Here is a 72089-nt window from a genome sequence, read left to right on the forward strand (position 1 = left end):
ATCCCTCTGCCCTTCCTATTGACGATGAAACACAGAAATTGCATCCGAATTAAATACAAAAGGCACAATGCCGACTTAAGTACAAGAAGACTGACTCTTCCTACTGTCAATGTTTTGAACCATTCCTGTGACACTAGTAATAGATTCCGATGCTTCACTTCAGGTTTCCTGTATCCCTCTGACCTTCTTATTGACGATGAAACACAGAACTTGCAGCGGAATAAAATACAAAAGGCACAATGCCTACTTAAGTACACGAAGACTGACTCTTCTTACTGTCTATGTTTTGAACCATTCCTGTGACACTAGTTATAGATTCCGATGCTTCAATTCAGGTGTACTGTATCCCTTGGACCTTCTTATTGACGATGAAACACAGAAATTGCATCAGAGTTAATTACAAAAGGCACAATGCCGACATAAGTACAAGAAGACTGACTCTTCTTTCTGACTATGTTTTGAACCATTCCTGTGACACTAGTTATAGATTCCGATGCTTCACTTCAGGTTTACTGTATCCATCTGACCTACTCATTGACGATGAAACACAGAAATTGCATCGGAATGAAATACAAAAGGCACAATGCAGACTTAACTACAAGAAGACTGACTCTTCGTACTGACTATGCTTTGAACCAATCCTGTGACACTAGTTATAGATTCCGATGCTTAACTTCAGGATTACTGTATCCCTCTGACCCTCTTTTTGACGATGAAACACAGAAATTGCATCGGAATTAAATACAAAAGGCACAATGCTGACTTAAGTACAAGAAGACTGACTCTTCCAACTGTCTATGCTTTGAACCATTCCTGTGACACTAGTTATAGATTCCGATGCTTCTCTTCAGGTTTACTGTATCCCGCTGACCGTCTTATTGACGATGAAACACAGAAATTGCATAGGAATTAAATAGGAAATGCACAATGCCGACTTAAGTACTAGAAGACTGACTCTTCCTACTGTGTATGATTTGAACCATTCCTGTGACACTAGTCATAGATTCCGATCCTTCACTTCAGGTTTACTGTATCCCTTGGACCTTCTCATTGACGATGAAACACAGAAATTGCATCGGAATTAAATACAAAAGGCACAATGCAGACTTAACTACAAGAAGACTGACTCTCCTTACTGACTAAGCTTTGAACCATTCCTGTGATACTAGTTATAGATGCCGATGCTTAACTTCAGGATTACTGTATCCCTCTGACTTTCTTAGTGACGATGAAGCAGAGATATTATATCGGAGTTACATACAAAAAGCACATTGCCGACTTAAGTACAAGAATACTGATTCATCTTACGGTCTATGTTTTGAACCGTACCCTGTGACACTAGATATAGATTCCGATGCTTCACTCCAATTTACTGTATCCCTTGGACTTTCTTAATGACGATGAAACACAGAAATTGCATCGGAATTAAATACAAAAGGCACAATGCCGACATAAGTACAAGAAGACTGACTCTTCTTACTGACTATGTTTTGAACCATTCCTGTGACACTAGTTATAGATTCCGATACTTCACTTCAGGTTTATTGTATCCATCTGACCTTCTTATTGACGATGAAACACAGAAATTGCATCGGAATTAAATACAAAAGGCACAATGCCGAATTAAGTACAAGAAGACTGTCTCTTCTTACTGTCATGCCTTGAACCATTCCTATGACACTAGTTATAGACTCCGATGCTACACTCCAGGTTTACTGTATCCCTTGGACCATCTTATTGACGATGAAACACAGAAATTGCATCGGAATTAAATACAAAAAGCACAATGCCGACTTAAGTAAAAGAAGTCTGACTCTTCTTACAGTCTATGTATTGAACCATTCCCGTGACACTAGTTATAGATTCCGATGCTTCACTCCAGGTTTACTGTATCACTTGGACCTTCTTATTCACGATGAAACACCGAAATTGCATCGGAATTAAATAGAAAAGGCACAATGCCGACTTAAGTACAAGAAGACTTACTCTTCTTACTGACTATGTTTTGAACCATTCCTGTGACACTAGTTATAGATTCTGATACTTCACTTCAGGTTTACTGTATCCCTCTGATCATCTTAATGACGATGAAACACAGAAATTGCATCGGAATTAAATACAAAAGGCACAATGCCGAATAAAGTACAAGAAGACTGACTCTTGTTATTGACTATGTTTTGAACCATTCCTGTGACACTAGTTATAAATACCGATGCTTCACTTCAGGTTTACTATATCCCTTGGACCTTCTTATTGACGATGAAACACAGATATTGCATCGGAATTAAATAGAAAAGGCACAATGCCAACTTAAGTACAAGAAGACTGACTCTTCTTACTGTTTATGTTTTGAACCATTCCTGTGACACTAGTTATAGATTCCGATGCTTCACTCCAGGTTTACTGTATCCCTTGGACCTTCTTATTGACGATGAAACACAGAAATTGCATCAGAACTAAATAGAAAATGCACAATGATGACTTAAGTACAAGAAGACTGACTCTTCTTACTGACTATGATTTGATCCATTCCTGTGACACTAGTTATAGATTCCGATGCTTCACCTCAGGTTTACTGTATCCCTTGGACCTTCTTATTGACGATGAAACACAGAAATTGCATCGGAATTAAATAGAAAAGGCACAATGCCGACTTAAGTACAAGAACACTGACTCATCTTACTGTCTATGTTTTGAACCGTCCCTGTGACACTAGTTATAGATTCCGATGCTTCACTCCAGGTTTACTGTTGCCCTTGGACCTTCTTATTGACGATGAAGCACAGAAATTACATCGGTATTAAATACAAAAGGCACAATGCCGACATAAGTACAAGTAGACTGACTCTTCTTACTGACTATGTTTTGAACCATGCCTATGACTCTAGTTATAGATTCCGGTACTTCACTTCAGGTTTACTGTATCCCTCTGACCTTCTTATTGACGATGAAACACAGAAATTGCATCCAAATTATATACAAAAGGCACAATGCCGAATTAAGTACAAGAAGACTGACTCTTCATACTGTCTATGTTTGAACCATCCCTGTGACACTAGTTATAGATTCCGATGCTTCACTCCAGGTTTACTGTATCCCTTGGACCTTCTTATTGACGATGAAACACAGAAATTGCATCGGAATTAAATACAAAAGGCACAATGCCCACTAAAGTACCAAAAGACTGGCTCTTCTTACTGTTTATGTTTTGAACCATTCCTGTGACGCTAGTTATTGATTCCGATGCTTCACTCCAGGTTTACTGTATCCCTTGGACTTTCTTAATGACGATGAAACACAGAAATTGCATCGGAATTAAATACAAAAGGCACAATGCCGACATAAGTACAATAAGACTGACTCTTCTTACTGACTATGTTTTGAACCATTCCTGTGACACTAGTTATAGATTCCGATACTTCACTTCAGGTTTATTGTATCCATCTGACCTTCTTATTGACGATGAAACACAGAAATTGCATCGGAATTAAATACAAAAGGCACAATGCCGAATTAAGTACAAGAAGACTGTCTCTTCTTACTGTCATGCCTTGAACCATTCCTATGACACTAGTTATAGACTCCGATGCTTCACTCCAGGTTTACTGTATCCCTTGGACCATCTTATTGACGATGAAACACAGAAATTGCATCGGAATTAAATACAAAAAGCACAATGCCGACTTAAGTAAAAGAAGTCTGACTCTTCTTACAGTCTATGTATTGAACCATTCCCGTGACACAAGTTATAGATTCCGATGCTTCACTATAGGTTTACTGTATCCCTTGGACCTTCTTATTGACGATGAAACACAGAAATTGCATCGGAATTAAATAGGAAAGGCACAATGCCGACTTAAGTACACGAATACTGACTCATCTTACTGTCTATGTTTTGAACCACCCTGTGACACTAGTTATAGATTCCGATGCTTCACTCCAGGTTTACTGTATCACTTGGACCTTCTTATTCACGATGAAACACAGAAATTGCATCGGAATTAAATAGAAAAGGCACAATGCCGACTTAAGTACAAGAAGACTTACTCTTCTTACTGACTATGTTTTGAACCAATCCTGTGACACTAGTTATAGATTCTGATACTTCACTTCAGGTTTACTGTATCCCTCTGATCATCTTAATGACGATGAAACACAGAAATTGCATCGGAATTAAATACAAAAGGCACAATGCCGAATAAAGTACAAGAAGACTGACTCTTGTTATTGACTATGTTTTGAACCATTCCTGTGACACTAGTTATAAATACCGATGCTTCACTTCAGGTTTACTGTATCCCTTGGACCTTCTTATTGACGACGAAACACAGATATTGCATCGGAATTAAATAGAAAAGGCACAATGCCAACTTAAGTACAAGAAGACTGACTCTTCTTACCGTTTATGTTTTGAACCATTCCTGTGACACTAGTTATAGATTCCGATGCTTCACTCAAGGTTTACTGTATCCCTTGACCTTCTTATTGACGATGAAACACAGAAATTGCATCAGAACTAAATAGAAAATGCACAATGATGACTTAAGTACAAGAAGACTGACTCATCTTACTGACTATGATTTGATCCATTCCTGTGACACTAGTTATAGATTCCGATGCTTCACCTCAGGTTTACTGTATCCCTTGGACCTTCTTATTGACGATGAAACACAGAAATTGCATCGGAATTAAATAGAAAAGGCACAATGCCGACTTAAGTACAAGAACACTGACTCATCTTACTGTCTATGTTTTGAACCGTCCCTGTGACACTAGTTATAGATTCCGATGCTTCACTCCAGGTTTACTGTTGCCCTTGGACCTTCTTATTGACGATGAAGCACAGAAATTACATCGGTATTAAATACAAAAGGCACAATGCCGACATAAGTACAAGTAGACTGACTCTTCTTACTGACTATGTTTTGAACCATGCCTATGACTCTAGTTATAGATTCCGGTACTTCACTTCAGGTTTACTGTATCCCTATGACCTTCTTATTGACGATGAAACACAGAAATTGCATCCAAATTATATACAAAAGGCACAATGCCGAATTAAGTACAAGAAGACTGACTCTTCATACTGTCTATGTTTGAACCATCCCTGTGACACTAGTTATAGATTCCGATGCTTCACTCCAGGTTTACTGTATCCCTTGGACCTTCTTATTGACGATGAAACACAGAAATTGCATCGGAATTAAATACAAAAGGCACAATGCCCACTAAAGTACCAGAAGACTGGCTCTTCTTACTGTTTATGTTTTGAACCATTCCTGTGACGCTAGTTATTGATTCCGATGCTTCACTCCAGGTTTACTGTATCCCTTGGACTTTCTTAATGACGATGAAATACAGAAATTGCATCGGAATTAAATACAAAAGCACAATGCCGACATAAGTACAAGAAGACTGACTCTTCTTTCTGACTATGTTTTGAACCATTCCTGTGACACTAGTTATAGATTCCGATGCTTCACTTCAGGTTTACTGTATCCATCTGACCTTCTTATTGACGATGAAACACAGAAATTGCATCGGAATTAAATACAAAAGGCACAATGCCGAATTAAGTACAAGAAGACTGTCTCTTCTTACTGTCATGCTTTGAACCATTCCTGTGACACTAGTTATAGTCTCTGATGCTTCACTCCAGGTTTACTGTATCCCTTGGACCTCCATATTGACGATGAAACACAGAAATTGCTTCGGAATTAAATACAAAAAGCACACTGCCGACTTAAGTAAAAGAAGTCTCACTCTTCTTACTGTCTATGTATTGAATCATTCCTGTGACACTAGTTATAGATTCCGATGCTTTACACCAGGTTCACTGTATCCCTTGGACCTTCTTATTGACGATGAAACACAGAAATTGCATCGGAATTAAATACAAAAGCACAATGCTGAATTAAGTACAAGAAGGCTGACTCTTCTTACTGACTATGTTTTGAACCATTCCTATGACACTAGTTATAAATACCGATGCTTCACTTCAGGTTTACTGTATCCCTTGGACCTTCTTATTGACGATGAAACACAGATATTGCATCGGAATTTAATAGAAAAGGCACAATGCCAACTTAAGTACAAGAAGACTGACTCTTCTTACTGTTTATGATTTGAACCATTCCTGTGACACTAGTTATAGATTCCGATGCTTCACTCCAGGTTTACTGTATCCCTTGGACCTACTCATTGACGATGAAACACAGAAATTGCATCGAAATGAAATACAAAAGGCACAATGCAGACTTAACTACAAGAAGACTGACTCTTCTTACTGACTATGCTTAGAACCAATCCTGTGACACTAGTTATAGATTCCGATGCTTAACTTCAGGATTACTGTATCCCTCTGACTTTCTTAGTGACGATGAAACACAGAAATTGCATCGGAATTAAATACAGAAAGCACATTGCCGTCTTAAGTACAAGAATACTGACTCATCTTACGGTCTATGGTTTGAACCGTCCCTGTGACACTAGATATAGATTCCGATGCTTCACTCCAGGTTTACTGTATCCCTTGGACCTTCTTATTGACGATGAAACACAGAAATTGCATCGGTATTAAATACAAAAGGCACAATGCCGACTTAAGTACAAGTAGACTGACTCTTCTTACTGACTATGTTTTGAACCATGCCTGTGACTCTAGTTATAGATTCCGGTACTTCACTTAGGTTTACTGTATCCCTCAGACTCTCTTATTGACGATGAAACACAGAAATTGAATCGAAATTATATACAAAAGGCACAATGCCGAATTAAGTACAAGAAGACTGACTCTTCACACTGTCTATGTTTTGAACCATCCCTGTGACACTAGTTATAGATTCCGATGCTTCACTCCAGGTTTACTGTATCCCTTGGACCTTCTTATTGACGATGAAACACAGAAATTGCATCGGAATTAAATACAAAAGGCACAATGCCGACTAAAGTACCAGATGACTGACTCTTCTTACTGTTTATGTTTTGAACCATTCCTGTGACACTAGTTATTGATTCCGATGCTTCACTCCAGGTTTACTGTATCCCTTGGACCATCTTATTGACGATGAAACACAGAAATTGCATCGGAATTAAATACAAAAGGCACAATGCCGACTAAAGTACCATAAGATTGACTCTTCTTACAGTCTATGTTTTGAACCATTCCTGTGATACTACTTATAGATTCTGGTGCTTCACTACAGGTTTACTGTATCCCTTGGACCTTCTTATTGACGATGGAACACAGAAATTGCATCAGAATTAAATAGAAAAGACACAATGCCGACTTAAGTACAAGAAGACTGACGCTTCTTACTGACTATGTTTTGAACCATTCCTGTGACACTACTTATAGATTCCGATTTTTCACTTCAGGTTTAATGTATCCCTTCTACCTTCTTATTGACGATGAAACACAGATATTGCATCGGAATAAAGTAGAAAAGGCACAATGCCGACTTAAGTACAAGAAGATTGACTCCCCTTACTGTTTATGTTTAGAACCTTTCCTGTGACACTAGTTATAGATTCCGATGCTTCACTTCAGGTTTATTGTATCCCTCTGCCCTTCCTATTGACGATGAAACACACAAATTGCATCCGAATTAAATACAAAAGGCACAATGCCGACTTAAGTACAAGAAGACTGACTCTTCCTACTGTCAATGTTTTGAACCATTCCTGTGACACTAGTAATAGATTCCGATGCTTCACTCCAGGTTTACTGTATCCCTTGGACCTTCTTATTGACGATGAAACACAGAAATTGCATCGGTATTAAATACAAAAGGCACAATGCCGACTTAAGTACAAGTAGACTGACTCTTCTTACTGACTATGTTTTGAACCATGCCTGTGACTCTAGTTATAGATTCCGGTACTTCACTTAGGTTTACTGTATCCCTCAGACTCTCTTATTGACGATGAAACACAGAAATTGAATCGAAATTATATACAAAAGGCACAATGCCGAATTAAGTACAAGAAGACTGACTCTTCATACTGTCTATGTTTTGAACCATCCCTGTGACACTAGTTATAGATTCCGATGCTTCACTCCAGGTTTACTGTATCCCTTGGACCTTCTTATTGACGATGAAACACAGAAATTGCATCGGAATTAAATACAAAAGGCAGAATGCCGACTAAAGTACCAGATGACTGACTCTTCTTACTGTTTATGTTTTGAACCATTCCTGTGACACTAGTTATTGATTCCGATGCTTCACTCCAGGTTTACTGTATCCCTTGGACCATCTTATTGACGATGAAACACAGAAATTGCATCGGAATTAAATACAAAAGGCACAATGCCGACTAAAGTACCATAAGATTGACTCTTCTTACAGTCTATGTTTTGAACCATTCCTGTGATACTACTTATAGATTCTGGTGCTTCACTACAGGTTTACTGTATCCCTTGGACCTTCTTATTGACGATGGAACACAGAAATTGCATCAGAATTAAATAGAAAACACACAATGCCGACTTAAGTACAAGAAGACTGACGCTTCTTACTGACTATGTTTTGAACCATTCCTGTGACACTACTTATAGATTCCGATTTTTCACTTCAGGTTTAATGTATCCCTTCTACCTTCTTATTGACGATGAAACACAGATATTGCATCGGAATAAAATAGAAAAGGCACAATGCCGACTTAAGTACAAGAAGATTGACTCCCCTTACTGTTTATTTTTAGAACCTTTCCTGTGACACCAGTTATAGATTCCGATGCTTCACTTCAGGTTTATTGTATCCCTCTGCCCTTCCTATTGACGATGAAACACACAAATTGCATCCGAATTAAATACAAAAGGCACAATGCCGACTTAAGTACAAGAAGACTGACTCTCCCTACTGTCAATGTTTTGAACCATTCCTGTGACACTAGTAATAGATTCCGATGCTTCACTTCAGGTTTCCTGTATCCCTCTGACCTTCTTATTGACGATGAAACACAGTAATTGCAGCGGAATAAAATACAAAAGGCACAATGCCTACTTAAGTACACGAAGACTGACTCTTCTTACTGTCTATGTTTTGAACCATTCCTGTGACACTAGTTATAGATTCCGAAGCTTCAATTCAGGTGTACTGTATCCCTTCGACCTTCTTATTGACGATGAAACACAGAAATTGCATCGGAATTAAATACAAAAGGCACAATGCCGACTTCAGGACAAGAAGACTGACTCTTCTTACTGACTATGTTTTGAACCATTCCTGTGACACTAGTTATAGATTCCGATGCTTCACTTCAGGTTTACTGTATCCATCTGACCTTCTTATTGACGATGAAACACAGAAATTGCATCGGAATCAAGTACAAAAAGCACATTGCCGTCTTAAGTACAAGAATACTGACTCATCTCACGGTCTATGTTTTGAACCGTCCCTGTGACACTAGATATAGATTCTGATGCTTCACTCCAGGTTTACTGTATCCCTTGGACCTACTTATTGACGATGAAACACAGAAATTGCATCGGTATTAAATACAAAAGGCACAATGCCGACTTAAGTACAAGTAGACTGACTGATCTTACTGACTATGTTTTGAACCATGCCTGTGACTCTAGTTATAGATTCCGGTACTTCACTTAGGTTTACTGTATCCCTCAGACTCTCTTATTGACGATGAAACACAGAAATTGAATCGAAGTTATATACAAAAGGCACAATGCCGAATTAAGTACAAGAAGACTGACTCTTCATACTGTCTATGTTTTGAACCATCCCTGTGACACTAGTTATAGATTCCGATGCTTCACTCCAGGTTTACTGTATCCCTTGGACCTACTTATTGACGATGAAACACAGAAATTGCATCGGAATTAAATACAAAAGGCAAAATGCCGACTAAAGTACCAGATGACTGACTCTTCTTACTGTTTTTGTTTTGAACCATTCCTGTGACACTAGTTATTGATTCCGATGCTTCACTCCAGGTTTACTGTATCCCTTGGACCATCTTATTGACGATGAAACACAGAAATTGCATCGGAATTAAATACAAAAGGCACAATGCCGACTTAAGTACAAGAAGACTGACTCTTCTTACTGACTATGTTTTGAACCATTCCTGTGACACTAGTTATAGATTCCGATACTTCACGTCAGGTTTACAGTATCCCTCTGACCATCTTAATGACTTTAAAACACAGAAATTGCATCGGAATTAAATACAAAAGGCACAATGCCGAATTAAGTACAAGAAGACTGACTCTTCTTACTGTCAATGTTAAGAACCATTCCTGTAACACTAGTAATAGATTCCGATGTTTCACTTCTGGTTTACTGTATCCCTCAGACTCTCTTATTGACATGAAACACAGAAATTGAATCGAAATTATATACAAAAGGCACAATGCCGAATTAAGTACAAGAAGACTGACTATTCATACTGTCTATGTTTTGAACCATCCCTGTGACACTAGTTATAGATTCCGATGCTTTACTCCAGGTTTACTGTATCCCTTGGACCTTCTTATTGACGATGAAACACAGAAATTGCATCGGAATTAAATACAAAAAGCACACTGCCGACTTAAGTAAAAGAAGTCTGACTCTTCTTACAGTCTATGTATTGAATCATTCCTATGACACTAGTTATAATTACCGATGCTTCACTTCAGGTTTACTGTATCCCTTGGACCTTCTTATTGACGATGAAACACAGATATTGCATCGGAATTAAATAGAAAAGGCACAATGCCAACTTAAGTACAAGAAGACTGACTCTTCTTACTGTTTATGTTTTGAACCATTCCTGTGACACTAGTTATAGATTCCGATGCTTCACTCCAGGTTTACTGTATCCCTTGGACCTACTCATTGACGATGAAACACAGAAATTGCATCGAAATGAAATACAAAAGGCACAATGCAGACTTAACTACAAGAAGACTGACTCTTCTTACTGACTATGCTTAGAACCAATCCTGTGACACTAGTTATAGATTCCGATGCTTAACTTCAGGATTACTGTATCCCTCTGACTTTCTTAGTGACGATGAAACACAGAAATTGCATCGGAATTAAATACAAAAAGCACATTGCCGTCTTAAGTACAAGAATACTGACTCATCTTACGGTCTATGTTTTGAACCGTCCCTGTGACACTAGGTATAGATTCCGATGCTACACTCCAGGTTTACTGTATCCCTTGGACCTTCTTATTGACGATGAAACACAGAAATTGCATCGGTATTAAATACAAAAGGCACAATGCCGACTTAAGTACAAGTAGACTGACTCTTCTTACTGACTATGTTTTGAACCATGCCTGTGACTCTAGTTATAGATTCCGGTACTTCACTTAGGTTTACTGTATCCCTCAGACTCTCTTATTGACGATGAAACACAGAAATTGAATCGAAATTATATACAAAAGGCACAATGCCGAATTAAGTACAAGAAGACTGACTCTTCATACTGTCTATGTTTTGAACCATCCCTGTGACACTAGTTATAGATTCCGATGCTTCACTCCAGGTTTACTGTATCCCTTGGACCTTCTTATTGACGATGAAACACAGAAATTGCATCGGAATTAAATACAAAAGGCAGAATGCCGACTAAAGTACCAGATGACTGACTCTTCTTACTGTTTATGTTTTGAACCATTCCTGTGACACTAGTTATTGATTCCGATGCTTCACTCCAGGTTTACTGTATCCCTTGGACCATCTTATTGACGATGAAACACAGAAATTGCATCGGAATTAAATACAAAAGGCACAATGCCGACTAAAGTACCATAAGATTGACTCTTCTTACAGTCTATGTTTTGAACCATTCCTGTGATACTACTTATAGATTCTGGTGCTTCACTACAGGTTTACTGTATCCCTTGGACCTTCTTATTGACGATGGAACACAGAAATTGCATCAGAATTAAATAGAAAAGACACAATGCCGACTTAAGTACAAGAAGACTGACGCTTCTTACTGACTATGTTTTGAACCATTCCTGTGACACTACTTATAGATTCCGATTTTTCACTTCAGGTTTAATGTATCCCTTCTACCTTCTTATTGACGATGAAACACAGATATTGCATCGGAATAAAATAGAAAAGGCACAATGCCGACTTAAGTACAAGAAGATTGACTCCCCTTACTGTTTATTTTTAGAACCTTTCCTGTGACACCAGTTATAGATTCCGATGCTTCACTTCAGGTTTATTGTATCCCTCTGCCCTTCCTATTGACGATGAAACACACAAATTGCATCCGAATTAAATACAAAAGGCACAATGCCGACTTAAGTACAAGAAGACTGACTCTTCCTACTGTCAATGTTTTGAACCATTCCTGTGACACTAGTAATAGATTCCGATGCTTCACTTCAGGTTTCCTGTATCCCTCTGACCTTCTTATTGACGATGAAACACAGTAATTGCAGCGGAATAAAATACAAAAGGCACAATGCCTACTTAAGTACACGAAGACTGACTCTTCTTACTGTCTATGTTTTGAACCATTCCTGTGACACTAGTTATAGATTCCGAAGCTTCAATTCAGGTGTACTGTATCCCTTCGACCTTCTTATTGACGATGAAACACAGAAATTGCATCGGAATTAAATACAAAAGGCACAATGCCGACTTAAGGACAAGAAGACTGACTCTTCTTACTGACTATGTTTTGAACCATTCCTGTGACACTAGTTATAGATTCCGATGCTTCACTTCAGGTTTACTGTATCCATCTGACCTTCTTATTGACGATGAAACACAGAAATTGCATCGGAATCAAGTACAAAAAGCACATTGCCGTCTTAAGTACAAGAATACTGACTCATCTCACGATCTATGTTTTGAACCGTCTCTGTGACACTAGATATAGATTCTGATGCTTCACTCCAGGTTTACTGTATCCCTTGGACCATCTTATTGACGATGAAACACAGAAATTGCATCGGAATTAAATACAAAAGGCACAATGCCGAATTAAGTACAAGAAGACTGACTCTTCTTACTGTCAATGTTAAGAACCATTCCTGTAACACTAGTAATAGATTCCGATGTTTCACTTCTGGTTTACTGTATCCCTCAGACTCTCTTATTGACGATGAAACACAGAAATTGAATCGAAATTATATACAAAAGGCACAATGCCGAATTAAGTACAAGAAGACTGACTATTCATACTGTCTATGTTTTGAACCATCCCTGTGACACTAGTTATAGATTCCGATGCTTTACTCCAGGTTTACTGTATCCCTTGGACCTTCTTATTGACGATGAAACACAGAAATTGCATCGGAATTAAATACAAAAAGCACACTGCCGACTTAAGTAAAAGAAGTCTGACTCTTCTTACAGTCTATGTATTGAATCATTCCTATGACACTAGTTATAATTACCGATGCTTCACTTCAGGTTTACTGTATCCCTTGGACCTTCTTATTGACGATGAAACACAGATATTGCATCGGAATTAAATAGAAAAGGCACAATGCCAACTTAAGTACAAGAAGACTGACTCTTCTTACTGTTTATGTTTTGAACCATTCCTGTGACACTAGTTATAGATTCCGATGCTTCACTCCAGGTTTACTGTATCCCTTGGACCTACTCATTGACGATGAAACACAGAAATTGCATCGAAATGAAATACAAAAGGCACAATGCAGACTTAACTACAAGAAGACTGACTCTTCTTACTGACTATGCTTAGAACCAATCCTGTGACACTAGTTATAGATTCCGATGCTTAACTTCAGGATTACTGTATCCCTCTGACTTTCTTAGTGACGATGAAACACAGAAATTGCATCGGAATTAAATACAAAAAGCACATTGCCGTCTTAAGTACAAGAATACTGACTCATCTTACGGTCTATGTTTTGAACCGTCCCTGTGACACTAGATATAGATTCCGATGCTACACTCCAGGTTTACTGTATCCCTTGGACCTTCTTATTGACGATGAAACACAGAAATTGCATCGGTATTAAATACAAAAGGCACAATGCCGACTTAAGTACAAGTAGACTGACTCTTCTTACTGACTATGTTTTGAACCATGCCTGTGACTCTAGTTATAGATTCCGGTACTTCACTTAGGTTTACTGTATCCCTCAGACTCTCTTATTGACGATGAAACACAGAAATTGAATCGAAATTATATACAAAAGGCACAATTCCGAATTAAGTACAAGAAGACTGACTCTTCATACTGTCTATGTTTTGAACCATCCCTGTGACACTAGTTATAGATTCCGATGCTTCACTCCAGGTTTACTGTATCCCTTGGACCTTCTTATTGACGATGAAACACAGAAATTGCATCGGAATTAAATACAAAAGGCAAAATGCCGACTAAAGTACCAGATGACTGACTCTTCTTACTGTTTATGTTTTGAACCATTCCTGTGACACTAGTTATTGATTCCGATGCTTCACTCCAGGTTTACTGTATCCCTTGGACCATCTTATTGACGATGAAACACAGAAATTGCATCGGAATTAAATACAAAAGGCACAATGCCGACTAAAGTACCATAAGATTGACTCTTCTTACAGTCTATGTTTTGAACCATTCCTGTGATACTACTTATAGATTCTGGTGCTTCACTCCAGGTTTACTGTATCCCTTGGACCTTCTTATTGACGATGGAACACAGAAATTGCATCAGAATTAAAAAGAAAAGGCACAATGCCGACTTAAGTACAAGAAGACTGACGCTTCTTACTGACTATGTTTTGAACCATTCCTGTGACACTAGTTATAGATTCCGATGCTTCACTTCAGGTTTATTGTATCCCTCTGCCCTTCCTATTGACGATGAAACACAGAAATTGCATCCGAATTAAATACAAAAGGCACAATGCCGACTTAAGTACAAGAAGACTGACTCTTCCTACTGTCAATGTTTTGAACCATTCCTGTGACACTAGTAATAGATTCCGATGCTTCACTTCAGGTTTCCTGCATCCCTCTGACCTTCTTATTGACGATGAAACACAGAAATTGCAGCGGAATAAAATACAAAATTCACAATGCCTACTTAAGTACACGAAGACTGACTCTTCTTACAGTCTATGCTTTGAACCATTCCTGTGACACTAGTTATAGATTCAGATGCTTCAATTCAGGTGTACTGATCCCTTGGACCTTCTTATTGACGATGAAACACAGAAATTGCATCGGAATTAAATACAAAAAGCACAATGCCGACTTAAGTACAAGAAGACTGACTCTTCTTACTGACTATGTTTTGAACCATTCCTGTGACACTAGTTATAGATTCCGATGCTTCACTTCAGGTTTACTGCATACATCTGACCATGTTATTGACGATGAAACACAGAAATAGCATCGGAATTAAATACAAAAGGCACAATGCCGAATTAAGTACAAGTAGACTGACTTTTTCTACTGTCTATGTTTTGAAACATTCCTGTGACACTAGTTATAGACTCCGATGCTTCACTCCAGGTTTAATGTATCCCTTGGACCTTCTTATTGACGATGAAACATAGAAATAGCATCGGAATTAAATACAAAAGGCACAATGCCGACTTAAGTAAAAGAAGTCTGACTCTTCTTACAGTCTATGTATTGAACCATTCCTGTGACACTATGTTATAGATTCAGAAGCTTCACTCCTGGTTTACTGTATCCCTTGGACCTTCTTATTGACGATGATACACAGAAATTGCTTCCGAATGAAATAGAAAATGCACAATGATGACTAAAGTACAAGAAGACTGACTCTTCTTACTGACTATGATTTAAACCATTCCTGTGACACTAGTTATAGATTCCGTTGCTCCACTTCAGGTTTACTGTATCCCTTGGACCTTCTTATTGACTATGAAACACAGATAATTGCATCGGAATTAAATAGAAAAGGCACAATGCCGACTTAAGTACAAGAATTCTGACTCATCTTACTGTCTATGTTTTGAACCACCTTGTGACACTAGTTATAGATTCCGATGCTTCACTCCAGGTTTACTTTATCCCTTCGACCTTCTTATTGACGATGAAACACAGAAATTTTATCTGAATTTAATACAAAGGACACAATACCGACTTAAGTACAAGCGTAGTGACACTCTTACTCTCTATGATTTGAACCTCACCTATGAGTCCAGTTTTAGATTCCGATGCTTCACTTCAGGTTTACTGTATACCTTGCACATTCTTATTGACGATGAAACACAGAAATTCCATCTGATTTTAATACAAAAGGCACAATGCCGACATAAGTACAAGAGGACTGACACTCTAACTTTCTATGATTTGAACCCTCCCTGTGACTCCAGTTTTAGATTCCGATGCTTCAGTTCAGGTTTTCTGTATACCTTGGACCTTCTTATTGACGATGAAACACAGAAATTGCATCCGAATTTAATACAAAAGGCACAATGCCGACTTAAGAACAAGAGGACTGACACTCTCATTTTCTATGATTTGAACCTCTCCTGTGAGTCCAGTTTTAGTTTCAGATGCTTCACTTCAGGTTTACTGTATCCCTTGGACCTTCTTAGTGACGATGGAACACAGAAATTGCATCCGTATTTAATACAAAGGCACAATACCGACTAAAGTACAAGAGGAGCGACACTCTAATTCTCTATGATTTGAACCTCTCCTGTGAGTCCTCTTTTAGATTCCGATGGTTAACTTCAGGTTTACCGAATACCTTGGACCTTCTTATTGACGATGAAACACAGAATTTACATCCGAATTTAATACAAAAGCACAATGCCGACTTAAGTACAAGAAGACTGACACTCAAACATTCTATGATATGAACCTCTCCTGTGAGCCCAGTTTTAGATTCTGATGTTTCACTTCAGGTTTACTGTATCCCTTGGACGTTCTTATTGACGAAGAAACACAGAAATTGCATCCGAATTTAATACAAACGGCACAATGCCGACTTAAGTACAAGAGGCCTGACACTCTAACTTTCTATGATTTGAACCTCTCCTGTGAGTCCAGTTTTAGATTCCGATGCTTCACTTCAGATTTACTGTATACGTTGCACATTCTTATTGACGATGAAACACAGAAATGGCATCCGAAATTAATAGAAAAGGCACAATGCCGACTTACGTACAAGAGGAAAGACACACTCAATTTCTATGATTTGAACCTCTCCTGTGAGTCCAATTTTAGATTCCGATGCTTCACTTCAGGTTTACTGTATCCTTTGGACGTTCTTATTGACGATGGAACACAGGAATTGCATCCGAAATAAATACAAAAGGCACATTGCCGACTTAAGTACAAGGGGACTGACACTCTCACTTTCTATGATTTGAACCGCTACTGTGAGTGCAGTTTCAGATTACGATGCTTCACTTCAGGTTTACTGTATCCCTTGGATCATCGTATTGACGATGAAACACACAAATTGCATCCGAATTTAATACAAAAGGCACAATGCCGACTTAAGTACAAGGGGAGTGACACTCTAAAACTCTATGATTTGAACCTCTTCTGTGAGTCCAGTTTTAGATTCCGATGTTTCACTTCAGGTTTACTGTATCCCTTGGACCTTCTTATTGACGATGAAACACAGAAATTGCATCCGAATTTAATACAAAAGGCACAATGCCGACTTAAGTACAAGGGGAGTGACACTCTAAAACTCTATGATTTGAACCTCTCCTGTGAGTCCAGTTTTAGATTCCGATGCTTCACTTCAGGTTTACTGTATCCCTTGGACCTTCTTATTGACGATAAACCACAGAAATTGCATGCGAATTTAATACACAAAGCACAATGCCGACTTAAGTACAAGAGGACTGATATTCAAACTCTCTATGATTTGAATCTCTCCTGTGAGTCCAGCTTTAGATTCCGATGCTTCACTTCAGGTTTACTGTACCCTTTGGACCTTCTTATTGACGATGAATATGAGAAATTGCATCGGAATTTAATAAAAAAGACACAATACCGACTTAAGTACAAGAGGAGTGACACTCTTACTCTCTATGGTTTGAATCTCTCCTATGAGTCCAGTGTTAGATTCCGATGCTTCACTTTAGCTTTACTGTTTCCCTTAGACCTTCTTATTCACGATGAAACATAGAAATTGCATCCGAATGTAATACAAAAGGCACAATGCCGACTTAAGTACAAGAGGACTCACACTCTAACTTTCAATGATTTGAACCTCTCCTGTGAGTCCAGTGACAGATTCCGATGCTACACGTCAGGTTTACTGTATACCTTGCACCTTCTTATTGACGATGAAACACAGAAATAACATCCGAATTTAATACAAAAGGCAGAAAACCGACTTAAGTACAAGAGGACTGACACTCTCACTTTCTATGATTTGAACCTCTCCTGTGAGTCCAGTTTTAGATTCCGATGCTTCACATCAGGTTTACTGTATACCTTGCACATTCTTATTGACGATGAAACACAGAAATTACATCTGATTTCAATACAAAAGGCACAATGCCGACATAAGTACAAGAGGACTGACACTCTAACTTTCTATGATTTGAACCCTCCCTGTGACTCCAGTTTTAGATTCCGATGCTTCAGTTCAGGTTTTCTGTATACCTTGGACCTTCGTATTGACGATGAAACACAGAAATTGCATCCGAATTTAATACAAAAGTCACAATGCGGACTTAAGTACAAGAGGACTGACACTCTAACTTTCCATGATTTGAATCTCTCCTGTGAGCCCAGTTTTAGATTCCGATGCTTCACTTAGGGTTTACTGTATACCTTGGACCTTCTTATTGACGATGAAACACAGAAATTGCATCCGAATTTAATACAAAAGCACAATACCGACTTAAGTACAAGAGGAGCGACACTCTAATTCTCTATGATTTGAACCTCTCCTGTGAGTCCTCTTTTAGATTCCGATGGTTAACTTCAGGTTTACCGAATACCTTGGACCTTCTTATTGACGATGAAACACAGAATTTACATCCGAATTTAATACAAATGCACAATGCCGACTTAAGTACAAGAAGACTGACACTCAAACATTCTATGATTTGAACCTCTCCTGTGAGCCCAGTTTTAGATTCTGATGTTTCACTTCAGGTTTACTGTATCCCTTGGACGTTCTTATTGACGAAGAAACACAGAAATTGCATCCGAATTTAATACAAACGGCACAATGCCGACTTAAGTACAAGAGGCCTGACACACTAACTTTCTATGATTTGAACCTCTCCTGTGAGTCCAGTTTTAGATTCCGATGCTTCACTTCAGGTTTAAAGTATACCTTGCACATTCTTATTGACGATGAAACACAGAAATGGCATCCGAATTTAATAGAAAAGGCACAATGCCGACTTACGTACAATAGGAAAGACACTCTCAATTTCTATGATTTGAACCTCTCCTGTGAGTCCAGTTTTAGATTCCGATGCTTCACTTCAGGTTTACTGTATCCCTTGGACGTTCTTATTGACGATGAAACACAGGAATTGCATCCGAAATAAATACAAAAGGCACAATGCCGACTTAAGTACAAGAGGACTGACACTCTCACTTTCTATGATTTGAACCGCTACTGTGAGTACAGTTTTAGATTACGATGCTTTACTTCAGGTTTACTGTATCCCTTGGATCATCGTATTGACGATGAAACACACAAATTGCATCCGAATTTAATACAAAAGGCACAATGCCGACTTAAGTACAAGGGGAGTGACACTCTAAAACTCTATGATTTGAACCTCTTCTGTGAGTCCAGTTTTAGATTCCGATGTTTCACTTCAGGTTTACTGTATCCCTTGGACCTCCTTATTGACGATGAAACACAGAAATTGCATCCAAATTTAATACAAAAGGCACAATGTCGACTTAAGTACAAGGGGAGTGACACTCTAAAACTCTATGATTTGAACCTCTCCTGTGAGTCCAGTTTCAGATTCCGATGCTTCACTTCAGGTTTACTGTATCCCTTGGACCTTCTTATTGACGATAAAACACAGAAATTGCATCCGAATTTAATACACAAAGCACAATGCCGACTTAAGTACAAGAGGACTGATATTCAAACTCTCTATGATTTGAATCTCTCCTGTGAGTCCAGTATTAGATTCCGATGCTCCACTTCAGGTTTACTGTATCCCTTGGACCTTCTTATTGACGATGAAACACAGAAATTGCATCCGAATTTAATACAAAAGGCACAATGCCGACTTAAGTACAAGAGGAGTGACACTCAAACTTTCTATGACTTGAACCTCTCCTGTGAGTCAAGTTCTAGATTCCGATGCTTCACTTCAGGTTTCCTGTATCCCTTGGACCTTCTTATTTACGATGAAACACAGAAATTGCATCCGAATTTAATACAAAAGGCACAATGCCGACTTAAGTACAAGAGGACTGACACTCCAACTCTCTATGATTTGAACCTCTCCTGTGAGTCCAGTTTTAGATTCCAATGCTTCACTTCAGGTTTACTGTACCCCTTGGACCTTCTTATTGACGATGAATATCAGAAATTGCATCGGAATTTAATAAAAAAGACACAATGCCGACTTAAGTACAAGAGGACTCACACTCTAACTTTCAATGATTTGAACCTCTCCTGTGAGTCCAGTGACAGATTCCGATGCTACACGTCAGATTTACTGTATAACTTGCACCTTCTTATTGACGATGAAACACAGAAATAGCATCCGAATTTAATACAAAAGGCAGAAAACCGACTTAAGTACAAGAGGACTGACACTCTCACTTTCTATGATTTGAACCTCTCCTGTGAGTCCAGTTTTAGATTCCGATGCTTCACTTCAGGTTTACTGTATACCTTGCACTTTCTTATTGACGTTGAAACACAGAAATAGCATCCGAATTTTATACAAAAGGCACAATGCCGAATTAAGTACAAGAAGACTGACACTCTAACTTTCTATGATTTGAACCTCTCCTTTGAGTCCAGTTTTACATTCCGATGCTTCACTTCAGGTTTACTGTATCCCTTGGACCTTCTTATTGTCGATGAAACTAAGAAATTGCATCCAAATTTAATACAAAATGCACAATACCGACTTAAGTACAAGAGGAGTGACACTCTAAAACTCTATGATTTGAACTTCTCCTGTGAGTCCAGTTTTAGATTCCGGTGCTTCACTTCTGGTTTACTGTATCCCTTGGACCTTCTTATTGACGATGAAACACAGAAATTGCATCCGAATTTAATACTAAAGGCACAATGCCGACTTACGTACAAGAGGACAGACACTCTTACTTTCTATGATTTGAACCTCTAATGTGATTCCAGTTTTAGATTCCGATGCTTCACTTCAGGTTTACTGTATCCCATGGACCTTCTTATTGACGATGAAACACAGAAATTGCATCCGAATTTAATACAAAAGGCACCATACCGACTTAAGTACAAGAGGAGTGACACTCTAATTCTCTATGATTTGAACCTCTCCTGTGAGTCCAGTTTTAGATTCCGATGCTTCACTTCAGGTTTACTGTATCCCTTGCACATTCTTTTTGACGATGAAACACAGAAATTGCATCCGAATTTTATACCAAAGGCACAATGCCGACTTAAGTACAAGGGGAGTGACACTCTAAAACTCTATGATTTGTACCTCTCCTGTGAGTCCAGTTTTAGATTCCGATGCTTCACTTCAGGTTTACTGTATCCCTTGGACCTTCTTATTGACGATGAAACGTAGTAATTGCATCCGAATTAATACAAAAGGCACAAGGCCGACTTAAGTACAAGAGGAATGACACTCTAACTTTCTATGATTTGAACCTCTAATGTCATTCCAGTTTTAGATTCCGACGCTGCACTTCAGGTTTCCTGTATCCCTTGGACCTTCTTATTGACGATGAAACACAGAAATTGCATCCGAATTTCATACAAAAGCACAATACCGACTTAAGTACAAGAGGAGTGACACTCTAATTCTCTATGATTTGAACCTCTCCTGTGAGTCCTGTTTTAGATTCCGATGCTTCACTTCAGGTTTACTGTATACCTTGGACCCTCTTATTGACTAAGAAACACACAATTTACATCCGAATTTAATACAAATGGCACAATGCCGACTTAAGTACAAGAGGACTGACACTCAAACGTTCTATGATTTGAACCTCTCCTGTGAGTCCAGTTTTAAATTCTCATGTTTCACTTCTGGTTTACTGTATCCCTTGGACCTTCTTATTGACGAAGAAACACAGAAATTGCATCCGAATTTAATACAAACGGCACAATGCCGACTTATGCACAACAGGTCTGACAGTGTAACTTTCTATGATTTGAAACTCTCCTGTGAGTCCAGTTTTAGATTCCGATGCTTCACTTCAGGTTTAGTGTATACCTTGCACATTCTTATTGACGATGAAACACAGAAATTGCATCCGAATTTAATACAAAAGGCACAATGAAGACTTAAGTACAAGGGGAGTGACACTCTAAAACTCTATGATTTGAACCCCTCCTGTGAGTGCAGTTTTAGATTCCGATGCTTCACTTCAGGTTTACTGTATCCCTTGGACCTTCTTATTGACGATGAAACACAGAAATTGCATCCGAATTTAATACAAAAGACAGAATGCCGACTTAAGTACAAGGGGAGTGACACTCTAATACTCTATGATTTGAACCTCTCCTTTGAGTCCAGTTTTAGACTCCGATGCTTCACTTCGGGTTTACTATATCCCTGGGACCTTCTTATTGACGATGAAACACAGAAATTGTATCCAAATTAAATACAAAAGGCACAATACCGACTTAAGTACAAGAGGAGTGACACTCTAACTCTCTATGATTTGAACCTCTCCTGTGAGTCAAGTTTTAGATTCCGATGCTTCGCTTCAGGTTTACTGTATCCCTTGGACCTTCTTATTGACGATGAAACACAGAAATTGAAACCGAATTTAATACAAAAGGCACAATGCAGACTTAATTACAAGAGGACTGACACTCTAAGTTTCTATGATTTGAACCTCTCCTGTGAGTCCAGTTTTAGATTTCGATGCTTCACTTCAGGTATACTGTATCCCTTGGACCTTCTTATTGACGATGAAACACGGAGTTTGCATCCAATTTTAATACAAAAGGCACAATGCCGACTTAAGTACAATAGGACTGACACTCTAACTTTCTATGATTTGAACCTCTCCTGTGAGTTCACTTTTAGATTCCGATGCTTCACTTCAGGTTTACTGTATCCCTTGGACCTTCTTATTGACGATGAAACACAGAAATTGCATCCGAATTTAATACACAAGGCACAATGCCGACTTAAGTACAAGAGGACTCACATTCAAACTCTATGTGATTTGAATCTCTCCTGTGAGTATAGTTTTAGATTCCGATGCTCCACTTCAGGTTTACTGTATCCCTTGGACCTTCTTATTCACGATGAAACACAGAAATTTCATCCGAATTTAATACAAAAGGCGCATTGCCGACTTAAGTACAAGAGGAGTGACACTCTAACTTTCTATGACCTGAACCTCTCCTGTGAGTCAAGTTTTAGATTCCGATGTTTCACTTCAGGTTTACTGTATCCCTTGGACCTTCTTATTGACGATGAAACACAGAAATTGCATCCGAATTTAATACAAAAGACACAATACCGACTTAAGTACAAGAGGAGTGACACTCTTACTCTCTATGATTTGAATCTCTCCTATGAGTCCAGTGTTAGATTCCGATGCTACACTTCAGGTTTACTGTATACCTTGCACCTTCTTATGGACGATGAAACACAGAAATAGCATTTGAATTTAATACAAAACGCACAATACCGACTTAAGTACAAGAGGACTGACACTCTCACTTTCTATGATTTCAACCTCTCCTATGAGTCCAGTTTTAGATTCCGATGCTTCACTTCAGGTTTACTGTATACCTTGCACCTTCTTATTGACGATGAAACACAGAAATTGCATCCGAATTTAATACAAAAGGCACAATGCCGACTTAAGTACAAGATGACTGACACTCTAACTTACTATGATTTGAACCTCTCCTGTGAGTCCAGTTTTAGATTCCGATGCTTCACTTCAGGCTTACTGTATCCCTTGGACCTTCTTATTGCCGATGAGACACAGAAATTGCATCCAAATTTAATACAAAGTGCACAATACCGACTTAAGTACAAGAGGAGTGACACTCTAAAACTCTATGATTTGAACCTCTCTTGTGAGTCCAGTTTTAGACTCCGATGCTTCACTTCAGGTATACTGTATCCCTTGAACCTTCTTATTGACGATGAAACACAGAGTTTGCATCCGATTTTAATACAAAAGGCACAATGCCGACTTAAGTACAAGAGGACTGACACTCTAACTTTCTATGATTTGAACTTCTCCTATGAGTCCAGTTTTAGATTCCGATGCTCCACATCAGGTTTACTGTATCCCTTGGACCTTCTTATTGACGAAGAAACACAGAAATTTCATCCGAATTTAATACAAAAGTCGCAATGCCGACTTAAGTACAAGAAGAGTGACACTCTAACTTTCTATGACTTGAACCTCTCCTGTGAGTCAAGTTTTAGATTCCGATGCTTCACTTCAGGTTTACTGTATCCCTTGGACCTTCTTATTGACGATGAAACACAGAAGTTGCATCCGAATTTAATACAAAAGGCACAATGCCGACTTAAGTACAAGAGGACTGACACTCTAACTTTCTATGACTTGAACCTCTCCTGTGAGTCCAGTTTTAGATTCCGATGATTCACTTCAGGTTTACTGTATCCCTTGGACCTTCTTATTGACGATGAAACACAGAAATTGAATCCGAATTTAATACAAAGGACACAATACCGACTTAAGTACAAAAGGAATGACACTCTTACTCTCTATGATTTGAACCTCACCTATGAGTCCAGTTTTCGATTCCGATGCTTCACTTCAGGTTCACTGTATCCCTTGGACCTTCGTATTGACGATGAAACACAGCAATTGCATCCGAATTTAATACAAAAGGCACAATGCTGACTTAAGTACAAGAGGACTGATACTCTAACTTTCTATGATTTGAACCTCTCCTGTGAGTCCAGTTTTTGATTCCGATGCTTCACTTCAGGTTTACTGTATCCCTGGGACGTTCTTATTGACGATGAAACACAGAAATTGTATCCAAATTTAATACAAAAGGCACAATACCGACTTAAGTACAAGAGGTGTGACACTCTAACTCTCTATGATTTGAACCTCTCCTGTGAGTCCAGTTGTAGATTCCGATGCTTCACTTCAGGTTTACGGTATCCCTTGGACCTTCTTATTGACGATGAAACACAGAAATTGAAACCGAATTTAATACAAAAGGCACAATGCAGATTTAAGTACAAGAGGACTGACACTCTAACTTTCTATGATTTGAACCTCTCCTGTGAGTCCAGTTTTAGATTCCGATGCTTCACTTCAGGTATACTGTATCCCTTGAACCTTCTTATTGACGATGAAACACAGAGTTTGCATCCGATTTTAATACAAAAGGCACAATGCCGACTTAAGTACAAGAGGACTGACACTCTAACTTTCTATGATTTGATCTTCTCCTGTGAGTCCACTTTTAGATTCCGATGCTTCACTTCAGGTTTACTGTATACCTTGCACCTTCTTATTGACGATGGAACACAGAAATTGCATCCGAATTTAATACAAAAGGCACAATGCCGACTTAAGTACAAGAAGACTGACACTCTAACTTACTATGATTTGAACCTCTCCTGTGAGTCCAGTTTTAGATTCCGATGCTTCACTTCAGGTTTACTGTATCCCTTGGACCTTCTTATTGCCGATGAGACACAGAAATTGCATCCAAATTTAATACAAAGTGCACAATACCGACTTAAGTACAAGAGGAGTGACACTCTAAAACTCTATGATTTGAACCTCTCTTGTGAGTCCAGTTTTAGATTCCGATGCTTCACTTAAGGTATACTGTATCCCTTGCACCTTCTTATTGACGATGAAACACAGAGTTTGCATCCGATTTTAATACAAAAGGCACAATGCCGACTTAAGTACAAGAGGACTGACACTCTAACTTTCTATGATTTGAACTTCTCCTGTGAGTCCACTTTTAGATTCCGATGCTTCACTTCAGGTTTACTGTATCCCTTGGACCTTCTTATTGACGATGAAACACAGAAATTGCATCCGAATTTAATACACAAGGCACAATGCCGACTTAAGTACAAGAGGACTGACACTCTAACTTTCTGTGATTTGAACTTCTCCTGTGAGTCCAGTTTTAGATTCCGATGATTCACTTCAGGTTTACTGTATCCCTTGGACCTTCTTATTGACGATGAAACACAGAAATTGCATCCGAATTTAATACAAAGGACACAATACCGACTTAAGTACAAACGGAGTGACACTCTTACTCTCTATGATTTGAACCTCACCTATGAGTCCAGTTTTCGATTCCGATGCTTCACTTCAGGTTTACTGTATCCCTTGGACCTTCGTATTGACGATGAAACACAGCAATTGCATCCGAATTTAATACAAAAGGCACAATGCTGACTTAAGTACAAGAGGACTGATACTCTAACTTTCTATGATTTGAACCTCTCCTGTGAGTCCAGTTTTAGATTCCGATGCTTCACTTCAGGTTTACTATATCCCTGGGACCTTCTTATTGACGATGTAACACAGAAATTGTATCCAAATTTAATACAAAAGGCACAATACCGACTTAAGTACAAGAGGTGTGACACTCTAACTCTCTATGATTTGAACCTCTCCTGTGAGACCAGTTGTAGATTCCGATGCTTCGCTTCAGGTTTACTGTATCCCTTGGACCTTCTAATTGACGATGAAACACAGAAATTTCATCCGAATTTAATACAAAAGCGCAATGCCGACTTAAGTACAAGAGGAGTGACACTCTAACTTTCTATGATTTGAGCCTCTCCTGTGAGTCAAGTTTTAGTTTCCGATGTTTCACTTCAGGTTTACTGTATTCCTTGGACCTTCTTATTGACGATGAAACATAGAAATTGCATCCGATTTTAATACAAAATGCACAATGCCGACTGAAGTACAAGAGGACTGACACTCTAACTCTCTATGATTTGAACTTCTCCTGTGAGTCCAGTTTTAGATTCCGATGCTTCACTTCAGGTTTACTGTATCCCTTGGACCTTCTTATTGACGATGAAACACAGAAATTGCATCCGAATTTAATACAAAGGCACAATACCGACTTAAGTACAAGAGGAGTGGCACTCTAATTCTCTATGATTTGAACCTCTCCTGTGAGTCCTCTTTTAGATTCCGATGGTTAACTTCAGGTTTACTGTATACCTTGCACATTCTTATTGACGATGAAACACAGAAATGGCATCCGAATTTAATACAAAACGCACAATGCCGACTTAAGTACAAGAGGACTGACACTCTCACTTTCTATGATTTGAACCGCTACTGTGAGTACAGTTTTAGATTCCGATGCTTCACTTCAGGTTTACTGTATCCCTTGGATCATCGTATTGACGATGAAACACACAAATTGCATCCGAATTTAATACAAAAGGCACAATGCCGACTTAAGTACAAGGGGAGTGACACTCTAAAACTCTATGATTTGAACCTCTTCTGTGAGTCCAGTTTTAGATTCCGATGCTTCACTTCAGGTTTACTGTATCCCTTGGACCTTCTTATTGACGATGAAACACAGAAATTGCATCCGAATTTAATACAAAAGGCACAATGACGACTTAAGTACAAGGGGAGTGACACTCTAAAGCTCTATGATTTGAACCTCTCCTGTGAGTCCAGTTTTAGATTCCGTTGCTTCACTTCAGGTTTACTGTATCCCCTGAACCTTCTTATTGACGATGAAACACAGAGTTTGCATCCGATTTTAATACAAAAGGCACAATGCCGACTTAAGTACAAGAGGACTGACACTCTAACTTTCTATGATTTGAACTTCTCCTGTGAGTCCACTTTTAGATTCCGATGCTTCATTTCAGGTTTACTGTATCCCTTGGACCTTCTTATTGACGATGAAACACAGAAATTGCTTCCGAATTTAATACACAAGGCACAATGCCGACTTAAGTACAAGAGGACTGACATTCAAACCCTCTATGATTTGAATCTCTCCTGTGAGAACAGTTTTAGATTCCGATGCTCCACTTCAGGTTTACTGTATCCCTTGGACCTTCTTATTGACGATGAAACACAGAAATTTCATCCGAATTTAATACAAAAGGCGCAATGCCGAGTTAAGTACAAGAGGAGTGACACTCGAACTTTCTATGACTTGAACCTCTCCTGTGAGTCAAGTTTTAGATTCCGATGCTTCACTTCAGGTTTACTGTATCCCTTGGACCTTCTTATTGACGATGAAACACAGGAATTGCATCCAAATTTAATACAAAAGACTCAATACCGACTTAAGTACAAGAGGAGTGACACTCTTACTCTCTATGATGTGAATCTCTCCTATGAGTCCAGTGTTAGATTCCGATGTTACACTTCAGGTTTACTGTATACCTTGCACCTTCTTATTGACAATGAAACACAGAATTGCATCCGAATTAAATACAAAAGGCACAATACCGACTTAAGTACAAGAGGACTGACACTCTCACTTTCTATGATTTCAACTTCTCCTATGAGTCCAGTTTTAGATTCCGATGCTTCACTTCAGGTTTAGTGTATACCTTGCACCTTCTTATTGACGATCAAACACAGAAATTGCATCCGAATTTAATACAAAAGGCACAATGCCGACTTAAGTACAAGAAGACTGACACTCTAACTTACTATGACTTGAACCTCTCCAGTGAGTCCGGTTTTAGATTCCGATGCTTTACTTCAGGTTTACTGTATCCCTTGGAACTTCTTATTGCCGATGATAAACAGAAATTGCATCCAAATTTAATACAAAATGCACAATACCGACTTAAGTACAAGAGGAGTGACACTCTAAAACTCTATGATTTGAACCTCTCCTGTGAGTCCAGTTTTAGATTCCGATGCTTCACTTCAGGTTTACTGTATCCCTTGGACCTTCTTATTGACAATGAAACATAGAAATTTCATCCGAATTAATACAAAAGGCACAATGCCGACTTTAGTACAAGAGGAATGATACGCTAACTTTCTATGACTTGAACCTCTAATGTGATTCCAGTTTTAGATTCCGACGCTGCACTTCAGGTTTACTGTATCCCTTGGACCTTCTTATTGAAGATGAAACACAGAAATTGCATCCGAATTTAATACAAAAGCACAATACCGACTTAAGTACAAGAGGAGTGACACTCTAATTCTCTATGATTTGAACCTCTCCTGTGAGTCCTCTTTTAGATTCCGATGGTTAACTTCAGGTTTACCGTATACCTTGGACCTTCTTATTGACGATGAAACACAGAATTTACATCCGAATTTAATACAAATGCTCAATGCCGACTTAAGTACAAGAAGACTGACACTCAAACATTCTATGATTTGAACCTCTCCTGTGAGCCCAGTTTTAGATTCTGATGTTTCACTTCAGGTTTACTGTATCCCTTGGACGTTCTTATTGACGAAGAAACACAGAAATTGCATCCGAATTTAATACAAACGGCACAATGCCGACTTAAGTACAAGAGGTCTGACACTCTAACTTTCTATGACTTGAACCTCTCCTGTGAGACCAGTTTTAGATTCCGATGCTTCACTTCAGGTTTACTGTATACCTTGCACATTCTTATTGACGATGAAACACAGAAATGGCATCCGAATGTAATACAAAACGCACAATGCCGACTTACGTACAAGAGGTCAGACACTCTCAATTTCTATGATTTGAACCTCTCCTGTGAATCCAGTTTTAGATTCCGATGCTTCACTTCAGGTTTACTGTATCCCTTGGACGTTCTTATTGACGATGAAACACAGAAAATGCATCCGAATTAAATACAAAAGGCACAATTCCGACTTAAGTACAAGAGGACTGACACTCTCACTTTCTATGATTTGAACCGCAACTGTGAGTACAGTTTTAGATTCCGATGCTTCACTTCAGGTTTACTGTATCCCTTGGATCATCGTAGTGACGATGAAACACACAAATTGCATCCGAATGTAATACAAAAGGCACAATGCCGACTTAAGTACAAGGGGAGTGACACTCTAAAACTCTATGATTTGAACCTCTTCTGTGAGTCCAGTTTTAGATTCCGATGCTTCACTTTAGGTTTACTGTATCCCTTGGACCTTCTTATTTACGATGAAACACAGAAATTGCATCCGAATTTAATACTAAAGGCACAATGCCGACTTAAGTACAAGAGGACTGACACTCCAACTCTCTATGATTTGAACCTCTCCTGTGAGTCCAGTTTTAGATTCCGATGCTTCACTTCAGGTTTACTGTACCCCTTGGACCTTCTTATTGACGATGAATAACAGAAATTGCATCCGAATTTAATAAAAAAGACACAATACCGACTTAAGTACAAGAGGAGTGACACACTTACTCTCTATGATTTGAATCTCTCCTATGAGTCAAGTTTTAGATTCCGATGCTTTACTTCAGGTTTACTGTTTCCCTTAGATCTTCTTATTCACGATGAAACATAGAAATTGCATCCGAATGTAATACAAAAGGCACAATGCCGACTTAAGTACAAGAAGACTCACACTCTAACTTTCAATGATTTGAACCTCTCCTGTGAGTCCAGTGTTAGATTCCGATGCTACACGTCAGGTTTACTGTATACCTTGCACCTTCTTATTGACGATGAAACACAGATATAGCATCCGAATTTAATACAAAAGGCAGAATACCGACTTAAGTACAAGAGGACTGACACTCTCACTTTCTATGATTTGAACCTCTCCTGTGAGTCCAGTTTTAGATTCCGGTGCTTCACTTCAGGTTTACTGTATACCTTGCACTTTCTTATTGACGATGAAACACAGAAATTGCATCCGAATTTTATACAAAAGACACAATGCCGAATTAAGTACAAGAAGACTGACACTCTAACTTTCTATGATTTGAACCTCTCCTGTGAGTCCAGTTTTAGATTCCGAAGCTTCACTTCAGGTTTACTGTATCCCTTGGACCTTCTTATTGTCGATGAAACATAGAAATTGCATCCAAATTTAATACAAAATGCACAATACCGACTTAAGTACAAGAGGAGTGACACTCTAAAACGCTATGATTTGAACCTCTCCTGTGAGTCCAGTTTTAGATTCCGATGCTTCACTTCAGGTTTACTGTATCCCTTGGACCTTCTTATTGACGATGAAACACAGAAATTTCATCCGAATTTAATACTAAAGGCACAATGCCGACTTACGTACAAGAGGACAGACACTCTTACTTTCTATGATTTGAACCTCTAATGTGATTCCAGTTGTAGATTCCGATGCTTCACATCAGGTTTACTGTATCCCTTGGACCTTCTTATTGACGATGAAACACAGAAATTGCATCCGAATTTAATACAAATGGCACAATGCCGACTTAAGTACAAGAGGACTGACACTCAAACGTTCTATGATTTGAACCTCTCCTGTGAGTCCAGTTTTAAATTCTCATGTTTCACTTCTGGTTTACTGTATCCCTTGGACCTTCTTATTGACGAAGAAACATAGAAATTGCATCCGAATTTAATACAAACGGCACAATGCCGACTTAAGCACAACAGGTCTGACAGTGTAACCTTCTATGATTTGAAACTCTCCTGTGAGTCCAGTTTTAGATTCCGATGCTTCACTTCAGGTTTAGTGTATACCTTGCACATTCTTATTGACGATGAAACACAGAAATTGCATCCGAATTTAATACAAAAGGCACAATGCCGACTTAAGTACAAGAGGACAGACACTCTCAATTTCTATGATTTGAACCTCTCCTGTGAGTCCAGTTTTAGATTCCGATGCTTCACTTCAGGTTTACTGTATCCCTTGGACGTTCTTATTGACGATGAAACACAGAAATTGCATCCGAATTAAATACAAAAGGCACAATGCCGACTTAAGTACAAGAGGACTGACACTCTCACTTTCTATGATTTGAACCGCTACTGTGAGTACAGTTTTAGATTCCGATGCTTCACTTCAGGTTTACAGTATACCTTGGATCATCGTATTGACGATGAAACACACAAATGGCATCCGAATTTAATACAAAAGGCACAATGCCGACTTAAGTACAAGGGGAGTGACACTCTAAAACTCTATGATTTGAACCTCTTCTGTGAGTCCAGTTTTAGATTCCGATGCTTCACTTCAGGTTTACTGTATCCCTTGGACCTTCTTATTGACGATGAAACACAGAGTTTGCATCCGATTTTAATACAAAAGGCACAATGCCGACTTAAGTACAAGAGGACTGACACTCTAACTTTCTATGATTTGAACTTCTCCTGTGAGTCCACTTTTAGATTCCGATGCTTCATTTCAGGTTTACTGTATCCCTTGGACCTTCTTATTGACGATGAAACACAGAAATTGCTTCCGAATTTAATACACAAGGCACAATGCCGACTTAAGTACAAGAGGACTGACATTCAAACTCTCTATGATTTGAATCTCTCCTGTGAGAACAGTTTTAGATTCCGATGCTCCACTTCAGGTTTACTGTATCCCTTGGACCTTCTTATTGACGATGAAACACAGAAATTTCATCCGAATTTAATACAAAAGGCGCAATGCCGACTTAAGTACAAGAGGAGTGACACTCTAACTTCTATGACTTGAACCTCTCCTGTGAGTCAAGTTTTGGATTCCGATGCTTCACTTCAGGTTTACTGTATCCCTTGGACCTTCTTATTGACGATGAAACACAGAAATTGCATCCAATTTTAATACAAAATGCACAATGCCAACTTAAGTACAAGAGGACTGACACTCTAACTCTCTATGATTTGAACCTCTCCTGTGAGTCCAGTTTTAGAATCCGATGCTTCACTTCAGGTTTACTGTATCCCTTGGACCTTCTTATTGACGATGAAACACAGGAATTGCATCCGAATTTAATACAAAGGCTCAATACCGACTTAAGTACAAGAGGAGTGACACTCTTACTCTCTATGATCTGAATCTCTCCTATGAGTCCAGTGTTAGATTCCGATGTTACACTTCAGGTTTACTGTATACCTTGCACCTTCTTATTGACGATGAAACACAGAAATTGCATCCGAATTTAATACAAAAGGCACAATACCGACTTAAGTACAAGAGGACTGACACTCTCACTTTCTATGATTTCAACTTCTCCTATGAGTCCAGTTTTAGATTCCGATGCTTCACTTCAGGTTTAGTGTATACCTTGCACCTTCTTATTGACGATGAAACACAGAAATTGCATCCGAATTTAATACAAAAGGCACAATGCCGACTTAAGTACAACAAGACTGACACTCTAACTTACTATGACTTGAACGTCTCCTGTGAGTCCAGTTTTAGATTCCGATGCTTCACTTCAGGTTTACTGTATCCCTTGGAACTTCTTATTGCCGATGATAAACAGAAATTGCATCCAAATTTAATACAAAATGCACAATACCGACTTAAGTACAAGAGGAGTGACACTCTAAAACTCTATGATTTGAACCTCTCCTGTGAGTCCAGTTTTAGATTCCGATGCTTCACTTCAGGTTTACTGTATAACTTGGACCTTCTTATTGACGATGAAACATAGAAATTGCATCCGAATTAATACAAAAGGCACAATGCCGACTTTAGTACAAGAGGAATGATACGCTAACTTTCTATGACTTGAATCTCTAATGTGATTCCAGTTTTAGATTCCGACGCTGCACTTCAGGTTTACTGTATCCCTTGGACCTTCTTATTGACGATGAAACACAGAAATTGCATCCGAATTTAATACAAAAGCACAATACCGACTTAAGTACAAGAGGAGTGACACTCTAATTCTCTATGATTTGAACCTCTCCTGTGAGTCCTCTTTTAGATTCCGATGGTTAACTTCAGGTTTACCGTATACCTTGGACCTCCTTATTGACGATGAAACACAGAATTTACATCCGAATTTAATACAAATGCACAATGCCGACTTAAGTACAAGAAGACTGACACTCAAACATTCTTGATTTGAACCTCTCCTGTGAGCCCAGTTTTAGATTCTGATGTTTCACTTCAGGTTTACTGTATCCCTTGGACGTTCTTATTGACGAAGAAACACAGAAATTGCATCTGAATTTAATACAAACGGCACAATGCCGACTTAAGTACAAGAGGTCTGACACTCTAACTTTCTATGATTTGAACCTCTCCGGTGAGACCAGTTTTAGATTCCGATGCTTCACTTCAGGTTTACTGTATACCTTGCACATTCTTATTGACGATGAAACACAGAAATGGCATCCGAATGTAATACAAAACGCACAATGACGACTTACGTACAAGAGGTCAGTCACTCTCAATTTCTATGATTTGAACCTCTCCTGTGAGTCCAGTTTTAGATTCCGATGCTTCACTTCAGGTTTACTGTATCCCTTGGACGTTCTTATTGACGATGAAACACAGAAATTGCATCCGAATTAAATACAAAAGGCACAATGCCGACTTAAGTACAAGAGGACTGACACTCTCACTTTCTATGATTTGAACCGCAACTGTGAGTACAGTTTTAGATTCCGATGCTTCACTTCAGGTTTACTGTATCCCTTGGATCATCGTAATGACGATGAAACACACATATTGCATCCGAATTTAATACAAAAGGCACAATGCCGACTTAAGTACAAGGGGAGTGACACTCTAAAACTCTATGATTTGAACCTCTTCTGTGAGTCCAGTTTCAGATTCCGATGCTTCACTTCAGGTTTACTGTATCCCTTGGACCTTCTTATTGACGATGAAACACAGAAATTGCATCCGAATTTAATACAAAAGCACAATACCGACTTAAGTACAAGAGGAGTGACACTCTAAATCTCTATGATTTGAACCTCTCCTGTGAGTCCTCTTTTAGATTCCGATGGTTAACTTCAGGTTTACCGTATACCTTGGACCTCCTTATTGACGATGAAACACAGAATTTACATCCGAATTTAATACAAATGCACAATGCCGACTTAAGTACAAGAAGACTGACACTCAAACATTCTATGATTTGAACCTCTCCTGTGAGCCCAGTTTTAGATTCTGATGTTTCACTTCAGGTTTACTGTATCCCTTGGACGTTCTTATTGACGAAGAAACACAGAAATTGCATCCGAATTTAATACAAACGGCACAATGCCGACTTAAGTACAAGAGGTCTGACACTCTAACTTTCTATGATTTGAACCTCTCCTGTGAGACCAGTTTTAGATTCCGATGCTTCACTTCAGGTTTACTGTATACCTTGCACATTCTTATTGACGATGAAACACAGAAATGGCATCCGAATGTAATACAAAACGCACAATGCCGACTTACGTACAAGAGGTCAGTCACTCTCAATTTCTATGATTTGAACCTCTCCTGTGAGTCCAGTTTTAGATTCCGATGCTTCACTTCAGGTTTACTGTATCCCTTGGACGTTCTTATTGACGATGAAACACAGAAATTGCATCCGAATTAAATACAAAAGGCACAATGCCGACTTAAGTACAAGAGGACTGACACTCTCACTTTCTATGATTTGAACCGCAACTGTGAGTACAGTTTTAGATTCCGATGCTTCACTTCAGGTTTACTGTATCCCTTGGATCATCGTAATGACGATGAAACACACAAATTGCATCCGAATTTAATACAAAAGGCACAATGCCGACTTAAGTACAAGGGGAGTGACACTCTAAAACTCTATGATTTGAACCTCTTCTGTGAGTCCAGTTTTAGATTCCGATGCTTCACTTCAGGTTTACTGTATCCCTTGGACCTTCTTATTGACGATGAAACACAGAAATTGCATCCGAATTTAATACAAAAGGCACAATGACGACTTAAAAACAAGGGGAGTGACACTCTAAAACTCTATGATTTGAACCTCTCCTGTGAGTCCAGTTTTAGATTCCGATGCTTCACTTCAGGTTTACTGTATCCCTTGGACCTTCTTATTTACGATGAAACACAGAAATTGCATCGAATTTAATACAAAAGGCACAATGCCGACATAAGTACAAGAGGACTGACACTCCAACTCTCTATGATTTGAACCTCTCCTGTGAGTCCAGTTTTAGATTCCGATGCTTCACTTCAGGTTTACTGTACCCTTTGGACCTTCTTATTGACGATGAAAGACAGAAATTGCATCCGAATTTAATAAAAAAGACACAATACCGTCTTAAGTACAAGACAACTGACACTCTCACTTTCTATGATTTGAACCTCTCCTGTGAGTCCAGTTTTAGATTCCGGTGCTTCACTTCAGGTTTACTGTATACCTTGCACTTTCTTATTGACGATGAAACACAGAAATTGCATCCGAATTTTATACAAAAGGCACAATGCCGAATTAAGTACAAGAAGACTGACACTCTAACTTTCTATGATTTGAACCTCTCCTGTGAGTCCAGTTATAGATTCCGATGCTTCACTTCAGGTTTACTGTATCCCTTGGACCTTCTTATTGTCGATGAAACATAGAAATTGCATGCAAATTTAATACAAAATGCACAATACCGACTTAAGTACAAGAGGAGTGACACTCTAAAACTCTATGATTTGAACCTCTCCTGTGAGTCCAGTTTTAGATTCCGATGCTTCACTTCAGGTTTACTGTATCCCTTGGACCTTCTTATTGACGATGAAACACAGAAATTTCATCCGAATTTAATACTACAGGCACAATGCCGACTTACGTACAAGAGGACAGACACTCTTACTTTCTATGATTTGAACCTCTAATGTGATTCCAGTTGTAGATTCCGATGCTTCACTTCAGGTTTACTGTATGCCTTGGACGTTCTTATTGACGATGAAACACAGAAATTGCATCCGAATTAAATACAAAACGCACAATGCCGACTTAAGTACAAGAGGACTGACACTCTCACTTTCTATGATTTGAACCGCTACTGTGAGTCCAGTTTTAGATTCCGATGCTTCAGGTTTACTGTATCCCTTGGATCTTCGTATTGAAGATGAAACACAGAAATTGCATCCGAATTTAATACAAAAGGCACAATGCCGACTTAAGTACAAGGGGAGTGACACTCTAAAACTCTATGATTTGAATCTCGCCTGTGAGTCCAGTTTTAGATTCCGATGCTTCACTTCAGGTTTACTGTATCCCTTGGACCTTCTTATTGACGATGAAACACTGAAATTGCATCCGAATTTAATACAAAAGACAGAATGCCGACTTAAGTACAAGGGGAGTGCCACTCTAATACTCTATGATTTGAACCTCTCCTGTGAGTGCAGTTTTAGATTCCGATGCTTCACTTCAGGTTTACTCTATCCCTTGGACCTTCGTATTGAGGATGAAACACAGCAATTGCATCCGAATTTAATACAAAAGGCCCAATGCTGACTCAAGTACAAGAGTTCTGATACTCTAACTTTCTATGATTTGAACCTCTCCTGTGAATCCAGTTTTAGATTCCGATGCTTCACTTCAGGTTTACTATATACCTGGGACCTTCTTATTGACGATGAAACACAGAAATTGTATCCAAATTTAATACAAAAGCCACAATACCGTCTTAAGTACAAGAGGAGTGACACTCTAACTCTCTATGATTTGAACCTCTCCTGTGAGTCCACTTTTAGATTCCGATGCTTCACTTTAGGTTTACTGTATCACTTGGACCTTCTTATTGACGATGAAACACAGAAATTGCATCCGAATTTAATACACAAGGCACAATGCCGACTTAAGTACAAGAGGACTGACATTCAAACTCTATATGATTTGAATCTCTCCTGTGAGTCCAGTTTTAGATTCCGATGTTCCACTTCAGGTTTACTGTATCCCTTGGACCTTCTTATTGACGATGAAACATAGAAATTTCATCCGAATTTAATACAAAAGGCGCAATGCCGACTTAAGTACAAGAGTAGTGACACTCTAACTTTCTATGACTTGAACCTCACCTGTGAGTCAAGTTTTAGATTCCGATGTTTCACTTCAGGTTTACTGTATCCCTTGGACCTTCCTATTGACGATGAAACACAGAAATTGCATCCGATTTTAATGCAAAATGCTCAATGCCGACTTAAGTACAAGAGGACTGACTCTCTAACTCTCTATGATTTGAACCTCTCCTGTGAGTCCAGTTTTAGATTCCGATGCTTCACTTCAGATTTACTGTATCCCTTGGACCTTCTTTTGACGATGAAACACAGAAATTGCATCCGAATTTAATACAAAAGACACAATACCGACTTAAGTACAAGAGGAGTGACACTCTTACTCTCTATGATTTGAATCTCTCCTATGAGTCCAGTGTTAGATTCCGATGCTACACTTCAGGTTTACTGTATACCTTGCACCTTCTTATGGACGATGAAACACAGAAATAGCATCCGAATTTAATACAAAACGCACAATACCGACTTAAGTACAAGAGGACTGACACTCTCACTTTCTATGATTTCAACCTCTCCTATGAGTCCAGTTTTAGATTCCGATGCTTCACTTCAGGTTTACTGTATACCTTGTACCTTCTTATTGACGATGAAACACAGAAATTGCATCCGAATTTAATACAAAAGGCACAATGCCGACTGAAGTACAAGAAGACTGACACTCTAACTTACTATGATTTGAACCTCTCCTGTGAGTCCAGTTTTAGATTCCGATGCTTCACTTCAGGTTTACTGTATCCCTTGGACTTCTTATTGCCGATGAGACACAGAAATTGCATCAAAATTTAATACAAAGTGCACAATACCGACTGAAGTACAAGAGGAGTGACACTCTAAAACTCTATGATTTGAACCTCTAATGTGATTCCAGTTTTAGATTCCGACGCTGCACCTCAGGTTTACTGTATCCCTTGGACCTTCTTATTGACGATGACGGACAGAAATTGCATCCGAATTTAATACAAAAGCACAATACTGACAAGTACAAGAGGAGTGATACTCTAATTCTCTATGATTTGAACCTCTCCTGTGAGTCCTGTTTTAGATTCCGATGGTTCACTTCAGGTTTACTGTATACCTTGGACCTTCTTATTGACGATGAAACACAGAATTTACATCCGAATTAAATACAAATGGAACAATGCCGACTTAAGTACAAGAGGACTGACACTCAAACATTCTATGATTTGAACCTCTCCTGTGAGTCCAGTTTTAGATTCTGATGTTTCACTTCAGGTTTACTGTATCCCTTGGACCTTCGTATTGACAAGAAACACAGAAATTGCATCTGAATTTAATACAAACGGCACAATGCCGACTTTAGTACAAGAGGTCTGACACTCTAACTTTCTACGACTTGAACCTCTCCTGTGAGTCCAGTTTTAGTTTTCGATGCTTCACATCAGGTTTACTGTATACCTTGCACATTCTTATTGACGATGAAACACAGAAATTGCATCCGAATTTAATACAAAAGGCACAATGCCGACTTAAGTACAAGAGGACAGACACTCTCAATTTCTATGATTTGAACCTCTCCTGTGATTCCAGTTTTAGATTCCGAAGCTACACTTCAGGTTTACTGTATCCCTTGGGCCTTCTTATTGACGATGAAACACAGAAATTGCATCCGAATTTAATACAAAAGGCACAATGCCGACTTAAGTACAAGAGGAGTGACACTCTAATTCTCTATGATTTGAACGTCTCCTGTGAGTCCTGTTTTTGATTCCGATGGTTCACTTCAGGTTTACTGTATACCTTGGACCTTCTTATTGACGATGAAACACACAATTTACATCCGAATTTAATACAAATGGCACAATGCCGACTTAAGTACAAGAGGACTGACACTCAAACATTCTATGATTTGAACCTCTCCTGAGAGTCCAGTTTTAGATTCTGATGTTTCACTTCAGGTTTTCTGTATCCTTTGGACCTTCTTATTGACGAAGCAACACAGAAGTTGCATCCGAAATTAATACAAACGGCACAATGCCGACTTAAGTACAAGAGGTCTGACAGTCTAACTTTCTATGATTTGAACCTCTCCTTTGAGTCCAGTTTTAGATTCCGATGCTTCACTTCAGGTTTACTGTATACCTTGCACATTCTTATTGACGATAAAACACAGAAATTGCATCCGAATTTAATACACAAAGCACAATGCCGACTTAAGTACAAGAGGACTGACATTCAAACTCTCTATGATTTGAATCTCTCCTGTGAGTCCAGTTTTAGATTCCGATGCTCCACTTCAGATTTACTGTATCGCTTGCACCTTCTTATTGACGAAGGAACACAGAAATTGCATCCGAATTTAATACAAAAGGCACAATGCCGACTTAAGTACAAGAGGAGTGACACTCTAACTTTCTATGACTTGAACCTCTCCTGTGAGTCAAGTTTTAGATTCCGATGCTTCACTTCAGGTTTCCTGTATCCCTTGGACCTTCTTATTGACGATGAAAAACAGAAATTGCATCCGAATTTAATACAAAAGGCACAATGTCGACTTAAGTACAAGAGGACTGACACTCCAACTCTCTATGATTTGAACCTCTCCTGTGAGTCCAGTTTTAGATTCCGATGCTTCACTTCAGGTTTACTGTATCCCTTGGCCTTCTTATTGACGATGAGTAACAGAAATTGCATCCGAATTTAATACAAAAGACACAATACCGACTTAAGTACAAGAGGAGTGACACTCTTACTCTCTATGATTTGAATCTCTCCTATGAGTCCAGTTTTAGATTCCGATGCTTCACTTCAGGTTTACTGTATCCCTTGGACCTTCTTATTCACGATGAAACATAGAAATTGCATCTGAATTTAATACAAATGGCACAATGCCGACTTTAGTACAAGAGGACTGACACTCTAACTTTCTATGATTTGAACCTCTCCAGTGAGTCCAGTTTTAGATTCCGATGCTACACTTCAGGTTTACTGTATCCCTTGGACCTTCTTATTGACGATGAAACACAGGAATTGCATCCGAATGTAATACAAAAGGCACAATGCCGACTTAAGTACAAGAGGACTGACACTCTAACTTTCAATGATTTGAACCTCTCCTGTGAGTCCAGTGTTAGATTCCGATGCTACACGTCAGGTTTACTGTATACCTTGCACCCTCTTATTGTCGATGAAACACAGAAATAGCATCCGAATTTAATACAAAAGGCAGAATACCGACTTAAGTACAAGAGGACAGACACTCTTACTTTCTATGATTTGAACCTCTAATGTGATTCCAGTTTTAGATTCCGATGCTTCACTGCAGGTTTACTGTATCCCTTGGACCTTCTTATTGCCGATGAGACACAGAAATTGCATCCAAATTTAATACAAAATGCACAATACCGACTTAAGCACAAGAGGAGTGACACTCTAAAACTCAATGATTTGAACCTCTCCTGTGAGTCCAGTTTTAGATTCCGATGCTTCACTTCAGGTTTACTGTATCCCTTGGACCTTCTTATTGACGATGAAACACAGAGATTGCATCCAAATTTAAAACAAAAGGCTCAATGCCGACTTAAGTACAAGGGGAGTGACACTCTAAAACTCTATGATTTGAACCTCTCCTGTGAGTCCAGTTTTAGATTCTGATATTTCACTTCAGGTTTTCTGTATCCTTTGGACCTTCTTATTGACGAAGAAACACAGAAGTTGCATCCGAAATTAATACAAACGGCACAATGCCGACTTAAGTACAAGAGGTCTGACAGTCTAACTTTCTATGATTTGAACCTCTCCTTTGAGTCCAGTTTTAGATTCCGATGCGTCACTTCAGGTTTACTGTATACCTTGCACATTCTTAATGACGATAAAACACAGAAATTGCATCCGAATTTAATACACAAAGCACAATGCCGACTTAAGTACAAGAGGACTGACATTCAAACTCTCTATGATTTGAATCTCTCCTGTGAGTCCAGTTTTAGATTCCGATGCTCCACTTCAGATTTACTGTATCGTTTGCACCTTCTTATTGACGAAGAAACACAGAAATTGCATCCGAATTTAATACAAAAGGCACAATGCCGACTTAAGTACAAGAGGAGTGACACTCTAACTTTCTATGACTTGAACCTCTCCTGTGAGTCAAGTTTTAGATTCCGATGCTTCACTTCAGGTTTCCTGTATCCCTTGGACCTTCTTATTGACGATGAAAAACAGATATTGCATCCGAATTTAATACAAAAGGCACAATGTCGACTTAAGTACAAGAGGACTGACACTCCAACTCTCTATGATTTGAACCTCTCCTGTGAGTCCAGTTTTAGATTCCGATGCTTCACTTCAGGTTTACTGTATCCCTTGGACCTTCTTATTGACGATGAGTAACAGAAATTGCATCCGAATTTAATACAAAAGACACAATACCGACTTAAGTACAAGAGGAGTGACACTCTTACTCTCTATGATTTGAATCTCTCCTATGAGTCCAGTTTTAGATTCCGATGCTTCACTTCAGGTTTATTGTATCCCTTGGACCTTCTTATTCACGATGAAACATAGAAATTGCATCTGAATTTAATACAAAAGGCACAATGCCGACTTTAGTACAAGAGGACTGACACTCTAACTTTCTATGATTTGAACCTCGCCAGTGAGTCCAGTTTTAGATTCCGATGCTTCACTTTAGGTTTACTGTATCCCTTGGACCTTCTTATTGACGATGAAACACAGGAATTGCATCCGAATGTAATACAAAAGGCACAATGCCGACTTAAGTACAAGAGGACTGACACTCTAACTTTCAATGATTTGAACCTCTCCTGTGAGTCCAGTGTTAGATTCCAATGCTACACGTCAGGTTCACTGTATACCTTGCACCCTCTTATTGACGATGAAACACAGAAATAGCATCCGAATTTAATACAAAAGGCAGAATACCGACTTAAGTACAAGAGGACAGACACTCTTACTTTCTATGATTTGAACCTCTAATGTGATTCCAGTTTTAGATTCCGATGCTTCACTGCAGGTTTACTGTATCCCTTGGACCTTCTTATTGCCGATGAGACACAGAAATTGCATCCAAATTTAATACAAAATGCACAATACCGACTTAAGGACAAGAGGAGTGACACTCTAAAACTCAATGATTTGAACCTCTCCTGTGAGTCCAGTTTTAGATTCCGATGCTTCACTTCAGGTTTACTGTATCCCTTGGACCTTCTTATTGACGATGAAACACAGAAATTGCATCCAAATTTAAAACAAAAGGCACAATGCCGACTTAAGTACAAGGGGAGTGACACTCTAAAACTCTATGATTTGAACCTCTCCTGTGAGTCCAGTTTTAGATTCTGATGTTTCACTTCAGGTTTTCTGTATCCTTTGGACCTTCTTATTGACGAAGAAACACAGAAGTTGCATCCGAAATTAATACAAACGGCACAATGCCGACTTAGGTACAAGAGGTCTGACAGTCTAACTTTCTATGATTTGAACCTCTAATGTCATTCCAGTTTTAGATTCCGACGCTGCACTTCAGGTTTACTGTATCCCTTGAACCTTCTTATTGACGATGAAACACAGAAATTACATCCGAATTACATACAAAAGCACAATACCAAATTAAGTACAAGAGGAGTGACACTCTAATTCTCAATGATTTGAACCTCTCCTGTGAGTCCTGTTTTAGATTCCGATGCTTCACTTCAGTTTTACTGTATACCTTGGACCTTCTAATTGACGATGAAACACACAATTTACATCCGAATTTAATACAAATGGCACAATGCCGACTTAAGTACAAGAGGACTGACACTCAAACATTCTATGATTTGAACCTCTCCTGTGAGTCCAGTTTTAGATTCTGATGTTTCACTTCAGGTTTACTGTATCCCTTGGACCTTCTTATTGACGAAGAAACACAGAAATTGCATCCGAATTTAATACAAACGGCACAATGCCGACTTAAGTACAAGAGGTCTGAAAGTCTAACTTTCTACGATTTGAAACTCTCCTGTTAGTCCAGTTTTAGATTCCGATGCTTCACTTCAGATTTACTGTATACCTTGCACATTCTTATTGACGATGAAACACAGAAATTGCATCCGAACTTAATACAAAAGGCACAATGCCGACTTAAGTACAAGAGGACAGACACTCTCAATTTCTATGATTTGAACCTCTCCTGTGAGTCCAGTTTTAGATTCCGATGCTTCACTTCAGTTTTACAGTATCCCTTGGACGTTCCTATTGACGATGAAACACAGAAATTGCATCCGAATTAAATACAAAAGGCACAATGCCGACTTAAGTACAAGAGGACTGACACTCTCACTTTCTATGATTTGAACCGCTACTGTGAGTCCAGTTTTAGATTCCGATGCTTCAGGTTTACTGTATCCCTTGGATCTTCGTATTGACGATGAAACACAGAAATTGCATCCGAATTTAATACAAAAGACACAATGCCGACTTAAGTACAAGGGGAGTGACACTTTAAAACTCTATGATTTGAACCTCTCCTGTGAGTCCAGTTTTAGATTCCGATGCTCCACTTCAGGTTTACTGTATCCCTTGGACCTTCTTATTGACGATGAAACACAGCAATTGCATCCGAATTTAATACAAAAGGCAGAATGCCGACTTAAGTACAAGGGGAGTGACACTCTAAAACTCTATGATTTGAACCTGTCCTGTGAGTCCAGTTTTAGATTCCGATGCTTCACTTCAGGTTTACTGTATCCCTTGGACATTCTTATTGACGATGAAACACAGAAATTGCATCCGAATTTAATACACAAGGCACAATGCCGACATAAGTACAAGAGGACTGACATTCAAACTCTCTATGATTTGAATCTCTCCTGTGAGTCCAGTTTTAGATTCCGATGCTCCTCTTCAGGTTTACTGTATCCCTTGGACATTCTTATTGACGATGAAACACAGAAATTGCATCCGAATTTAATACAAAAGGCACAATGCCGACTTAAGTACAAGAGGAGTGACACTCTAACTTTCTACGACTTGAACCTCTCCTGTGAGTCAAGTTTTAGATTCCGATGCTTCACTTCAGGTTTCCTGTATCCCTTGGACCTTCTTATTGACGATGAAACACAGGAATTGCATCCGAATTTAATACAAAAGGCACAATGCCGACTTAAGTACAAGAGGACTGACACTCCAACTCTCTATGATTTGAACCTCTCCTGTGAGTCCAGTTTTAGATTCCGATGCTTCACATCAGGTTTACTGTATCCCTTGGACCTTCTTATTGACGATGAATCACAGAAATTGCATCCGAATTTAATACAAAAGACACAATACCGACTTAAGTACAAGAGGAGTGACACTCTTACTCTATGATTTGAATCTCTCCTATGAGTCCAGTTTTAGATTCCGATGCTTCACTTCAGGTTTACTGTATCCCTTGGACCTTCTTATTGACGATGAAACACAGAAATTGCATCAGAATTTAATACAAAAGGCACAATGCCGACTTTAGTACAAGAGGACTGACACTCTAACTTTCTATGATTTGAACATCTCCTGTGAGTCCAGTTTTAGATTCCGATGCTTCACTTCAGGTTTACTGTATCCCTTGGACGTTCTTATTGACGATGAAACACAGAAATTGCATCCGAATGTAATACAAAAGGCACAATGCCGACTTAAGTACAAGAGGACTGACACTCTAACTTTCAGTGATTTGAACACCTCCTGTGAGTCCAGTGTTAGATTCCGATGCTACACGTCAGGTTCACTGAATACCTTGCACCTTCTTATTGACGATGAAACACAGAAATAGCATCCGAATTTAATACAAAAGGCAGCATACCGACTTAAGTACAAGAGGACTGACACTCTCACTTTCTATGATTTGAACCTCTCCTGTGAGTCCAGTTTTAGATTCCGATGCTTCACTTCAGGTTTACCGTAAACCTTGCACTTTCTTATTGACGATGGAACACAGAAATTGCATCCGAATTTAATACAAAAGGCACAATGCCGAATTAAGTACAAGAAGATTGACACTCTAACTTTCTATGATTTGAACCTCTCCTGTGAGTCCAGTTTTAGATTCCGATGCATCACTTCAGGTTTACGGTATCCCTTGGATGTTCTTATTGTCGATGAAACATAGAAATTGTATCCAAATTTAATACAAAATCGAAAATACCGACTTAAGTACAAGAGGAGTGACACTCTAAAACTGTATGATTAGAACCTCTCCTGTAAGTCCAGTTTTAGATTCCGATGCTTCACTTCAGGTTTACTGTATCCCTTGGACCTTCTTATTGACGATGAAACACAGAAATTGCATCCGAATTTAATACTAATGGCACAATGCCGACCTACGTACAAGAGGACAGACACTCTAACTTTCTATGATTTGAACCTCTAATGTGATTCCAGTTTTAGATTCCAATGCTTCATTTCAGGTTTACTGTATACGTTGCACATTCTTATTGACGATGAAACACAGAAATTGCATCCGAATTTAATACAAAAGGCACAATGCCGACTTAAGTACAAGAGGACAGACACTCTCAATTTCTATGATTTGAACCTCTCCTGTGAGTCCAGTTTTAGATTCCGATGCTTCACTTCAGGTTTACTGTATCCCTTGGACCTTCTTATTGACGATGAAACACAGAAATTGCATCCGAATTTAATACAAAAGGCAGAATGCCGACTTAAGTACAAGGGGAGTGACACTCTAAAATTCTATGATTTGAACCTCTCCTGTGAGTCCACTTTTAGATTCCGATGCTTCACTTCAGGTTTACTGTATCCCTTGGACCTTCTTATTGTCGATGAAACACAGAAATTGTATCCAAATTTAATACAAAATACACAATACCGACGTAAGTACAAGGGGAGTGACACTCTAATACTCTATGATTTGAACCTCTCCTGTGAGTCCAGTTTTAGATTCCGATGCTTCACTTCAGGTTTACTGTATACCTTGCACATTCTTATTGACGATGAAACACAGAAATTGCATTTGAATTAAATACAAAAGGCACAATGCCGACTTAAGTACAAGGGGAGTGATACTCTAAAACTCTATAATTTGAACCTCTCCTGTGAGTCCAGTTTTAGATTCCGATACTTCGCTTCAAGTTTACTGTATCCCTTGGACCTTCTTATTCATGATGAAACACAGAAATTGCATCCGAATTTAATACAAAAGGCACAATGCCGACTTAAGTACAAGGGGAGTGACACTCTAAACCTCTATGATTTGAACCTCTCCTGTGAGTCCAGTTTTAGATTCCGCTGCTGCACTTCAGGTTTACTGTATCCCTTGGACCTTCTTATTCACGATGAAACACAGAAATTGCATCCGAATTTAATACTAAAGGCACAATGCCGACTTAAGTACAACAGGACTGACACTCCAACTCTCTATGATTTGAACCTCTCCTGTGAGTCCAGTTTTAGGTTCCGATGCTTCCCTTCAGGTTTACTGTATCCCTTGGACCTTCTTATTGACTATGAATCGCAGAAATTGCATCCAAATTTAATACGAAAGGCACAATAGCGACTTAAGAACAAGTGGAGTGACACTCTTACTCTCTATGATTTGAATCTCTCCTATGAGTCCAGTTTTAGATTCCGATGCTTCACTTCAGGTTTACTGTATCCCTTGGACCTTCTTATTGTCGATGAAACACAGAACTGAATTCCAAATTTAATACAAAATGCACAATACCGACGTAAGTACAAGAGGAGTGACACTCTAAAACTCTATGATTTGAACCTCTCCTGTGAGTCCAGTTTTAGATTCCGATGCTTCACTTCAGGTTTACTGTATCCCTTGGACCTTCTTATTGACGATGAAACACAGAAATTGCATCCGAATTTAATACAAAAGCCACAATGCCGAATTAAGTACAAGAGGAGTGACACTCTAACTCTCTATGATTTGAACCTCTCCTGTGAGTCCAGTTTTATATTCCGATGCTTCACTTCAGGTTTACTCTATACCTTCGACTTTCTTATTGACGATGAAACACAGAATTTACATCCGAATTTAATACAAAAGGCACAATGCCGACTTAAGTAAAAGAGGACTGACACTCTAACTTACTATGATTTGAACCTCTCCTGTGAGTCCAGTTTCGATTCCGATGCTTCACTTTAGGTTTACTGTATCCCTTGGACCTTCTTATTGACGATGAAACACAGAAATTTCATCCGAATTTAATACAAAAGGCACAATGTCGACTTACGTACAAGAGGACTGACACTCTCACTTTCTATGATTTGAACCTCTCCTGTGAGTCCAGTTTAGGATTCCGATGCTTCACTTCAGGTTTACTGTATACCTTGCACTTTCTTATAGACAATGAAACACAGAAATTGCATCGGAATGAAATTCAAAAGGCACAACGTCGACTTAATTACAAGAGGACTGACACTCTCACTTTCTATGATTTGAACCTCTTCTGCGAGTCCAGTTTTAGAATCCGATGCTTCACTTCAGGTCTACTGTATCCCTTGGACCTTCCAATTGACGATGAAACACAGAGTTTGCATCCGAATTTAATAAATAAGGTACAATGCCGACTTAAGTACAAGAGGACTGACACTCTAACTTTCTATGATTTGAACCTCTCCTGTGAGTCCAGGTTTAGATTCCGATGCTTCACTTCACGTTTACTGTATCCCTTGGACCTTCTTATTGACGATGAAACACAGATATTGCATCCGAATTTAATACAAAAGGCACAATGCCGACTTAAGTACAAGAGGACTGACACTCTAACTTTCAGTGATTTGAACTTCTCCTGTGAGTCCAGTTTTAGATTCCGACGCTTCACTTCAGGTTTACTGTATACCTTGGACTTTCTTGTTGACGATGAACCACCTAAATTGCATCGGAATTAAATTCAAAAGGCACAATGCCGACTTAAGTACAAGAGGACTGACACTCTAACTTTCTATGATTTGACCTTCTCCTGTGAGGTCAGATTTAGATTCCGATGCTTCACTTCAGGTTTACTGTATCCCTTGGACTTTCTTATAGACGATAAAACACAGAAATTGCATCCGAATTTATTACAAATGGCACAATGCCGACTTAAGTACAAGAGGACTGACACTCTCACTTTGTATGATTTGAACCTCTCCTGTGAGTCCAGTTTTAGATTCCGATGCTTCACTTCAGGTTGACTGTATCCCTTGGACTTTCTTATTGACGATGAAACACAGAAAATGCATCCGAATTTAATACAAACGGCACAATGCCGACTTAAGTACAAGAGGGCTGACACTCTCACTTTCTATGATTCGAACGTCTCCTGTGAGGTCACTTTTAGATTCCGATGCTTCACTTCAGGTTTACCGTAACCCTTGGACCTTCTTATTGACGATAAAACACAGTAATCGCATCGGAATTACATTCAAAATGTACAATGCCGACCTAAGTAGAAGAGGACTGACACTCTCACATTCTATGATTTGAATCTCTCCTGTGAGTCCAGTTTTAGATTCCGATGCTTCACTTCAGGTTTACTGCATCCCTTGGACCTTCTTACTGACGATGAAACACAGAGTTTGCATCCAAATTTAATACAAAAATCACAATGCCGACATAAGTACAAGAGGACTGACACTATAACTTTCTATGATTTGAATCCCTCCTGTGAGTCCAGTTTTAAATTCCGATGCCTCACTTCAGGTTTACTGTATCCCTTGGGCCTTCTTATTGAAGATGAAACACAGAAATTGCATCGGAATGAAATTCAAAAGGCACAATTCCGACCTAAGTAGAAGAGGACTGACACTCTCACTTTCTATGATTTGAACCTCTCCTGTGAGTCCAGTTTTAGATTCCGATGCTTCACTTCAGGTTGACTATATCCCTTGGACCTTCTTATTGACGATGAAACACAGAAAATGCATCCGAATTTAATACAAACGGCACAATGCCGACTTAAGTACAGGAGGACTGACACTCTCACTTTCTATGATTCGAACCACTCCTGTGACGTCAGTTTCAGATTCCGATGCTTCACTTTAGGTTTACTGTATACCTTCGACCTTCTTATTGACGATAAAACACAGAAATTGCATCCGAATTTAATACAAAAGGCACAATACCGACTTAAGTACAAGAGGAGTGACACTCTAACTTTCTATGATTTGAATCTCTCCTGTGAGTCCAGTCTTAGATTCCGATGTTTCACTTCAGGTTTAGTGTATCCCTTGGACCTTCTTATTGATTATGAGACACAGGAATTGCATCCGAATTTAATACAAATGGCAGAATGCCGTCTTAAGTACAAGAAGACTGACACTCTCACTTTCTATGATTTGGACCTATCCTGTGAGTCCAGTTATAAATTCCGATGCTTCACTTCAGGTTAACTGTATACCTTGCACCTTCTTATTGACGATGAAACATAGAAATTGCATCGGAAAATAATACAAATGGCACAATGCCGACTTAAGTACAAACGGACTGCCACTCTAACATCCTATGATTGAACCTCTGCTGCGAGTCCAGTTTTAGATTCCGATGCTTCACTTAAGATTTACTGTATCTCTAGGACCTTCTTATTGACGATGAAACACAGATATTGCATCCGAATTTAATACAAAAATCACAATGGCGATTTAAGTACAAGAGGACTGACACTCTCACTTTCTATGATATGAACCTGTCCTGTGAGTCCAGTTTTAGATTCCGATGCTTCACTTCAGGTTTACTGTATACCTTGGACTTTCTTGTTGACGATGAACCACCGAAATTGCATCGGAATTAAATTCAAAAGGCACAATGCCGACTTAAGTACAAGAGGACTGACACTCTAACTTTCTATGATTTGAACCTCTCCTGTGAGGTCAGATTTAGATTCCGATGCTTCACTTCAGGTTTACTGTATCCCTTGGACTTTCTTATAGACGATAAAACACAGAAATTGCATCCGAATTTATTACAAATGGCACAATGCCGACTTAAGTACAAGAGGACTGACACTCTCACTTTTTTGATTTGAACCTCTCCTGTGAGTCCAGTTTTAGATTCCGATGCTTCACTTCAGGTTGACTGTATCCCTTGGACTTTCTTATTGACGATGAAACACAGAAAATGCATCCGAATTTAATACAAACGGCACAATGCCGACTTAAGTACAAGAGGGCTGTCACTCTCACTTTCTATGATTCGAACGTCTCCTGTGAGGTCACATTTAGATTCCGATGCTTCACTTCAGGTTTACCGTATCCCTTGGACCTTCTTATTGACGATAAAACACAGTAATCGCATCGGAATTAAATTCAAAATGTACAATGCTGACCTAAGTAGAAGAGGACTGACACTCTCACTTTCTATGATTTGAACCTCTCCAGTGAGTCCAGTTTTAGATTCCGATGCTTCACTTCAGGTTTACTGCATCCCTTGGACCTTCTTACTGACGATGAAACACAGAGTTTGCATCCAAATTTAATACAAAAATCACAATGCCGACTTAAGTACAAGAGGACTGACACTATAACTTTCTATGATTTGAATCTCTCCTGTGAGTCCAGTTTTAAATTCCGATGCCTCACTTCAGGTTTACTGTATCCCTTGGGCCTTCTTATTGAAGATGAAACACAGAAATTGCATCGGAATGAAATTCAAAAGGCACAATTCCGACCTAAGTAGAAGAGGACTGACTCTCTCACTTTCTATGATTTGAACCTCTCCTGTGAGTCCAGTTTTAGATTCCGATGCTTCACTTCAGGTTGACTGTATCCCTTGGACCTTCTTATTGACGATGAAACACAGAAAATGCATCCGAATTTAATACAAACGGCACAATGCCGACTTAAGTACAAGAGGACTGACACTCTCACTTTCTATGATTCGAACCACTCCTGTGACGTCAGTTTTAGATTCCGATGCTTCACTTCAGCTTTACTGTATACCTTCGACCTTCTTATTGACGATAAAACACAGAAATTGCATCCGAATTTAATACAAAAGGCACAATAACGACATAAGTACAAGAGGAGTGACACTCTAACTTTCTATGATTTGAACCTCTCCAGTGAGTCCAGTGTTAGATTCCGATGTTTCACTTCAGGTTTAGTGTATCCCTTGGACCTTCTTATTGATTATGAGACACAGGAATTGCATCCGAATTTAATACAAATGGCACAATGCCGTCTTAAGTACAAGAGGACTGACACTCTCACTTTCTATGATTTGGACCTATCCTGTGAGTCCAGTTATAAACTCCGATGCTTCACTTCAGGTTTACTGTATACCTTGCACCTTCTTATTGACGATGAAACATAGAAATTGCATCGGAATTTAATACAAATGGCACAATGCCGACTTAAGTACAAGAGGACTGCCACTCTAACATCCTATGATTGAACCTCTGCTGCGAGTCCAGATTTAGATTCCGATGCTTCACTTAAGATTTACTGTATCTCTAGGACCTTCTTATTGACGATGAAACACAGATATTGCATCCGAATTTAATACAAATGGCACAATGTCGACTTAAGTACAAGAGGACTGACACTCTCACATGCTATGATTTGAACCTCTCCTGTGAGTCCAGTTTTAGATTCTGATGCTTCACTTCAGGTTTACTGTATCCTTTGGACCTTCTTATTGATGATGAAACACAGAAATTTGCATCCTTATTTAATACAAATGGCACAATGCCGTCTTAAGTAAGAGAGGACTGCCACTCTAACATTCTATGATTTGAACCTCTCCTGCGAGTCTAGTTTTAGATTCCGATGCTTCACTTAAGGTTTACTGTATCCCTTGGACCTTCTTATTGACGATGAAACACAGATATTGCATTCGAATTTAATCCAAAATTCACAATACCGACTTAAGTTCAAGAGGAGTGACACTCTAACTTTCTATGATATGAATCTCTCCTGTGGGTCCAGTTTTAGATTCCGATGCTTCACTTCAGGTTTACTGTATCCCTTGGACGTTCTTATTGACGATGAAACACAGAAATTGCATCGGAATTAAATTTAAAAGGCACAATGCCGACCTAAGTAGAAGAGGACTAAAACTCTCACTTTCTATGATTTGAACCTCTCCTGTGAGTCCAGTTTTAGATTCCGATGCTTCACTTCAGGTTTACTGTATCCCTTGGACCATCTTATTGACGATGAAACACAGAAATTGCATCCGAATTTAAAACAAAAATCACAATGGCGACTTAAGTACAAGAGGACTGACACTGTCACTTTCTTTGATTTGAACCTCTCCTGTGAGTCCAGTTTAAGATTCAGATGCTTCACTTCAGGTTTACTGTATCCCTTGGACCATCTTATTGACGATGAAACACAGAAATTGCATCGGAATTAAATTCAAAACGCACAATCCCGACTTAAGTAAAAGAGGACTGACACTCTCACTTTCTATGATTTGAACCTCTCCTGTGAATCCAGTTTTAAATTCCGATGCTTCAATTCAGGTTTACTGTATCCCTTGTACTTTCTTATTGACGATCAAACACAGAAATTGCATCCGAATTGAATACAAATGGCACAATGCCGACTTGAGTACAATAGGACTGACACTCTCACATTCTATGATTTGAACCTCTCCTGTGAAGTCAGTTTTAGATTCCGATGCTTCACTTCCGGTTCACTGGATCCCTTGGACCTTCTTATTGACGATAAATCACAGAAACTGCATCGGAATTTAATACAAAACGCACAATACCGACTTAAGTACAAGAGGACTTACACTCTAACTTTCTATGATTTGAACCTATCTTGTGAGTCCAGTTTTAGATTCCGATGTTTCAGTTCAGGTTTAGTGTATCCCTTGGACCTTCTTATTGAATATGAAACACAGGAATTGCATCCGAATTTAATACAAATGGCACAATGCCGACTTAAGTACAAGAGGACTGACACTCTCACTTTCTATGATTTGAACCTCTCCTGTGAGTCCAGTTTTAAATTCCGATGCTTCACTTCAGGTTTACTGTATACCTTGCACCTTCTTATTGACGATGAAACATAGAAATTGCATCGGAATTTAATACAAAAGGCACAATGCCGACTTAAGTAAAAGAGGACTGACACTCTAACTTACTATGATTTGAACCTCTCCTGTGAGTCCAGTTTTGGATTCCGATGCTTCATTTCAGGTTTACTGTATCCCTTGGACCTTCTTATTGATGATGAAACACAGAAATTGCATCGTAATTAAATTCAAAAGGCACAATGCCGACTTAAGTGCAAGAGGACTGGCTCTCTAACTTTCTATGATCTGAACCTCTCCAGTGAGTCCAGTTTTACATTCCGATGCTTCACTTCAGGTTTACTGTTTCCGTTGGACCTTCTTATTGACGATGAAACACAGAGTTTGCATCCGAACTTAATACAAAACGCACAATACCGACTTAAGTACAAGAGGAGTTACACTCTAACTTTCTATGTGTTGAACCTCACCTGTGAGTCCAGTTTTAGATTCCGATGTTTCACTTCAGGTTTAGTGTATCCCTTGGACCTTCTTATTGACTATGAAACACAGGAATTGCATCCGAATTTAATACAAATGGCACAATGCCGACTTAAGTACAAGAGGACTGACACTCTCACTTTCTATGATTTGAACCTCTCCTGTGAGTCCAGTTTTAAATTCCGATGCTTCACTTCAGGTTTACTGTATCCCTTGGACCTTCTTATTGACGATGAAACACAGAAATTGCATCCGAATTTAATACAAAAGGCACAATGTTGACTTAAGTACAAGAGGACTGACACTCTCAGTTTCTATGATTTGAACCTCTCCTGTGAGTCCAGTTTTGGATTCCGATGGTTCACTTCAGGTTTACTGTATACCTTGCACCTTCTTATTGACGATGAAACACAGATATAGCATCGGAATTAAATTCAAAAGGCACAACTTCGACTTAATTACAAAAGGACTGACACTCAAACTTTCTATGATTTGAACCTCTCCTGTGAGTCCAGTTTTAGAATCCGATGGTTCACTTCAGGTCTACTGTATCCCTTGGACCTTCCAATTGACGATGAAACACAGAGTTTGCATCCGAATTTAATACAAATGGTACAATGCCGACTTAAGTACAAGAGGACTGACACTCTAACTTTCTATGATTTTAACCTCTCCTGTGAGTCCAGGTTTAGATTCCGATGCTTCACTTCACGTTTACTATATCCCTTGGACCTTCTTATTGACGATGAAACACAGATATTGCATCCGAATTTAATACAAAAATCACAATGGCGATTTAAGTACAAGAGGACTGCCACTCACACTTTCTATGATATGAACCTGTCCTGTGAGTCCAGTTTTAGATTCCGATGCTTCACTTCAGGTTTACTGTATACCTTGGACTTTCTTGTTGACGATGAACCACCGAAATTGCATCGGAATTAAATTCAAAAGGCACAATGCCGACTTAAGTACAAGAGGACTGACACTCTAACTTTCTATGATTTGAACCTCTCCTGTGAGGTCAGATTTAGATTCCGATGCTTCACTTCAGGTTTACTGTATCCCTTGGACTTTCTTATAGACGATAAAACACAGAAATTGCATCCGAATTTATTACAAATGGCACAATGCCGACTTAAGTACAAGAGGACTGACACTCTCACTTTCTATGATTTGAACCTCTCCTGTGAGTCCAGTTTTAGATTCCGATGCTTCACTTCAGGTTGACTGTATCCCTTGGACTTCCTTATTGACGATGAAACACAGAAAATGCATCCGAATTTAATACAAACGGCACAATGCCGACTTAAGTACAAGAGGGCTGTCACTCTCACTTTCTATGATTCGAACGTCTCCTGTGAGGTCACATTTAGATTCCGATGCTTCACTTCAGGTTTACCGTATCCCTTGGACCTTCTTATTGACGATAAAACACAGTAATCGCATCGGAATTAAATTCAAAATGTACAATGCTGACCTAAGTAGAAGAGGACTGACACTCTCACTTTCTATGATTTGAACCTCTCCTGTGAGTCCAGTTTTAGATTCCGATGCTTCACTTCAGGTTTACTGCATCCCTTGGACCTTCTTACTGACGATGAAACACAGAGTTTGCATCCAAATTTAATACAAAAATCACAATGCCGACTTAAGTACAAGAGGACTGACACTATAACTTTCTATGATTTGAATCTCTCCTGTGAGTCCAGTTTTAAATTCCGATGCCTCACTTCAGGTTTACTGTATCCCTTGGGCCTTCTTATTGAAGATGAAACACAGAAATTGCATCGGAATGAAATGCAAAAGGCACAATTCCGACCTAAGTAGAAGAGGACTGACTATCTCACTTTCTATGATTTGAACCTCTCCTGTGAGTCCAGTTTTAGATTCCGATGCTTCACTTCAGGTTGACTGTATCCCTTGGACCTTCTTATTGACGATGAAACACAGAAAATGCATCCCAATTTAGTACAAACGGCACAATGCCGACTTAAGTACAAGAGGACTGACACTCTCACTTTCTATGATTCGAACCACTCCTGTGACGTCAGTTTTAGATTCGATGCTTCACTTCAGCTTTACTGTATACCTTCGACCTTCTTATTGACGATAAAACACAGAAATTGCATCCGAATTTAATACAAAAGGCACAATAACGACATAAGTACAAGAGGAGTGACACTCTAACTTTCTATGATTTGAACCTCTCCAGTGAGTCCAGTGTTAGATTCCGATGTTTCACTTCAGGTTTAGTGTATCCCTTGGACCTTCTTATTGATTATGAGACACAGGAATTGCATCCGAATTTAATACAAATGGCACAATGCCGTCTTAAGTACAAGAGGACTGACACTCTCACTTTCTATGATTTGGACCTATCCTGTGAGTCCAGTTATAAATTCCGATGCTTCACTTCAGGTTTACTGTATACCTTGCACCTTCTTATTGACGATGAAACATAGAAATTGCATCGGAATTTAATACAAATGGCACAATGCCGACTTAAGTACAAGAGGACTGCCACTCTAACATCCTATGATTGAACCTCTGCTGCGAGTCCAGATTTAGATTCCGATGCTTCACTTAAGATTTACTGTATCTCTAAGACCTTCTTATTGACGATGAAACACAGATATTGCATCCGAATTTAATACAAATGGCACAATGTCGACTTAAGTACAAGAGGACTGACACTCTCACATTCTATGATTTGAACCTCTCCTGTGAGTCCAGTTTTAGATTCTGATGCTTCACTTCAGGTTTACTGTATCCTTTGGACCTTCTTATTGATGATGAAACACAGAAATTTGCATCCTTATTTAATACAAATGGCACAATGCCGTCTTAAGTAAGAGAGGACTGCCACTCTAACATTCTATGATTTGAACCTCTCCTGCGAGTCTAGTTTTAGATTCCGATGCTTCACTTAAGGTTTACTGTATCCCTTGGACCTTCTTATTGACGATGAAACACAGATATTGCATTCGAATTTAATCCAAAATTCACAATACCGACTTAAGTACAAGAGGAGTGACACTCTAACTTTCTATGATATGAATCTCTCCTGTGGGTCCAGTTTTAGATTCCGATGCTTCACTTCAGGTTTACTGTATCCCTTGGACGTTCTTATTGACGATGAAACACAGAAATTGCATCGGAATTAAATTTAAAAGGCACAATGCCGACCTAAGTAGAAGAGGACTAAAACTCTCACTTTCTATGATTTGAACCTCTCCTGTGAGTCCAGTTTTAGATTCCGATGCTTCACTTCAGGTTTACTGTATCCCTTGGACCATCTTATTGACGATGAAACACAGAAATTGCATCCGAATTTAAAACAAAAATCACAATGGCGACTTAAGTACAAGAGGACTGACACTGTCACTTTCTTTGATTTGAACCTCTCCTGTGAGTCCAGTTTAAGATTCAGATGCTTCACTTCAGGTTTACTGTATCCCTTGGACCATCTTATTGACGATGAAACACAGAAATTGCATCGGAATTAAATTCAAAACGCACAATCCCGACTTAAGTAAAAGAGGACTGACACTCTCACTTTCTATGATTTGAACCTCTCCTGTGAATCCAGTTTTAAATTCCGATGCTTCAATTCAGGTTTACTGTATCCCTTGTACTTTCTTATTGACGATCAAACACAGAAATTGCATCCGAATTGAATACAAATGGCACAATGCCGACTTAAGTACAATAGGACTGACACTCTCACATTCTATGGTTTGAACCTCTCCTGTGAAGTCAGTTTTAGATTCCGATGCTTCACTTCCGGTTCACTGGATCCCTTGGACCTTCTTATTGACGATAAATCACAGAAACTGCATCGGAATTTAATACAAAACGCACAATACCGACTTAAGTACAAGAGGACTTACACTCTAACTTTCTATGATTTGAACCTATCCTGTGAGTCCAGTTTTAGATTCCGATGTTTCACTTCAGGTTCAGTGTATCCTTGGACCTTCTTATTGAATATGAAACACAGGAATTGCATCCGAATTTAATACAAATGGCACAATGCCGACTTAAGTACAAGAGGACTGACACTCTCACTTTCTATGATTTGAACCTCTCCTGTGAGTCCAGTTTTAAATTCCGATGCTTCACTTCAGGTTTACTGTATACCTTGCACCTTCTTTTTGACGATGAAACATAGAAATTGCATCGGAATTTAATACAAAAGGCACAATGCCGACTTAAGTAAAAGAGGACTGACACTCTAACTTACTATGATTTGAACCTCTCCTGTGAGTCCAGTTTTGGATTCCGATGCTTCATTTCAGGTTTACTGTATCCCTTGGACCTTCTTATTGATGATGAAACACAGAAATTGCATCGTAATTAAATTCAAAAGGCACAATGCCGACTTAAGTGCAAGAGGACTGGCTCTCTAACTTTCTATGATCTGAACCTCTCCAGTGAGTCCAGTTTTACATTCCGATGCTTCACTTCAGGTTTACTGTTTCCGTTGGACCTTCTTATTGACGATGAAACACAGAGTTTGCATCCGAACTTAATACAAAACGCACAATACCGACTTAAGTACAAGAGGAGTTACACTCTAACTTTCTATGTGTTGAACCTCACCTGTGAGTCCAGTTTTAGATTCCGATGTTTCACTTCAGGTTTAGTGTATCCCTTGGACCTTCTTATTGACTATGAAACACAGGAATTGCATCCGAATTTAATACAAATGGCACAATGCCGACTTAAGTACAAGAGGACTGACACTCTCACTTTCTATGATTTGAACCTCTCCTGTGAGTCCAGTTTTAAATTCCGATGCTTCACTTCAGGTTTACTGTATACCTTGCACCTTCTTATTGACGATGAAACATAGAAATTGCATCGGAATTTAATACAAAAGGCACAATGCCGACTTAAGTAAAAGAGGACTGACACTCTAACTTACTATGATTTGAACCTCTCCTGTGAGTCCAGTTTTGGATTCCGATGCTTCACTTCAGGTTTACTGTATCCCTTGGACCTTCTTATTGACGATGAAACACAGAAATTGCATCCGAATTTAATACAAAAGGCACAATGTTGACTTAAGTACAAGAGGACTGACACTCTCAGTTTCTATGATTTGAACCTCTCCTGTGAGTCCAGTTTTGGATTCCGATGGTTCACTTCAGGTTTACTGTATACCTTGCACCTTCTTATTGACGATGAAACACAGATATAGCATCGGAATTAAATTCAAAAGGCACAACTTCGACTTAATTACAAGAGGACTGACACTCAAACTTTCTATGATTTGAACCTCTCCTGTGAGTCCAGTTTTAGAATCCGATGGTTCACTTCAGGTCTACTGTATCCCTTGGACCTTCCAATTGACGATGAAACACAGAGTTTGCATCCGAATTTAATACAAAAGGTACAATGCCGACTTAAGTACAAGAGGACTGACTTTCTAACTTTCTATGATTTTAACCTCTCCTGTGAGTCCAGGTTTAGATTCCGATGCTTCACTTCACGTTTACTATATCCCTTGGACCTTCTTATTGACGATGAAACACAGATATTGCATCCGAATTTAATACAAAAATCACAATGGCGATTTTAGTACAAGAGGACTGACACTCTCACTTTCTATGATTCGAACCTCTCCTGTGAGGTCACTTTTAGATTCCGATGCTTCACTTCAGGTTTACTGTATATCTTGGACCTTCTTATTGACGATGAAACACATAAATTGCATCGTAATTAAATTCAAAAGGCACAATGCCGACTTAAGTACAAGAGGACTGACACTCTAACTTTCTATGATTTGAACCTCTCCTGTGAGTCCAGTTTTAGTTTCCGATGCTTCACTTCAGGTTTACTGTATCCCTTGGACCTTCTTATTGACGATGAAACACAGAAATTGCATCGGAAATAAATTCAAAACGCACAATGCCGACTTAACTAAAAGAGGACTGACACTCTCACTTTCTATGATTTGAACCTCTCCTGTGAGTCCAGTTTTCGATTCCGATGCTTCACTTCATGTTTACTGTATCCCTTGGACTTTCTTGTTGACGATGAACCACCGAAATTGCATCGGAATTAAAATCAAAAGGCACAATGCCGACTTAAGTACAAGAGGACTGACACTCTAACTTTCTATGATTTGAACCTCTCCTGTGAGGTCAGATTTAGATTCCGATGCTTCACTTCAGGTTTACTGTATCCCTTGGACCTTCTTATAGACGATAAATCACAGAAATTGCATCCGAATTTAATACAAATGGCACAATGCCGACATAAGTACAAGAGGACTGACACTCTCACTTTCTATGATTTGAACCTCTCCTGTGAGTCCAGTTTTAGATTCCGATGCTTCACTTCAGGTTGACTGTATCCCTTGGACCTTCTTATTGACGATGAAACACAGAAAATGCATCCGAATTTAATACAAGCGGCACAATGCAGACTTAAGTACAAGAGGGCTGACACTCTCACTTTCTATGATTCGAACCTCTCCTGTGAGGTCACTTATAGATTCCGATGCTTCACTTCAGGTTTACCGTTTCCCATGGACCTTCTTATTGACGATAAAACACAGTAATCGCATCGGAATTAAATTCAAAATGTACAATGCCGACCTAAGTAGAAGAGGACTGACACTCTCACTTTCTATGATTTGAACCTCTCCTATGAGTCCAGTTTTAGATTCCGATGCTTCACTTCAGGTATACTGCATCCCTTAGACCTTCTTACTGACGATGAAACACGGAGTTTGCATCCGAATTTAATACAAAAATCACAATGCCGACTTAAGTACAAGCGGACTGACACTATAACTTTCTGTGATTTGAATCTGTCCTGTGAGTTCAGTTTTAAATTCCGATGCTTCACTTCAGGTTTACTGTATCAATTGGGCCTTCTTATTGAAGATGAAACACAGAAATTGCATCGGAATGAAATTCAAAAGGCACAATTCCGACCTAAGTAGAAGAGGACTGACACTCTCACTTTCTATGATTTGAACCTCTCCTGTGAGTCCAGTTTTAGATTCCGATGCTCACTTCAGGTTTACTGTATACCTTGGACCTTCTTATTTACGATGAGACACAGAAATTGCATCCAAATTAAATACAAATGGCACAATACCGACTTAAGTACAAGAGGACTGACACTCTCACTTTCTATGATTCGAACCACTCCTGTGACGTCAGTTTTAGGTTCCGATGCTTGACTTCAGGTTTACTGTATCCCTTGGATCTTCTTATTGACGATAAAACACAGAAATTGCATCCGAATTTAACACAAAAGGCACAATACCGACTTAAGTACAAGAGGAGTGACACTCTAAATTTCTATAATTTGAACCTCTCCTGTGAGTCCAGTTATTGATTCCGATGTTTCACTTCAGGTTTAGTGTATCCCTTGGACCTTCTTATTGATTATGAGACACAGGAATTGCATCCGAATTTAATACAAATGGCACAATGCTGGCTTAAGTACAAGAGGACTGACACTCTCACTTTCTATGATTTGAACCTCCCCTGTGAGTCCAGTTTTAATTCCGATGCTTCACTTCAGGTTTACTGTATACCTTGCACCTTCTTATTGACGATGAAACATAGAAATTGCATCGGAATTTAATACAAATGGCACAATGCCGACTTAAGTACAAGAGGACTAACACTCTCAATTTCTATGATTTGAACCTCTCCTGTGAGTCCAGTTTTAGATTCCGATGCTCCACTTTGGGTTTACTTTATACCTTGCACCTTCTTATTGACGATGAAACACAGAAATTGCATCGGAGTTTAATACAAAAGGCACAATGCCGACTTAAGTAAAAGAGGACAGACAGTCTAACTTTCTATGATTTGAACCTCTCCTGTGAGTCCAGTTTTAGATTCTGATGCTTCACTTCAGGTTTACTGTATCCCTTGGACCTTCTTATTGACGATGAAACACAGAAATTTGCATCCGAATTTAATACAAATGGCACAATGCCGTCTTAAGAAAAAAGAGGACTGCCACTCTAACATTCTATGATTTGAACCTCTCCTGCGAGTCCAGTTTTAGATTCCGATGCTTCACTTGAGGTTTACTGCATCCCTTGGACCTTCTTACTGACGATGAAACACAGAGTTTGCATCCGAATTTAATACAAAAATCACAATGCCGACTTAAGTACAAGAGGACTGACACTATAACTTTCTGTGATTTGAATCTCTCCTGTGAGTCCAGTTTTAAATTCCGATGCTTCACTTCAGGTTTACTGTATCCCTTGGGCCTTCTTATTGAAGATGAAACACAGAAATTGCATCGGAATGAAATTCAAAAGCACAATTCCGACCTAAGTAGAAGAGGACTGACACTCTCACTTTCTATGATTTGAACCTCTCCTGTGAGTCCAGTTTTAGATTCCGATGCTTCACTTCAGGTTTACTGTATACCTTGGACCTTCTTATTTACGATGAGACACAGAAATTATATCCAAATTAAATACAAATGTCACAATACCGACTTAAGTACAAGAGGAGTGACACTCTAACATTCTATGATTTGAACCTCTCCTGTGAGTCCAGTTATAGATTCCGATGTTTCACTTCAGGTTTAGTGTATCCCTTGGACCTTCCTATTGATTATGAGACACAGGAATTACATCCGAATTTAATACAAATGGCACAATGCCGACTTAAGTACAAGAGGACTGACACTCTCCCTTTCTATGATTTGAACCTCCCCTGTGAGTCCAGTTTTAAATTCCGATGCTTCACTTCAGGTTTACTGTATACCTTGCACCTTCTTATTGACGATGAAACATAGAATTTGCATCGGAATTTAATACAAATGGCACAATGCCGACTTAAGTACAAGAGGACTGACACTCTCACTTTCTATGATTTGAACCTCTCCTGTGAGTCCAGTTTTAGATTCCGATGCTCCACTTCGGGTTTACTTCATACCTTGCACCTTCTGATTGACGATGAAAAACAGAAATTGCATCGGAGTTTAATACAAAAGGCACAATGCCGACTTAAGTAAAAGAGGACAGACAGTCTATCTTTCTATGATTTGAACCTCTCCTGTGAGTCCAGTTTTAGATTCCGATGCTTCACTTCAGGTTTACTGCATCCCTTGGACCTTCTTACTGACGATGAAACATTGAGTTTGCATCCGAATTTAATACAAAAATCACAATGCCGACTTAAGTACAAGAGGACTGACACTATAACTTTCTGTGATTTGAATCTCTCCTGTGAGTCCAGTTTTAAATTCCGATGCTTCACTTCAGGTTTAATGTATCCCCTGGGCCTTCTTATTGAAGATGAAACACAGAAATTGCATCGGAATGAAATTCAAAAGCACAATTCCGACCTAAGTAGAAGAGGACTGACACTCTCAATTTCTATGATTTGAACCTCTCCTGTGAGTCCAGTTCTAGATTCCGATGCTTCACTTCAGGTTTACTGTATACCTTGGACCTTCTTATTGACGATGAAACACAGTAATCGCATCGGAATTAAATTCAAAACGTACAATGCCGACCTAAGTAGAAGAGGACTGCCACTCTCACTTTCTATGATTTGAACCTCTCCTGTGAGTCCAGCTTTGGATTCCGATGCTTCACTTCAGGTTTACTGAATCCCTTGGACCTTCTTATGGACGATGAAACACAGAAATTGCATCGGAAATAAATTCAAAACACACAATTCCGACTTAAGTGAAAGAGGACTGACACTCTCACTTTCTTTGTTTTGAACCTCTCCTGTGAGTCCAGTTTTAGATTCCGATGCTTCACTTCAGGTTTACTGGATCCCTTGGATCTTCTTATTGACGATGAAACACAGAAATTGCATCGTAATTAAATTCAAAAGGCACAATGCCGACTTAAATACAAGATGACTGACACTCTACCTTTCTATGATTTGAACCTCTCCTGTGAGTCCAGTTTTAGATTCCGATGCTTCACTTCATGTTTACTGTATCCCTTGGATTTTCTTGTTGACGATGAACCACCGAAATTGCATCGGAATTAAATTCAAAAGGCACGATGCCGACTTAAGTACAAGAGGACTGACACTCTAACTTTCTATGATTTGAACCTCTCCTGTGAGGTCAGATTTAGATTCCGATGCTTCACTTCTGGTTTACTGTATCCCTTTGACCTTCTTATAGACGATAAATCACAGAAATTGCATCCGAATTTAATACAAATGGCACAATGCCGACATAAGTACAAGAGGACTGACACTCTCACTTTCTATGATTTGAACCTCTCCTGTGAGTCCAGTTTTAGATTCCGATGCTTCACTTCAGGTTGACTGTATCCCTTGGACCTTCTTATTGACGATGAAACACAGAAAATGCATCCGAATTTAATACAAACGGCACAATGCCGACTTAAGTACAAGAGGACTGACACTATAACTTTCTGTGATTTGAATCTCTCCTGTGAGTCCAGTTTTAAATTCCGATGCTTCACTTCAGGTTTACTGTATCCCTTGGGCCTTCTTATTGAAGATGAAACACTGAAATTGCATCGGAATGAAATTCAAAAGCACAATTCCGACCTAAGTAGAAGAGGACTAACACCCTCACTTTCTATGATTTGAACCTCTCCTGTGAGTCCAGTTTTAGATTCCGATGCTTCACTTCATGTTTACTGTATACCTTGGACTTTCTTATTTACGATGAGACACAGAAATTGCATCCAAATTAAATACAAATGGCACAATACCGACTTAAGTACAAGAGGACCGACACTCTCACTTTCTATGATTTGAACCACTCCTGCGAGTCCAGTTTTAGATTCCGATGCTTCACTTAAGGTTTACTGTATCCCTTGGACCTTCTTATTGACGATGAAACACAGAAATTGCATCGGAATTTAATACAAAAGGCACAATGCCGACTTAAGTAAAAGAGGACTGACACTCTAACTTACTATGATTTGAACATCTCTTGTGAGTCCAGCTTTGGATTCCGATGCTTCACTTCAGGTTTACTGTATCCCTTGGACCTTCTTATTGACGATGAAACACAGAAATTGCATTGGAATTAAATTCAAAACACACAATGCCGACTTAAGTGAAAGAAGACTGACACTCTCACTCTCTTTGTTTTGAACCTCTCCTGTGAGTCCAGTTTTAGATTCCGATGCTGCACTTCAGGTTTACTGTATCCCTTGGACCTTCTTATTGACGATGAAACACAGAAATTGCATCGTAATTAAATTCAAAAGGTACAATGCCGACTTACGTACAAGAGGACTGACACTCTAACTTTCTATGATTTGAACCTCTCCTGTGAGTCCAGTTTTAGATTCCGATGCTTCACTTCAGGTTTACTGTATCCCTAGGACCTTCTTATTGACGATGAAACACAGAAATTGCATCGGAAATAAATTCAAAACGCACAATGCCGACTTAAGTAAAAGAGGACTGACACTCTCACTTTCAATGATTTGAACCTCTCCTGTGAGTCCAGTTTTAGATTCCGATGCTTCACTTCATGTTTACTGTATCCCTTGGACTTTCTTGTTGACGATGAACCACCGAAATTGCATCGGAATTAAATTCAAAAGGCACAATGCCGACTTAAGTACCAGAGGACTGACACTCTAACTTTCTATGATTTGAACCTCTCCTGTGAGGTCAGATTTAGAATCCGATGCTTCACTTGTGGTTTACTGTATCCCTTGGACCTTCTTATAGACGATAAATCACAGAAATTGCATCTGAATTTAATACAAATGGCACAATGCCGACATAAGTACAAGAAATGACGGATGGAACAGCCATGGGTTCGCCATTGTCACCAGCAATAGCGAATTTTTTCATGGAGGACTTTGAAGAACGATCCCTGAGCAGTGCTCACCTCCGCCCATCATGCTTCTACAGATACGTCGACGATACTTTTTTAATCTGGCCACACGGCAGCGACACGCTGCAGCAGTTCGTCGAACATCTGAATGGTGTACATCCAAACATAAAATTTACATTGGAGGTCGAGAAGGAAGGGAAGTTACCTGTTTTAGATGTGTTGGTAGAGCGAAAGCCGGATGGACGACTGGGCCATTCTGTGTACAGGAAGCCAACCCATACAGACTTATATCTGCATAGCCATAGCTTCCATCATCCGTCTCAGAAGAGAGCTATGCTGAATACTTTAGTACACAGAGCCAGGACTATTTCCGACAAGGACCACCTCGGTCCCGAGATCAACCTTTTGACGACTGTTTTCAAGAGGAATGGTTATTCTGCCGGTGAAATTAATACAGTATTGTCCAAGAAAGTAAGACACGATGCCGGCCACATACAAGAAGAGGACCAACACATAGCGCGGCTTCCTTTTTGCGGTGCTACAACGAGCAAGATAGCCAGAGTCCTGCAGAGGCAAGGAATAAAACCAGTTTTCCGACCACCTAGGAAAATTAAGGAAATGTTGAGACCAGTTAAAGATAGTCTCGGCTTAAGAGTGCCGGGAATTTATACTATTCCTTGCGAATGCGGCAAGAATTACGTGGGCCAGTCTGTAAGAACCGTGGCAGACCGCTGCTTCGAGCACCAACGCCACCTGAAATACAGATATTTGGAAAAATCAGCGGTGGCTGAACATAGCCTGCTTAACAAGCATAAGATTTTATTTGAAGAAACCAGAGTAATAGCCCACACATCGAATTACTGGGACTCTGTGATCCGGGAAGCAGTCGAAATTAGACTTAGCGATAATAACTTTAATAGAGACAACGGCTATGCACTTAGCAACACTTGGAAGAGCGCACTGGATAAAGAAAAATCGCAGAGAAAAACTTCTCGCACTTTACCTCCTGATTTAAGGGATGGCGCTGCAAGCAACGTGGGATAGCAACTACTCGTACATCTATGGAAGTAGAGGGCACCACTTCGCTACGCGCCATATCGCTGACGTATTCCAGCCAATAAGGAGCCGTCCTTTACATATAAAAGTGGGAACCTCGCTAGTTCACGACAGTCAGTTTTAGCCCTGACGACGACCATGGAGGTAGTGGTCGAAAGCTTGGAGATTTATTCTGATTTGACGCGGCATGTACACCGAGAAATTTTTACTCATAAGTACAAGAGGACTGACACTCTCACTTTCTATGATTCGAACCTCTCCTGTGAGGTCACTTTTAGATTCCGATGCTTCACTTCAGGTTTACCGTATCCCTTCGACCTTCTTATTGACGATAAAACACAGTAATCGCATCGGAATTAAATTCAAAATGTACAATGCCGACCTAAGTAGAAGAGGACTGACACTCTCACATTCTATGATTTGAACCTCTCCTGTGAGTCCAGTTTTAGATTCCGATGCTTCACTTTAGGTTTAATGCATCCCTTGGACCTTCTTACTGACGATGTAACACAGAGTTTGCATCCGAATTTAATACAAAAATCACAATGCCGACTTAAGTACAAGAGGACTGACACTATAAATTTCTGTATTTGAATCTCTCCTGTGAGTCCAGTTTTAAATTCCGATGCTTCACTTCAGGTTTACTGTACCCCTTGGGCCTTCTTATTGAAGATGAAACACAGAAATTGCATCGGAATGAAATTCAAAAGGCACAATTCCGACCTAAGTAGAAGAGGACTGACACTCTCACTTTCTATGATTTGAACCTCTCCTGTGAGTCCAGTTTTAGATTCCGATGCTTCACTTCAGGTTTACTGTATACCTTGGACCTTCTTATTTACGATGAGACACAGAAAATGCATCCGAATTAAATACAAATGGCACAATACCGACTTAAGTACAAGAGGGCTGACACTCTCACTTTCTATGATTCGAACCACTCCTGTGACGTCAGTTTTAGATTCCGATGCATCACTTCAGGTTTACTGTATCCCTTGGACGTTCTTATTGACGATGAAACACAGAAATTGCATCGGAATTAAATTAAAAAGGCACAATGCCGACTTAAGTAAAAGAGGACTGACACTCTCACTTTCTTTGTTTTGAACCTCTCCTGTGAATCCAGTTTTAGATTCCGATGCTTCACTTCAGGTTTACTGTATCCCTTTTACCTTCTTATTGACGATGAAACACAGAAATTACATCGGAATTAAATTCAAAAGGCTCAATGCCAACTTAAGTACTAGAGGCCTGACACTCTCACTTTCTATGATTTGAACCTCTCCTGTGAGTCCAGTTTTAGATTCCTTTGCTTCACTTCAGGTTACTGTATACCTTGGACCTTCTAATTGACGATGAAACACAGAAATTACATCCGAATTTTATACAAAAAACACAATGGCGACTTAAGTACAAGAGGACTGACACTCTCACTTTCTATGATTTGAACATCTCCTGTGAGTCCAGTTTTAGATTCCGATGCTTCACTTCCGGTTTACTGTATCCCTTGGACCTTCTTATTGACGATGAAACACAGAAATTGCATCGTAATTAAATTCAAAAGGCACAATGCCGACTTAAGTACAAATGGACTGACACTCTAACTTTCTATGATTTGAAACTCTCCAGTGAGTCCAGTTTTAGATTCCGATGCTTCACTTCAGGTTTACTGTATCCCTTGGACCTTGTTATTGACGATGAAACACAGAAATTCCATCCGAAATTAATACAAAAGTCACAATGGTGACTTAAGTACAAGAGGACTGACACTCTCACTTTCTATGAATAGAACCTTTCCTGTGAGTCCAGTTTTGGATTCCGATGCTTCGCCTCAGGTTTACTGTATCTCTTGGACCTTCTTACTGACGATGAAACACAGAAATTGCATCCGAATTTAATACAAATGGCACAATGGCGATTTACGTACAAGAGGACTGACACTCTCACTTTCTATGATTCGAACCTCTCCTGTGAGGTCAGATTTAGATTCCGATGCTTCACTTCAGGTTTACTGTATCCCTTGGACCTTCTTGTTGCGGATAAAACACAGATATCGCATCCGAAATTAATACAAATAGCACAATGCCGTCTTAAGTAAAAGAGGACTGATGCTCTAACATTCTGTGATTTGAACCTCTCCTGCGAGTCCAGTTATAGATTCCGATGCTTCACTTCGGGATTACTGTATCCCTTGGACCTTCTTATTGACGATGAAACACAGAAATTGCATCCGAATTTAATACAAAAGGCACAATGGCGACTTAAGTACAAGGGGACTGGCACTCTCACTTTCTATAATTTGAACATATCCTGTGAGTCCAGTTTTATATTCCGATGCTTCACTTTAGGTTTACTGTATCCCTTGGACCTTCTTATTGACGATGAAACACAGAAATTGCATCCGAATTTAATACAAATGGCACAATGCCGACTTAAGTACAAGAGCACTGACACTCTCACTTTCCATGATTCGAACTTCTCCTGTGAGGTCAGATTTAGATTCCGATGCTTCACTTCAGGTTTACTGTATACCTTTAACCTTCTTATTGACGATGAAAAACAGAAATTGCATCGGAATTAAATTCAAAAGGCACAATTCCGACTTAAGTAGAAGAGGACTGACACACTCATTTTCAATGATTTGAACCTCTCCTGTGAGTCCAGTTTTAGATTCTGATGCTTCACTTCAGGTTTACTGTATCCCTTGGACTTTCTAATTGACGATGAAACACAGAGTTTTCATTCAAATTTAATACACAAGGTACAATGCCGACTTAAGTACAAGAGGACTGACACTCTAACTTTCTATGAATTTAAGCTCTCCTGTGAGTCCAGTTCTAGATTCCGATGCTTCACTTCAGGTTTACTGTATCCCTTGGACCTTCGTATTGACGATGAAACACAGAAATTGCATCCGAATTTAATACAAAAATCACAGTGGCGACTTAAGTACAAGAGGAATGACACTCTCACTTTCTATGATTTGAACATCTCCTGTGAGTCCAGTTTTAGATTCCGATGCTTCACTTCAGGTTTACTGTATCCCTTGGACCTTCTAATTGACGATGAAACATAGAAATTGCATCGGAATTAAATTCAAACCGCACAATGCCGACTTAAGTAAAAGAGGACTGACACTCTCACTTTCGATGATTTGAAACTCTGCTGTGAGTCCAGTATTAGATTCCGATGCTTCACTTCAGGTTAACTGCATCCCTTGGACCTTCTTATTGACGATGAAACACCGAAATTGCATCGGAATTATATTCAAAAGGCACAATGCCGACTTAAGTACAAGAGGACTGACACTATAACTTTCTATGATTTGAACCATTCATGTGAGTCCAGTTTTAGATTCCGATGCTTCACTTCAGGTTTACTGTATCCCTTGGGCCTTCTTATTGACGATGAAACACAGAAATTGCATCCGAAATTAATACAAAAGTCACAATGGTGACTTAAGTACAAGAGGACTGACACTCTCACTTTCTATGAATAGAACCTCTCCTGTTAGTCCAGTTTTAGATTCCGATGCTTCGCCTCAGGTTTACTGTATCTCTTGGACCTTCTTACTGACGACGAAACACAGAAATTGCATCCGAATTTAATACAAATGGCACAATGACGACTTACGTACAAGAGGACTGACACTCTCACTTTCTATAATTGGAACCTCTCCTGTGAGCTCAGATTTAGATTCCGATGCTTCACTTCAGGTTTACTGTTTCCTTTGGAACGTCTTGTTGACGATAAAACACAGAAATCGCATCCGAAATTAATACAAATAGCACAATGCCGTCTTAAGTAAAAGAGGACTGACGCTCTAATATTCTGTGATTTGAACCTCTCCTGCGAGTCCAGTTTTAGATTCCGATGCTTCACTTCATGTTTACTGTATCCCTTGGACCTTCTTATTGACGATGAAACACAGAAATTGCATCCGAATTTAATACAAATGGCACAATACCGACTTGAGTACAAGTGGAGTGACACTCTAACTTTCTATGATTTAAACCTCTCCTGTGAGTCCAGTTTTAGATTCCGATGCTTCACTTCAGGTTTACTGTATACCTTGGGCCTTCTTATTGACGATGAAACACAGAAATTGCATCCGAATTTAATACAAAACTCACAATACCGACATAAGTACAAGAGGAGTGACACTCTAACTTCCTATGATTTGAATCACTCCTGTGAGTCCAGTTTTAGATTCCGATGCATCACTTCAGGTTTACTGTATCCCTTGGACGTTCTTATAGACGATGAAACACAGAAATTGCATCGGAATTAAATTCAAAAGGCACAATGCCGACCTAAGTAGAAGAGGACTAACACTCTCACATTCTATGATTTGAACCTCTCCTGTAAGTCCAGTTTTAGATTCCGATGCTTCACTTCAGGTTTACTGTATACCTTGCACCTTCTTATTGAAGATGAAACACAGAAATTGCATCCGAATTAAATTCAAAAGGCTCAATGCCGACTTAAGTACTAGGGGACTGACACTCTCACTTTCTATGATTTGAACCTCTCCTGTGAGTCCAGTTTTAGATTCCGATGCTTCACTTCAGGTTTACTGTATCCCTTGGACCTCCTAATTGACGATGAAACACAGAATTTGCATCCGAATTTAATACAAAAGGTACAATGCCGACTTAAGTGCAAGAGGACTGACACTCTAACTTACTATGACTTGAACCTCTCCTGTGAGTCCAGTTTTAGATCCCTTTGCTTCACTTCACGTTACTGTATACCTTCGACCTTCTTATTGACGATGAAACACAGAAATTACATCCGAATTTTATACAAAAATCACAATGGCGACTTAAGTAAAAGAGGACTGACACTCTCACTTTCAATGATTTGAA

This window comes from Schistocerca serialis, unplaced genomic scaffold, assembly GCF_023864345.2.
Source record: "Schistocerca serialis cubense isolate TAMUIC-IGC-003099 unplaced genomic scaffold, iqSchSeri2.2 HiC_scaffold_1417, whole genome shotgun sequence".
In the NCBI taxonomy this organism is placed as follows: Eukaryota; Metazoa; Arthropoda; class Insecta; order Orthoptera; family Acrididae; genus Schistocerca; species Schistocerca serialis.